This window comes from Pelobates fuscus, chromosome 3, assembly GCF_036172605.1.
Source record: "Pelobates fuscus isolate aPelFus1 chromosome 3, aPelFus1.pri, whole genome shotgun sequence".
Lineage (NCBI taxonomy): Eukaryota > Metazoa > Chordata > Amphibia > Anura > Pelobatidae > Pelobates > Pelobates fuscus.
Window position 1 is genome coordinate 271129044 of NC_086319.1, and position 72089 is coordinate 271201132.

At 43.4% G+C, this 72089-nt stretch overlaps 1 protein-coding gene across 1 annotated transcript; it reads left to right on the forward strand.

The window, feature by feature from the left end:
- The first annotated feature begins 4880 nt into the window (after positions 1–4880).
- Positions 4881–20299, forward strand: YKT6 (YKT6 v-SNARE homolog). The gene is made up of 8 exons (XM_063445543.1): positions 4881–5078; positions 5169–5283; positions 5928–6010; positions 8736–8836; positions 11780–11884; positions 18026–18091; positions 18423–18524; positions 19310–20299. Exons 2-8 carry the CDS (start codon positions 5180–5182, stop codon positions 19343–19345), a joined length of 597 nt encoding a protein of 198 aa, XP_063301613.1. The 5' UTR covers positions 4881–5078; positions 5169–5179; the 3' UTR covers positions 19346–20299.
- Positions 20300–72089: the final 51790 nt, after the last annotated feature.

Genomic DNA, 72089 nt, shown 5'->3' on the forward strand with positions numbered 1-72089 from the left:
CCCCACTACCCCCTGAATTGGCGTCTCAGTCTGGTGTCAAGCACACCAAGCTAACTGACAGCCTGTCTGGATGAACCCTTACTGACAGATCAATGCACTCACACTCTGCTACCTGGAACAGTTGCCTGATGCCCTCATATATGGGGAGATTGTGTATTAGAGATTGTGTGGAATTGGTAAGGGAGATGCAAATTAAAAGGCCAAAATAATCAAGCTGAGAAAATACCTGAACTGGTGTTTCTCTGTCTCCTATTTTCAATTAAAACAGGATCGCGATACAGGACTGCGAAATCAGGAATGTCCTGATTTCAGGAACATGACAACATTCTAAGATTACTCTACTTCAAGCTAGATCTCGTATAAAAGTTAACCATATTCATACCTCCCAAGTGTCCCTCTTTTTTTGAGGGGCAGACCTTTTTGAGTCCCAAATCTTTCTGTGCAGTATATGTAGTGTAAGGCCTATTACATTGCCTGTTAGAGAACCAGTGGCAGTAACAATGAAATTATATGTGATTGTTCTAGAACCAGTGAGTAACAATGTAATATACCTTCACCAATTTCTTGAAGGGTTCAATCAGCAGAGGGATACCTCGAATTGCCAAATTCCCCTTGACATGATTGTTTGATGATGATATAGTGTGTGCAGAATGCCATGGCACACTCAGCAAATATCTACATCTGATCAGGAATTATAATAATTTCTACATATCCTGAGCACTTCACTTATCTCTTCCAGTAAGGCCCTCGGGCCTCTCTGTTTCTGGACATTAGGGAGGTCATGCAGAATCACGTCACTCAGGTAATGAGCCGTCACCTCCGGCAAACACTTCATCACTTAGCTCACAAAGCAACCTTTGCTCCGTTAGCTATTATTTCCAGGTTGTTCCCACCTCTCTAAAAGAGGCTCTGACGTCAGCTCCCTGCAGAGCAAAGGTTGAAAACAATTGTGTATAGAATGAGTATTGTTATTACAGGCAGAAAAAGCCAACAACATATTATGTTGTACTTAATTATGTCACAACGTGTTTACTAACCCAAACGTGAAGCAGTTTGTAAATTTGCAAACGTCATAGTACAGTACAACGTCACAGTGAATTTGACATCTTTATTCTTCTAAATGAAGAATAATTAATTATTCTGCTGTAGTTTAAATCTCCTTTCCTTAAGTAGATCGCTTTGTGTTAATTGAGCAATCCTATTATAAGTCACCAGTTTGCTCCCCGTGTTGATCTTGCATATATGCATTACATTTTCCTAGTATAAACAACTGTACCTTTTCTAGCTTATAAATAAAGGGTCTTCTATTACTAATCTGTAGTTCACCTATGTATTTTGAGCTACCATATAGCTCTTCATTTACGCTGAATATACAAAGTGGCGTTTTACAAATGATTTATAGAAAGTAACATTTTCATTGCATGATAAAATATTTTTTTTTTTGCATGCCAATTTTTTACTGGTCCATGTAGCTATTGCTATGTTCATATGTCTTTTTGTCTATTGCATTTAATGATTGCCAAATCAGTGTAATTTCTCTTAATTTAGCCTTGTTATCATTCTCTATATGCTATATATACACAGTCAGTCGTAAGATGTCTGGAACTTTTAAATATGAGGTAATTTATTTGCCTAGCTGATACATCTGGGCCACAGTTTTTAGATAATTTTCATTTTAATCCATTCTGTAACCCTAAACAATTGCATACATTGAAACAGACCTGATATCCTATACACACCCTTACTCTGGTAGATTCTGGGACTTCCAGTGTCTTCCAAACCATCATAGCAAAGCTTTGATTCAATGCTTTCCTATGGGAAAGGCCTAATGTGCATGGAGAGTGTGTGGGGACACTAGTGTTAGGAATCCATCTTTGTATTCATGTCACAACTACCGGTAGTACAAGCACCAACTAGAATGGACGCTTGTCTAGACCTGGTTTTAACAAACAACGTTGATCATTTGACCAACATTCAAGTAGGTGAGCACTTGGTAAATAGTGATCACAATATAGTGTCCTTTGAAATAAACTCAAAAAAACAAAAGCACATGGGGTATACTAAAACATATAATTTTAAAAAGGCCAATTTCAATAAGTTAAGGGAAGTTTTACAATATATTGACTGGCATAAACTCTTTAGTGAAAAGAACACTGAGGATAAATGGATCATCTTCCAACAAATATTATAAAGGTACATTTTTCAGTATGTACCATTGGGAAATAAATATAAAAGAAACAAATTAAAACCAATGTGGCTTAGAAAAGTAAAACAAGAAATGAAAAATAAGAAAAGGGCATTTAAAGCATTTAAATCGGACAAATCAGATGCATCTTATAAAAGATATAAGGAAGCAAATAATGCGTGCAAAAAGGAAATTAGACTTGCGAAACTTCAAAATTAAAAAATGATAGCTAAAGAGAGCAAAACCAACCCCAAAGCATTTTTTAAGTACATAAATTCTAAAAAACCCAAAAATGAAAGTGTAGGTACACTAAAAACTGAAACGGGGGTGTTAGTCAATGAAGACCAGGAAAAGGCAGGAATTTTAAATAACTATTTCTCCTCTGTATATATTAAGGAAGAACCCATGGCAATAGATGTGCAAATGATTGCTACTAAAAACTTGCAGAATAATTGTAATTGGTTAACTCAAGACAAGGTGCTGCAGCAACTAAAGAAGGCTAATATAAACAAAGCTCCAGGGCCTGATGGTATCCATCCACGTGTACTTAAGGAACTAAGTGCAGAAATAAGTGAACCTCTGTTTTTAATCTTTCAAGATTCTTTTCTTTCAGGAAGTGTTCCGGAGGATTGGAGGAAGGCAGATGTGGTTCCTATATTCAAAAAGGGTTCAAAATCCTTGCCTGGAAATTATAGACCTGTGAGCTTAACTTCTGTGGCTGGTAAAATATTTGAAAGATTATTAAGGGATTATATTCAAGAATTCCTTGAGAAGAACATGGTTATCAGCAAAAATCAGCACGGTTTTATGAAGCACAGGTCGTGTCAAACTAACTTGATTGCATTCTACGAAGAAGTAAGTAGAAGTATAGATCAGGGTGTTGCAGTGGATGTGATCTATTTGGACTTTGCCAAGGCATTTGATACAGTTCCACACAGAAGATTAGTGTTCAAACTCAAGGAAATCGGTCTAGATGAAAATGCTTGTTCTTGAGTAGAACATTGGCTTAAAAACAGAGTACAAAGAGTTGTCGTTAATGGTAAATTTTCAAGCTGGACAGAGGTGGCAAGTGGTGTCCCTCAGGGGTCTGTTCTGGGACCCCTTCTATTTAACATGTTTATAAATGATCTTGAAGACAGCATTGAAAGTCATGTTTCAGTGTTTGCAGATGACACAAAACTTTGTAAAATAATACAATGTGAGCAAGATATTACTTTGCTGCAGAGGGATTTAGATAGACTGGAGGACTGGGCACTCAAATGGCAGATGAAATTTAATGTTGAAAAATGCAAAGTTATGCACTTCGGCGCAAAGAATACACAAGCAACGTATACCCTTAATGGAAGCGAATTAGGGATAACAACACACGGAAAGGACTTAAGAATTGTTATAGACAACAAACTATGCAACAATGTGCAATGTCAATCAGCAGTGGCCAAGGCCAGTAGGGTATTGTCATGCATGAAAAAGGGCATTCATTCTCGGGACAAAAATATAATTTTGCCTCTTTATAAATCACTGGTAAGACCACACATTGAATATGCTGTGCAATTTTGGGCACCTGTTCTAAAGAAGGATATTATGGCACTAGAAAAAGTGCAGAGGCGGGCTACAAAATGAATAAAAGGAATGGAACATATCAGCTATGAAGAAAGGTTTACAAATTTAAACCTATTTAGTTTAGAAAAACGTTGCCTGAGAGGGGATATGATAACATTATACAAATATATTCGGGGCCAATACAAACCATTGTGTGGAAATCTATTCACAAACCGGACTTTACATAGGACACGAGGCCATGCGTTTAGACTAGAAGAAAGAAGATTTCGTCTAAGGCAAAGGAAAGGTTTTTTTTACTGTAAGAACAATCAGGATGTGGAATTCTCTGCCTGAAGAAGTGGTTTTATCAGAGTCCATACAGATGTTCAAACAGCTACTAGATGCATACTTGCAAAAACAGAATATTCAAGGATACAATCTTTCAATGTAGGGTAATAACTGCTTGATCCAAGGATAAATCTGACTGCCATTCTGGGGTCAAGAAGGAATTTTTTTCCAAGCTTGTTGCAAAATTGGAAGTGCTTCACACTGGGGTTTTTTTGCCTTCTTTTGGATCAACAGCAAAAAACATATGTGAGGAAGGCTGAACTTGATGGACGCAAGTCTCTTTTCAGCTATGTAACTATGTATTCCTAACAATAAAATGTTCCTTTTAGAGACAGGAACATGGCACCCAGGGCATATAGTGTCCCTTTAATTATTTTCTATAAACTTTTCCAGATTGTCACAATCTCTTACAGAAGTCACAATTAAAATCTGTGGGGATTTTTGTAGATAAATCATTTGTAAAGTTTTTCTATAATGTGAAAATATTGTATTAATTTGAAAAGCTTATCCCAAAGAACTAAACCAAGGCCTTAGAGTGAGTTTCATTTAGGAAGGACAGTAATGGCCAATGGTGGCCTTCCAATTGCTTCCTAACATTTGTAACTCCCAGCAAGCTTAGCCAGTCTCTTGGTCACGGTTTACAACAGCCGCTGGGACACGGTGAATGCCATTGCAAATATCTTGTCGACTCCCTCGGAACCTAACTCCCAGCCATTTGTTTCTACTCGGTAACTATTCTGCCTGCACTCCCGCCTCCACAGCGCGCTGGAAGATGTAGTTTCTATGGTTTTCGTGGCGGAAGAGAGTGTTTGCAGGACGCGCTTCCGGTTTGTGACGTGTAACGGGAAGGGTCGCTTCCTGCCGGGGACTGAGACCGATAGAGCGGCTACCTGAAAGGATAGGAGGGCGAGCTGGTGTGAGACTGAGTTAGTGACTCGCAGCAGTGAGAGGATTTAGGATTGTTAGTAAATACTCTGACTATATCTCTACACACCCCCTGCCTTAGGTAAGGGGGGGTGTGTTATTTGAGTATATTACACACTCACTGCGCACAGCTGGCCAGGTACACACTAATTTATCTTCCCTTTACTTCCAGGCCAAGTCACCATGAGGTTATACAGTTTGAGTATACTTTATAAAGGGGATTACAAGGTCCATCTGCTGAAAAGTGCCTATGATTTGTCCTCCTTCAGTTTCTTCCAAAGATCCAGGTAAGATGTTCCATGTGAACAGCTTGTGATTGATTGATATATATATATATATATATATATATATGTATGTATGTGTGTGTGTGTGTGTGTTTTGTTTACTGTTCCAGAAGTAATTGCTATTGACACTCCAGCCAATGATGGTAGTTCACTACAGCTGGTATTACAGAGGTTAGCCATCATTGTATTACTGGTACCAGCATAAGAGTGAGACCATATGCAATTCATCACAAGATGATGTGTGCAGTAAAAGTTTAAAGGGACACTAAATGCAAGCAGCAAGCACATTAGGTCTCTTCCCCCACCCCCTCCTTCCTCTCTTCGAAAAATATTGGAGGATGCAGAGTGCTGATCCAGCACCGAGGAATATTGGCACAGGTGTCTGGTAAGTAAATAGAGGGTTTTTAAACCTTTATTGGCCAATAATAGAGGGTGGGGGCAGAGAGCACTATACTGTTAGGAACACGACTTTGTATTCATAACAATCCCATTAAAATCTTTATTTTCTGGTTTGCTTATGCAAAGGTTTTGTTATGTGGTTTTATATATGTTGGCCCACATGAAAACCCATGCAGGTATGACTAGTATTAAATGAAATCACCATTAGTAATCAGTTCTTGCATTTTAATCACTGCATGTCTCCATAGTGTCCAGGAATTTATGACTTTCACCAGTCAGTTAATAGTGGAGCGGTCACAGAAAGGAAGTCGATCATCTGTGAAAGAGCAAGGTAAGTGATGCTAAAAAAATGACTGACTTGGAAAATAAAGGAGAATATGATTCAAAGAGATTAGATCTAGAGCAGCGGTTTCCAAACTGTGTGCCAGGGTGCCGCGGAATATTTCCCCGGTGCTATGATTATAACACCTGGGAAACATTACTGCTCAATAGGGACCCAGTCGAGTGCCGCGGCCCTTTAAGATCGCAACCGGGCCCCTGTAATGTCGGCCGACTAGGATGAAGTGACAGCCTGTCCATTCCTCCCAGCGTCATGCAGGTAGACGGCTCGGGAGGGAGAGGAGGCAGCCGCAGCATGAGGGGAGAGGAGCATGAAGATCTCCAGACCTCTCACTCTTACAGCAGCAGCATGACTCAAAGTGTGTGTATTTATATATATATATATATATATATATGTCAGTGTGCTTCTGTGTATGTGTGTCAGGGTGTGTGTTTTTATGTCAGCGTGTATCTGTGTCATGGTGTGGGCATGTATCAATGTTTGTGTGTGTCAGGGTGCATGTGTGTATTTATATGCATCTGTGTGTGTATGTGCATGAATATCTGTGTAGGTGCGTATGTATGTGCATACATCCAAGCAGTCAAACGCCAGCACAACATACAAGCACACTCCTGCAATCTAACACAAATATTACATACAAACACACCCCTTCACTCAAGCACAAATACTTCACACAAATGTACATCCACATTTTAAAAGTAAATATTAAATTCAGACACACCCCTGCAATCAAACGCAAACATCACATACAAACACACCCCTGTATTAAAACACACTAAATGTATACAAGCACCCCTTCAAACACCAACACTGTACATTACACTATAGCGCCAGTAAATGTGGCAACGCTGTACAGATATACAACCTAGAAATTTTGACTTGGGGTGCCTTGGAAAAATATTGAAATATGAAGGGTGCCTTGAACCTAAAAAGTTTGGGAACCACTGATCTAGAGGTTTAGTCACTAAACTCAAATTGTAGCAATATAAATATGAATGGTAAAATGTAGGCAAGTATAGCTGATTTTGAGAAATGATCCATCTCCCTTGTATAATTCTCCATAGTCTCAACTTGGCTATTTTAGATTAAATATAGATGGGGAGGGGTGGGGTAATTTTAAAAATGTGTCTGAAATGGAAAGAGAAGTCAGTACTTGGTCACATGCATCTATTATGTGCTGTACGTTATTACATATGGGTGATACTGGCAGCGGGAACAAAGAGAGCATTGTTTTGTTACTCTTGCCTGTTAGCACTCTAAAACCTTTCTTTGGATATTACAGACCGTTTTAGCATTATGCAATGAGGAGATAAGTAACTAATATGTTAATAGTATGAAAATTTTAGCTACCATATATACTCGAGTATAAGCCGACCCGAATACAAGCCGAGGCCCCTAATTTTACCCAAAAAAACTGGGAAAACTTATTGACTCGAGTATAAAACTAGGGTGGGAAATGTAGCAGCTACTGGTAAATTTCTAAATAAAATTAGATCCTAAAAAAATATTATTTGAATATTTATTTACAGTGTGTGTGTTTGTGTATGTGTTGCAGAGCCTTGGTGGGGGGGTGGGCATTTTTATTATAATTTTTTAAAATATTTTAATTTTTTAAATTAATTAAATTTTTTAATTATTATTTTAATAATTTTTGTTATATTATTTTTATTTTATTATTATTATTATATATATATATATATATATATATATATATATATATATATATTGTTCCCCCTCCCTGCTTGATACATGGCAGGGAGGGGGGCTCTCACTCCCTGGTGGTCCAGTGGCATTGGCAGTTCAGTGGAGGGGGACTGGCAGGAAGCTGTAACTTACCTCTCCTGCAGCTCCTGTCTGTTCCCTTCTCCTCCGTGCCGGTCCGGTCAGCTCCCTCTGCAAGTCCCAGTGTAAGTCTCGCGAGAGCCGCGCTGTGACCCCGCGGCTCTCGCGAGGCTGACAGGGGAGCTGACCGGACCGGACCAGAGGAGGAGGGAGCTGACAGGAGCTGCAGGACAGGTAAGTAAATGCTTCCTGCCAGCCCCCCCCCCCCCCCCCCCCTCCTACACAGCCCCATTGTCTGTATTATGGCAATGTAAATTGCCATAATACAGACATTGACTCGAGTATAAGTCGAGTTGGGGTTTTTCAGCACAAAAAATGTGCTGAAAAACTCTACTTATACTCGAGTATATACGTTATCCATTTTTCATTTTATCTTTTAATCTGTTAAATTACTAAAAGTAAAAAAAATGCAAAAACTAAAGGATGAGAAAGATCTGATTATCCATTATAAATCTTTTTTTTGTGATCTAAGTGAAAGAGACACAGGTCGTCTCTTGATGCTAATAAGTGTTTGAACTTCGATTCGATATCTTCACACTGTCAGAGTAGTTAGTTTTGGGAACCTTGCATTCCACCTCACTTAAGGCAGTTACGAGTGGAACGCATGTTGGAACATAGCATTCTAACACAATTTGTACCAGCAGGGCTGGGGATTTCTATGCCCAGAATCTATACTAAGCAGAACCCTGAATAACTGGAACACATATAAGAATATTGTTTATCTGTTCGTGTATAAAATCATAGGCCCATTTCATATTGTTTATTCTTGTAATTTCTCATGATGTATAATAAAAAAATCTATAAAGAAGTTGATCTATTTCTTTGCAAAATTATCAGTAACACTCACTGTCCATCATACTTTCCCCTCTTACAGAATATTTGTGCCATGTCTATGTAAGAAACGACTGTCTAGCTGGGGTGGTTATTGCTGATACAGAATACCCTCAAAGAGTCTGCTTCACCCTGTTGGAGAAGGTAAATAAGATTTATGAACAAAACTTTGGGACTGCAGTTATAAAAGTCTGATATTTTTTGTTTCTTCTTGTTCGTTTATAGCGCCATTATGCAGAATACTTTTCATTGTATTTATCCCAGATGGATGAAAATCTCAGTTAGGGTTTTTTATTTTATTTTTTTTGCAATCACAAATCCCAACATGGTGAGGCAAACACACACTTCCATACATTGTAATTCACTACACGACAATTATACAAATGAACTGCGATTGCTGACAGCTTTGATCAACATTTTGTATATTTCAATTAAAAATGAATTTCTTTATTTGTCAATTTAAAAACAATGAAACACAGTCAACACATCTATTCCAAGCACCATTACTACTGGTACACTAGTACAGGTAGTCCCCGGGCGCCTTTAAATAATAACATGTTAAATCTTTTACATATTTCCATACTTATCTTACTTTGTCAAACTCCTGGGGTCCTTTCAGTCTGAGCTGATCTGATAAAGTGTAAGTTCATTCTTCTGAATTATCATACCAATTTACACCTGGTTTAAACAGCTGACATTCTTTCAATGAGCTAGTCTGCTCTAGAGGGTTTAACTCAGGAGAGCTAACAGAATCTCTTTAGCAGGAGCTTCCAGTTCTCCTGAAAGCTGTTATGAGCAACACCCAGGGGATCCCAGGTATAAAGTCAATTCTCTTTCTATTGGTTTGTCTACTTATAATGGGCTGGAGTGTTCCTTTACTTTTGCAATTTTCCTTCTGCCAGACAATCAATGTTTTGTTGTTTTTTTTTTCTTTAATTCAGACATATGCTGTCTTTCTAGCTTTATGAAAAGAATAAAAGAAATTCCTCTTTGTAACTTCTGCTTTACCCCCGATCCTTGGCAAACAACTTTACAGTGGCTCTGTCACGTCAAACTTACTTCTCGTATAGTTTCTTTTTCTCTTCTTTCAGAATCTATTGTTCTTGTCTTCATTTCGGATCTATTTCTCTTTAAAAAAAATAAAATTAAAAAAATAAGACAAAGTAGGGAATACTGTGACTTATGTATTTTTCCTAAGCTTGACAATTGTCACAGAACTGCCTTTGCCAAGCTAGCAAAGGGTGAAACGTGCATTTAGCTCCACTCTTTGTCAAGATTGCCAAGTGTTGGGGGGGCGGGGCCTAGCCACTGAACAGAGAGGATGCAGAACAGCATGACTCCTGCTTATCGAGGCAATAATCGCTGCATACAGGCCACAAATGGCCTGCAAATGACCCAAAAGGGTCACAAATCGAGAGGTGAACAAGCGGGGCTCACAATGATACCAAACATGATGCCATCCCTGCAACAACCATCGGAGAGACAACTGCGGCCTACAAACCTGCATGGCACTGGGGAGACGGCCGCTCCCCGGCTGCCCTCAAAGGCAAACAGCTGGCAATTGGACCCCAGTTCCCCCCCCTATGGACCGGCGGGGGTCATCCCGGTCCCTGACAGACCCCAACAGCCCCAGGGGAAGCACACACAAGCAGCGCTTACCGAACCCGAAATGGCGGCAAATGCCCCAGAGCCACAAGAAAAAGCATATTGGCCTGACATCCTCACGCGGCTGGAGGCCTCATTTGCAGCCTTCTGGACTAAAATGGCAGAACGGCTGGCTGGGGCACAAACTCTGAAAGGGCACCTACCGATGGCACTCTCCTCGCACCCTCCGCCACGAGGCACACCTCGCAGACAGAAGGGAGCGCGAAAATCGCGCAGACGAAAGCGAAACCGACAGCAAGAGCGCAGACCCACGAGGCTCCAGCCACAGACCGCCACCTTCTCAAGCATGAACAAGCTGTCCGAACTCATACACACCACCAAGCTTCGGCCCAACAAGAGACCCACAGACCCGACCAGATGTTCCAGAGGAGGCGGTCCAGAGATACACACCCTCTCGCATGCCGAGTGCTGGAGGTATCCCTCGCGCTGCTGCGCTACAATAGATCCAAGCGCTCAGGAGTCCGTGCGGGACTATGCATTCCCCATGCAAGGGGTAGGATGACTATACTATATGAGCTCTCAGCTGGGCACCAGTCTCTAATGCCTGCACCACTTACCCATAAGAGACTTATGGATCCTCCGTGGCACACATGCTACATCACACTCTTTGCTCTATCCACTGCTCTATCTTACTTATGCTTGTCATTTAATTAATCTATTATCAACTGAGGCAACTGTTTTATGTTATATGTGCTGTGTAGTAAATCCAATGTGCTAACCTAATACTGTTTTAACACATATAGGACGAACGCTGGCAAAACTACATGTCAAAACACTAGACAGTACATACTTATAACCACACTTGTTAGACCTCAATTTAAATATAACATGTAAATCTTATCATCTTGACGCATGTCTTAGCTTGAAATATAACTGTTTAACCCACTCAAGAATACAATGCCACATACTTTTAACCCTAGGAGCACCTAGGAATGTTATATGCATGTCTAGCCTAGTATACTCACTAATCACTACTAATGTAACACAACTTGTTGTTCTCATGTCTAAAAAGAAAAATGTGCTGTATCATTTGCCACTCATTGAAATGCTATGAATATGCCTGCAGTTGCTGTTGTGGCCCTGCAAGCTTGTCTGTTACTTATATGCACATGCAAAAATAAAGAATAAAAAAAAAAAAAAAAAAAAAAAAAAAGATTGCCAAGTGTTGGAAAAATGCATAAGACAAAGAAGTCTCTGCTTTGTCTTATGTTTTAAAGTGAAATTTATCAGAAAAGAAGAAGAGATTCTGAACAAGGATGAGAAGAGGAAACAATAGGATAAAGGTAAGTTTGATGTTACAGAGCCACTTTAACCATTTCATAGTTAACTAGGTAGTATTTTTTTTTTCTTGATGTACTTAGTACATCAAGAAAGATACTTAGTGTCTTATGTATCACAGCCAATGTTTATGTATTTCTCCAGGTGCTTGAAGAGTTCTCCACCCAGGTTGACAGAATAGACTGGCCATCTGGCTCTCCCTCAACCATCCAATATGATGCTTTGGAATCTTACCTCAGCAAGTATCAGGTATTTGGACAGCTTAACAACTTGAATGCCACACACATAAAATAACACAACTTAAAGGGACACTAATGTGTGAAATAAACATATATTGATTTTAACCTCAGTATGTCAGTGGGGTTTTAGATTTCAAGGACTTACCTGTAATCCAGTGTTCAGACAGCCTCTTGTTTGCAACTCAGTATGCCTTTACTCGTCAGGCCTTGTAATATTTGTGTACAATTAAATGCTTCTCATTGAAAAGCATTTTGCACTTTCCACATGTTATCAGGACTTAATATACATGCTTATAGTGAAGCATTAAATGTTCAAAATCTTTATGCAATGTGGATAATAAATTAAATGGATATCTTGGGGATCTGTTAAGCCAAGGTTGGTGATAGGGTAGCTCCCTCTATTATGTAACCTTGAGCTAGGAACCCCTCGTGGAGAATATATTTTCAGCACAGCTGGAGGGCTGATAGGCAACCCTGCATTATATACTTTACAATGTTGGGTCATGTCAATACATGCTTACCTTACTGGACTTTAACTCTGTTAGGGCATGTTGACATCCTAGATTTTTGGTGGGAGCTGGGATTCAAACTCTGCTCACACCAATGAGTTCTACGTAACAATCAATACTATGCTCTCCCTTTGTCAGCTGGGGCCATTTGTCGTGAACACAGACTGACAGATAAGCTGTGTGCAGCGCTCAAAGGGAGCGGTGCAAACAGCTCTTTAAATGGGCATTTAAATCACCATTGATTGCAATGCGGTGTGAGCAGCGTTATACCCCTGTTCACACTAGGAGACTGTTTATACCTGGGGCTATCCTCTGTCAGCTGGAACTGGTTTTATTGGCCCTTTACTGCCAGTTTGGGGGTATAGATCATGCCCCTGCATGTCAGTTCCCTGACATTTGAGAGTTAAATCACTTTATGCTGTGAGTTACACAGCCTTCCTAAATACTGAAGAGATATGTAATGTTTAAACTTCTTTTATTGAACAGTGTGTTTAAATTAGAATTAACATAGAATCAAATAGAAAATAGAATCAACATTTCTGATGTGTTAATGGCCTGCAGGACCCTCATGTGCTTCATTAAATTTTAATTTAAAGAAGAGGAGATAAAAACTTCATGAAACCATTTTTCATGTAAGCTGTCAGTCAAACCCAGGAGAGGTGTGGCTAAGACTGCATAAAAAGGAACTAAGGTGATTTAACTTCCAAATCGCAGAGAATAGAGCAGTGAGAGGGCAGCGGTGTGATCTATACACCAAAACAGTTTCATTAAGCTACAGTTATTTCAGTGCTTATAGTGTCCCTTTAAAGGGTTTAGCAAATGTGCTGTTAGCCAAACTGAAACATGCAGGTGTTTACAACTGATCAAAAGAGTCTGGATCTCAATGATAAAGATTTCAACTTCTCATCCTATCCTATTCATTTAATTAACTACCTCTATGCCGCTCACAGCTATTGTTGCATTTAACCCCTTAACGCCGTTACGGCGTTCTATGCTGTCGCGGCTTTAAAGGGTTTTAAAGCCGTTGCGGCGGCATAGAACGCCGTAACGGCTGAAGCCCCCAGGAGGTAAGCTATACTTACCTCCGCCGCGATCCTCTTCTGGGGGTCTGCCTGAGAGCCCAGGCAGCCCCCCTCCGGCAAATGAGGCCCCCGGGGGCCATGTGATCGCTCTCAAAGAGCGATCACATGGCCCCCTATAGCTGGCTATGGATCTGCCAGCAGGGGGACTGTCTAAAATATTAGAGAGTCCCCCTGCTGGTAGGTAGTGTAAAAAAAAATTAAATACACATGTTAAAATAAAATACAAGTATTTATATATATATATATAATATATGTATTTATATTATATATATAATATATATACATATTATATATATATGTAACGTCATACGTAATGTATTTTAATATTAATATTAGTATATATATTAGTATTAAAATACACTTAGAATGACGTTACATATATAATATGTATATATATATATATTATATATATATAATAGATCTACATATATATATATATATATATATATATATATATATATATATATATACGTATAATTACAATAATAAATAAATAAAATAATAAAATAAATAAAATATTGAAACAAAATTTAAAATAAATTATATATTCATATGTAATTTCATTCTAACTGTATTTTGTTATTAATATATATATATTGGAAACAGAATACACTTAGAATGACATTCTATATATATCTATCTATATATAAAATACAAATAACCGCAAATATATATAGATAGATAAATACATATAATTACATGAAAGATTACATTAGTATACACGTAGAATTTAAATACCTATAAATGCATATATATTAAAATTCTAAGTGTATATTTAAGTAATTTTTTAACATAATTATGTCATTTAATTAATTAAAATTTGATTGACATGCCTGACAACACAGGGAGAAAGTGCAGAGAATTTAATTCGCAAGCACTATATTTGACCCTGTAACTCTCCAAGACACCATAAAACCTGTATATAGGGGGTACTGTTTTACTCGGGAGACTTCGCTGAACTCAAATATTAGTGTTTCAAACTGGTAAATTGTATTACAACGATGATATTTTAAGTAAAAGTGACGTTTTTTGCATTTTTTACAAACAAACGGCACTTTTATGGACTATATTATTGTTGTAATATGTTTTACTGTTTTAAAACACTAATATTTGTGTTTAGTGAAGTCTCCCAAGAATAACAGTACCCCCCATGTACAGGTTTTATGGTGTTTTGGAAAGTTAGAGAGTCACATATAAGGCTCGCATTTCATTTTTTTGACATTGAAATTTGCCAGATTGGTTATGTTGCCTTTGAGACCGTATGGTAGCCCAGGAATAAGAATTACCCCCATGATGGCATACCATTTGCAAAAGTAGACAACCCAAGGTATTGCAAATGGGGTATGTCCAGTCATTTTTAGTAGCCACTTAGTCACAAACACTGGCCAAATATTAGTTTTTTGCTTTTTTCACACAGAAACAAATATGAACGCTAACTTTGGCCAGTGTTTGTGACTAAGTGGCTACTAAAAAAGACTAAACATACCCCACGTTCAATACCTTGGGTTGTCTACTTTTTCAAATGGTATGCCATTATGGGGGTAATTCTCATTCCTGGGCTACCACACCGTCTCAAAGGTAACATTACTAATCTGGGAAATTTCAATTTGAAAATGGAACGTTCTATATTTGACCCTGTAACTTTCCAAAACACCATAAAACCTGTTAATGGGGGGTACTGTTGTACTCGTGAGACATCGCTGATTACAAATATGTGCATTTTGTTGCAGTAAAACCTAACAGTATTATGACATTTACAGCTAAAATGTGAGGCGGAACTACAAATTAAAAAAAAAAAATCGAATTTCTTACAGTTTTTTTTTATTTTATTCATAATAAATTGTTTCATATATAAATATTTTTTTTTTTTTTTTTTTTTACTACATTCTTTATTTTTGTAGTGCTTATAGACGTAACAAGGTGCACATGCGGTACCCCAAAGGCAATCCACATGCTTTTGCAAACATTAAGTACAGTGAGGTATATAACAGCTTTTGCACATTTTTAGTATTAATTTGAGTAAGATCAGGATGTAACAGTGCTTGTAATTATTCTTGGCATAGTAGGTGCAATCTAAACAACTGGTTTTACATTGACGTCTGGCTACATTGGATCTGTCATATTATGTTGAAGTCGTCGACTTCAAAGTGTATGTTTAAAACTATAGTTAGGCTCGGTCTGCGCGTCTGTCGATCTGTTAACATCACAAATTCTGCATACATAAGGGTTCACGTGAGTACTACTGGTTGGCATGAAGAATTGTCTACATCGTTAATCAACATATTATACTAGGTCGCACGTTTGTTGGTTCTAAGCCGTGGCAGGAAACATAAAAATGAAGAAAAAACAACAGGCCATATAATAACATCTGACCACATGAATTGTATTATATACTGCTTATAAAATTAACTTTAAGGTGTATGTTTATAGCTATAATCAATCTTAGTCTGCACAGTAACTGATCTGCTGACCTTTTAGATTATGCGTATGTTGCAATTCAAATGAATACTGCAGACTAGTACTAGGAACTGACTGCGACTCTAATGTACAGGTTATAGTAGGTCGCTCATTTGCTGGATTCGTGCTGTAGCAATAAGGGTAATGAAATGAAGATTAAGATAACGCAGCAGAATAACTCTTAAATAGGCTGGTGGTCTGGGATATCTGCCTGGCTTCTGCATTAAAAATAATATGCGAGAGTACAAGAACACATAACCATAACAGTAGAAGTCATAATAAAGATTAAACACGGAGGCATTGTCCAAAGGTTGTGTGTGTTTGGGCAGTGCAGCAAAACAATAGTGGGTAGTGTAAGTCCCCGTGGTTGATCACCTCTGTTAGCCTATGCCCACCCTAGAGGCCTGATGTGCCAACCTGATTTGGAGATGCAGCTTCAGAGGGTTGCTGTTGTGCGTTGGTTCATTCGGTAGGTAATTACAAGCGTTTGCCAGTCCTTTGCAATAGGTGTTATACCCGAATGATTCTCCGTTCTTACATGTCTGCAGGTGCAGAGGGTCCCATTTACTCCCGTGTGGGAAGCAGTACAATGCTCTCCAACTGCCTTTCGGACACAATTTCCGATGACCGCGTCTAGTGGCTTTCTGCCTGCGGGGTTGTTGTGCTGCTGCTGTAATCCTGGTGGGTCTCTGCCCAGGTGGACGTGCGCGTTTGTTTGCTGCTATGTCTGGGGCCCTCTTGCCCGAACGGGGCCTCTGCAACTCCTCTTCGTGTTGCCTCCGAGTCTCCCGTGCTGTCCGAGCAGCCAGTGCCGCCGTTCTCAAGCGGGCCTCCCATTTCGCCCAGAAGAGCTCAAAGGCGGCATTCAGTGTAGCCGTAGACGCCAGAGGTGAGTGGGTCGGATGCTTTTGGCCCTGCAGGGCCAGACCATGTGCAGTTCCGTCGGCCATCTTGGTTGGGCCTAGTGGTGTCTGTTGGTTGGGATTGCGCCCTGGAGTGTCCCAAAGTGGTGCGCTCTTTGTAGGTAGGTAGACCGGGATGACCCCCACCGGTCCAGAGGGGGGGGAACGAGGGCCCATGTACATAGAGGTAGCCAGTCTTGGCAGCAGGAGAGCGGCCGTCCCTCCTGCGTCCGCCACGTGAGTAGGCCTCTGACACTTGTCGAGTGGGATAGCTTTCGTCCTGTGGCTTGGGTGGTGTCATTGTGTTCCGCTCAGTGTCACCTCTCGTTTGTTGACCTTTTTGTCACGATTAGTCGTCATTTGGGTTGTGAGAATCCGTTTTGTGTGATGCTTGTTGCAGGAGCTCCTGAGGTTAGCGTCCTCTCAGCTCCATGCTCAGGCCCCGCCCCCATATATAAATATTTTATATGAAATGAAAGCCCTGTTTCTCCTGAACAAAATGATATATAATAAGTGTGGGTGCATTTAATATGAAAGAGGTGAATTACGGTTGAACAGACATATAGCGCAAATTCCAGTTTTTGTTTACGTTTTGTTTTGATCAGAACGTGCACTATTGACTCCGTCCTGAAGGGGTTAATATTCTCCGTTACTAAACCACTTCTGAAATGTAATTTATTTAGTTTCCTACAGTTTGTTTACATTGGATCTTTCTTATTAAATTTGCCATCCTCGGTTATTCAGAGAATGGACTCTTTCCACTTTTCTGCAAAAATGCTGGCAGCTTGTAAACACATCCTTTTTCTGACATTCCTCATTTCAACAAATTTCATGAAATCTGTCATAAACTGCTAATGTCCTCCATAACCTTCTTAATTTGCCAGATTGGGGGAAGAATTACTGCAACGCCTGCTTGTTTTCAGTTACCATAAATGATCACCTTTATGTGTATTGATGAGAGAGCCTGAATAATATAAAGAAAGTAGTATTGATAATTTATTAAAAAGTGAAGGTAAAAAATAATTTCATCTCTTTAGACTTGGCAACATCTGGCAGTTCATAAACTGACAATTGCATCTGGAATGGAGAAGTCTGTCCGTCACATTTATACCTTTTATCTTTACTTAGTACAGAAAATCATTTGTATTGACAATGTTTTTTTCCTTTTTGAAATGTTTTTTTTTTTTTTTTAATTTCCTAGAACCCTCGGGACGCAGATCCAATGAGCAAAGTGCAAGCTGAGCTAGATGAGACCAAAATTATACTGGTAAAAACTTTTATTATCACACAAATTAGGTGAAGAACAGCAGAGAGGGAAATGTGTTCTGTATCCAAGTCAGATGATACATTCATATCAGAGATGTATATAAAAAAAATACTATTGTGCATCACCTACATGTTTCAAGTTGGATATTGAGATCTTCTTCTTGAGATATGCAGGTGATGCATAACAGTAATGTTTGCAATTGCACTGGGGTGTTTTATTGCCTCACCACATTCTTTTTGTTAAACACATTCGAAGTGTTCATCAGTTTCTTTTTTTGCAGTAGTGTAATGCTGCATTTTATAAATATTGACATTTGTGTTTTTGTTTTAAGCACAACACCATGGAGTCATTATTACAACGTGGAGAGAAGCTAGATGACTTGGTCAGTAAATCTGAGGTGCTGGGAACACAATCCAAAGCCTTCTACAAAACTGTAAGTGATTCTAGAGAGATGAGCTGTGATGTTAGAGCTATACTGTATGTGGGACGTTTGCAGATTGTTAATGCAGTGAAGTTCAGCAGGCTTCTTGCGAATAAATGTTGAAGTAATATATATATATATATATATATATATATATATATATATATATATATATATATACTGTATCATCAAAACATGAATCTGGCTATTGTATGGACATATATAGATGTGTATGATGCATTTTTAAGGAAGTTCAATTAAAAGGGAAACTAATGACAGGAAAACAAAGTTGTTTTCCTGGCACTTGAGTTCCCTATAGTGCAATAATTACCATTGAGTGGTTAAGGGACCCCGGGAGACTGTACCCAGTCCACGTTAATGAGCTGAAGTGATCTGGGTGCCTATAGTGTGCATTTAAGTGGGGTGGAAATATCTGCTGTCTTATGAAGTGAACACGGGGGAGCAATAGTTAGTGTATTGTGAAATGAATACATGGGGAGGATAACTCGTGTCTTATGTGATAGACATATGGGGTTAGCTGGTGTCTTATGAAATAAGTGCAGAGGGTATAGTCTGGGACTTCCAGAATGGATAAAATTGGGGATAATTGACGCAGTTGGGCTATATTGAGGTTAGAACAATTTACATTATATGGATTTCATGCAATTTACGTTATAGTGGAAAAATATCTTCTACCATATATATCAATGCTTTATTATTTTACCAGTAACATGATATAACATGGATCATCTCTGAAACACCAATAATTTGTTTGTTTCTTCTTCATCCTTTTCCAGGCACGGAAACAAAACTCCTGCTGTGAGATCATGTGATGCAAGTGCAGTGAAAAAGCTGATTGAAGGAAATGAACAAACACTATAATGTCAGGGGTGGAGCAGATGTTCAGATACAACTAGACTTCTTCTTCTCCACCTTTAAATAGACCGGGGTGCAGTTAGAAGCCCTACTGCCCTGGGTCAGTTTATTCACTCCAATGACAATGAGAGGGGTCTTTTAACATTGTGTGATGCGTGTTATATTTTTATTAAAAGACCCATCCTTCACAAGGTTAAACCCCAACCATCCATCGCAGGCCCAGGGAGATAATATGGAATAATCTGATTACTTCTGATTCCATGGGAACATTCCATTTTTTGATGTAAGCTAGCAGAGTATCTTTGTACACTGATAATGAACACGGTTTGCTATTTAGGTCAAGCTGATTATCAATATACTGATAAATAACTGTGTGGCGATGCAGAGCATCCACATGCAATTATGATCTCATTGTGGCACTCATCAATACTAAAGTTTATAGTAATCCCTTCTCTGCCAGAGGGGTAAGATGTTGCAAGCTACCCTGGATGCAATGGAGCTCTAGCCTAACAGTAGTTAGAAAGGCAGGACCGATCGATTCTTTCCTGGAATGTTCTGATGAAGGAACGTTTAAATTCAGTCTGCAAGAAAAAAACTTGGACTCCAAAAATTAACCCTTTTTACTCCTTATGCAGAAGAGTTTAATTATTCTGTTACCACTTCAGCACATCACAGGTCTCTATTCATCTCTGAAACTGGATCTGCCAGCAAAGAAAGGATTAATTCTGCACCCAGATCCTGTATAGATAAGTTATTGTATTTCAGTGTTTTAATTCTATGGTTCCCATTCTCTAGTAAAAAAAAATTTCTTTCTGCATTCTTTACCATGACATTGTATTTTATTAAAGATCATCTGAACTTTTCTGTACAAAAACATGCTAATTAAATATGAAATAGAATCTGCAAATGTTTCCAAGTGTAGTTGCTTTTGCTTTATATATTGAGACATGGGATGCCTCCCTGGAAACAAAGATTTTTTTTTTTTTTTTTTTTTATTATCATTATTTTTTTTTTCCTCCTTAGTCATGTTTACAAAAAGATGATGCACAACATTATTTCTGTTTTAGTTAACCTGGTTATGTGGTTACCTACGGTTACGTATTTATGATCCAAAGGATTATTCACTAGAGGATGAGTTTAGTGACCTAAACCCATGTTTAAACCGAAAGGGCAGACCTGAAAATTGCTCCCAACTTGACTATTTTGACCTGAGGTTTGTCAGCTCACAGCTTAGTGAATAAACCCAACAGATACAGAAAGAGATTTTTAATTTATGTGTGTGTGTGTATGTGTATATATATATATATATATATATATATATATATATATATATATATATATATATATATATATGTGTGTGTGTAATTAGTTCCATTTTAAAAATTGTCATATGGCTTTCTAGTATAGTGAAGCAAATGCTGGTACTGGTAACAGTGAGCTGTCTGACATAACAGCTTGGGGAGTGTGAGATCTTTACCATCTCGATTGAAGAAAGTGCTAAATGTAGAAGTCTGTGTGTGCTATTACAGGTGTTAACTGTAAGTGGTACCTTTGTAAGTTGTCTATGCTGATTTTAATGTGGCCTAATAAAAGAGATGCTTTTATCAAAGACCATTTGACATTAGTCACATGTTCTAGTAATTCTACACTTTTGGTGTGGGTATAGAAGGTTATTGCTGTCACAGTGGGGGGACTAGCATTATTCTGATTGGGAATATACACTCCGCTACATGAGTTTTAGATTAAGATTTTCTAAACAGCTTCTACTTTTAACAGAGGACTGCCAACTAGTGCCCCAGTTTGGAAATGCACATTTCTTCATTTCACCTAAATGGGGCTTTATTCACTAAATAGTGAGTTTGAGTTGAATATGCAACATGTATTGTAAAATTAAAGCAAGAATGATTACGCATTTGGAAGCCAAAAGCATAGCTTGTTTGGTTGTCAATTCGCAATGTACTCTTTAATGAGCAAAACATTAACTAGGAAGGCAGCTAGTAGTACCATATTGAGTAGAATGGTACAGATGTAGTCACATTTCAGTAAGAATAAGAAAGGCAGGTTGTCTCTCCTGTGGTTCACTCCTGACTAGTAGATTCCATATATTCCCTCTCAGTGCTACAGTGTCTAGCACTGTTTTATGTGGTGGGGTTCAGCAACATATCATCAGCTTTGTCAGATACTCATCTGCAGTTTGCATAAGAAATCTCCTTAAATATCCAAAAACCTGCCAAAATGTCCATGAGGGTTAGGTTTTACCCAACTCACTTTTGTATAATCAAATAATACAAATATTAGTGTTTTATTTATGAAACTGGAAATTATGGAAATTTGCAAGTCAGGTGTTTTTCCGCGAAGCTACTTTAGCATTTGCAGGTCTCCCTAGCAGGGTTTTAAATTAAAGCCAAATAGCTGAACTAACAAATATTCTGTCACCTATGCTTCCATTTTGACTAGCAAGGCCTAAAATGTTGATATGCACTCTTAATTTTCACTTTAGTGAATAACCGTGTGTGTGTGTGTATGTGTGTATATATATATATATATATATATATATATATATATATATAGTATTTTCCAATGGACCATGTTACTGATATAATTTAGTGCAAGGATTTCCAAGTGGTAGATCTCTATATTTTGTAGAACATTTAGGCTGGCAAAGCATAATAAAAGTAGTATTTATGATGATATAACATTTTGGACACTTCTGCCTTATGTCAAGGGTGATATTAGCCAAAACATGCATATCCTTAATACTTCTATAATCATTTATTCATAAGTGTTTCTCACATGACTGTCTGTGCATGGAAACACACATATTCCGAACATAAAATGAAAGAAATTAATTACATGCAGAGGTCTCTGCTTTAAATCTTTTTATTTTTTTCTCATGGTAGCATATTAAAAAAGGATAATGCATATGTACTCTACATATACTCTGGTATGAGCAGAAAGTGGCAAGACTAATTTTCTATTACACCTGCTCAGAGGTACATATCTAGATGGCCCTCACAAAATCATGTCACTGAACCTATTGGAGGAGAGAGCAAAGAGACCTCAAATATATTGGAATTTATTCTCTAATCTGTAAAATGTAGTGAATTAACAATTGAATGTTAGACCAAAATAAAAAATAAAAAACAACAATGTTGTGGTATTTTTTTTTTTCTTTTTTTTTAATCTCACTACATTTAATGTGTGGTAATTGCATACCTGTATATTTTGTCAAGTTATAAAAAAAAAAAAAAAAGGACATGTATATTCTAATGCAACATGCTTTTTATCGTTGTTTTAATTTGAATAAGAAGAGTTCCTGCAGTAAGTAACATACCATTTATATACAAGTTGTATTTTGCGTGTGTGTGTTTATTTGAAATGCAACATTACTTCTAAGTTGGTGATTGTGGATTTTGAGTGATTTTTCTATTGCATTGTAATTGTGGTTTTCTTCAATAAACTGGTTGTTTAACCAGCAGAGTGCATCCCTGGTCATTTCTTCAGTCTCCTTGTAGCCTTTTGTTCAACTATGTCCTAGAAACCGTTAAATGCGAAAGCAGCACCAGACACACAAAAAATTAAATTTGTGTTGATTTAAAATGAGAGAGACTGCTTTTGCACACTTCCATATACATATTTAACTCTCATTGCAGATCTCACGTTGGGTACATGCTACTGCATTGTTACATTAGTGAGCTATTTTGTTTGTGATAAAACAAACCACATGCAAATGACAGATATGTAGAAAACTTTATGCATTCCTTGCGTAGAAAATATTTTCAATATCTACTTTTCATACCCAAAGTGAAAGTAATGTTTTCATCAAAACATTTTTTGTTGCTTGAAAGCTTTTTACTATTGAACAGGAAGCATGTGCACCTCCTGCAATGCAATAACAAAGAGAGTAAAATGGGGACATCCGTGGGCAAGGTATACAATTTGCCCGTGACATGTAGAACATGTTCTACCCCCGCCCTGTTTAGTTAACACTATCCTTTGCGGTGCCTAATGTTTAGTAGACCACTGTCATTTTGAAAATAAGTGCCCATTAAGTTTTTTTTTTTAAAAAGACAAAAGGAAATGTTAACTATTTAAAAGTGTCAATTTACCACTTTATTCTAGAATTCTGTTTTTTTCTTTCTCAAGACCTGCAATAATGGCTATGCGTGGCATTGTTTTCACAAACTAAACTTTCCCATTGTTTGATACATTGTGACATATTAAGAAGGCAATAATTATTTTATCTTTGCTTATTCTTGAAGATCATAGCCACAACATAAGCCTCATTTTATTTTTTTATTTATGCATGTTCTGCACATTATTTTGCTTTCCTATAAATGGATTGGAGGGCTCCAGTTTCTGAGCTCATGACGTGCACATCTTATTGCAGCATTATGTAGATACTTTTATACTGCTTTAATATTACCTGCATTATTAGACATCAACGCAAATACCATACCTCTCCCAAATTGTTGTGTATTTTACGGCTAATAAACTCAGCAGTATGTTTGTGCTCTTTTTTTTTCTTCAATGTTTCTATGAAAACAGAAATTGGAGTGTTCTGTGAGGTATTGGTAATGATTACAAAAATCACACATGACTAAAATGTACCTTTTATTGGTAATATTAAAATACAAAGAAACACCAAATACCTAAGTTATAACAATTGCACCAATAATGAATGAAAAAAAATTAAATAATATAAAAGGATCAAACAAGGTCATGGGTAAAGGAAAGAAAAGGGGATTATCGACTAAATGTTTATGGTCCTTAATTCCCCAAATCCTGTTCAGGCTCTACATTCAGTCGATATCTTGATTCTGGACAGATGACATGGAGTCAGTTGCAGTAATATTCTTATGATTGTCTTCCTTTCTAAGTAGCAACTATTCTCACCCTTGTACTAACAACTGCCTACCCTGGAACCTCTTTTTGTGCCTTCGAGGGCACCTATTGCTAAGGCTACAGAATCCCTAAAAATTCTTCCTAAACCAATACAATTTTACAAAGTGGGTCCTTTTCATAAGGTAGAGATATATTAAACTGCCGGTTCGTTCAGTCGGTTATATTAGTATATCTGCAGGTCGCCACAGAGCCCCTGACGAGCGCATTTCGCCACTAGGCTCATCTTATGGTTTACTAACAGGATCCTTCAAATAACATAACAATCTCATGAATTTGTTCTGTTTAGGTAGGATAATAGTTGCCCTATATTGACAATAACAATATGTTGTACCACTTGGACAGACATGAATCACAGGATAAATATAAGGAGTATTTCCTAGATTTTACTATTAACATGACGTAAAGTCATGATTTTATTAAAGACATGGAGGCGAGTATTATGCTTCTCTTTCTTTAATTCTCCCTCAGCAGCGAAGAGAGATATATGCAAACGAGAGAAAAAAATATATAACATTAGCATATTGACAGTGCTATCATTGGTATCAACCCCCTTAGTATTTAAGGTGTAGCACTCCATGCTTCTTCCTCTTTCTGTAGTGATCCCAAGACCAGATCAATAACCAAAACGATAAACTTGGCCCGAACAGGAACGGTGGGCGATAGACAAATGTCCATTCTTTATGGATGGACTGTAGAACCTTCCTTCGAAACTTCAACACCTTGATAGAATTATTCAGGCTAAAATGAGAGGAGAAAGTATGGTAATATTTGGTTGGTAACTGGTTGTATCATATACTTCAACATAGGTTTTTAACTTAGTATGGACAAATTGTTGTCATGCTGTCAGAACATACGATATTTATAATTAAGATATGTCTACTTACATCAAATTATAGTCACTTACCTGTGTGACGTACGGGAAACATTCTAATATGGTAACCTGATCATAAAGACACACCCAATCCGTGGTTAATACCCATGTGAAATTCAATCCCTCCATCCAGGGAGGGCGGGAGGGAATAATACTCGCCTCCGTGTCTTTAATAAAATCATGACTTTACGTCATGTTAATAGTAAAATCTAGGAATTTCATTAAAGACACGGAGGCTCCTATTATGCTCTTTCAAAGCTGAGCTATCACTCTTTCCGAGAAATGTTGGATTGGTTTAAAATAGAAATTCCGGAATGTGGATTCCGTAGACTAGTCTGCGGCTTTCAGGATGTCTTCCAATCAACATCCTATTGTCAATGCTTTAGAAGCCATAGCGCCTCTGACCGAGTGGTCTGAAAAGATTGTGACGTCTACCCCGGCCGAAGCTAATAACCATTTGGCCCAATGAGCGAGAGTAGGGTAGTTACTGGAAGGTGCGGTTTCTTCAGTGAAATAAACAAAGGACCGTCGTTTGATGATCGTAGGGGAGAAGTACGGGATTCATATTCTTTTAAGCACAGTATCAGGCACAGATTTGGTTGATTTGGAAGTCGCGGGTAGAAGACTTGCTTAGTTGCCGATTTCGTTCTCCATGAAATATCAAACGACACTCCTTCCGGAGGGAACATACAGGCTTGCCAGTCCAAAGCCCTTATATCTGACACTCGTTTACAGGATAGTAAACAGAATATCATAAGTAATTTTGCCGACAATTGTTTAAGTGACAGTGCCGTGTTGTCAGGCCATTCCTCTAGGAATTTTAACACTATGTTGACATCCCAAAAGGATCCATATCTGGATTTTGGTGGGCGTGAGAAACGTACACCTTTGAGTAGGCGACAGACCAAGGGGTTCTGTCCAAGAGGAATTCCATCCACAGTATCATGACCTGCTAAGATAGCTGATCTGTAGATGTTGACTGTACGGAAAGCTTTGCCCGATTCGAATAGTTGTGTGAGGAAGTCTAGTACCGTCTTGCTGATACGGGATCCACTGATTTCTCCAGGCACCAATCGGACCAAGCTCTCCATGCCGCAGCATATGTGCGCCGTGTTCCTGGTTCCCAGGCGTTCGCCAAGAGTTGGGTAGTTGTTCTCGAAACTTCTGTGATTTCCCAGGGTCCCCGGAAAGGAGCCATGCCATGAGCCGGAGGATTCCCCGTTCTATCAGGTTGTGGTTCTCCCCATCCGGGTTGGTTAACAGGGAGGTGTGATTCGGCAGTAACTGTGGGAAATCGATCACCATTTCCAGAAGGTGAGGGAACCAAGGTTGAGATCTCCAGCATGGTGTTATCAAGAACAATGTGGTCCTGTAGCGTTGAATGTGCGCCAGAGTCCGGGCAATCAGGTTGAACGGAGGGAAGGCGTATGCTCGTCTCCGGTCCAGTCCTGAAGAAAGGCATCTGTTGCCAAGGCCTCCGGGTCCGGTCGCCAGCTGAAAAATTGAGGAAGTTGTGTGTTCAGTCTGGACGCAAAGAGATCCACACTCAAGGGTCCCCATAGTTGTGCGATCTTGGAGAATACCTTCGGTTGAAGTCTCCAATCCCCTAAATCCCTCAGGTATCGGGTGTTCCAGTCCGCGGTGTAATTGTCTAGGCCTGGTATGTGTTCCGCGGTCACCGATACATTGTTTCGTAAACAAAAATGCCAGAAGTCTCGAGCCAAAACCGCCAAGATGCGTGATTTGGTACCTCCTAGATGGTTTATGTACCTGACCGCCGAGATGTTGTCCAACTTGAGGGGAATCGAGCAAGAAATGCCCCTGGGTGAGAGGCTGCGGATGGCAAACGAGGCCGCCAGTAGTTCCAGTGAGTTTATGTGTAGAAACGATTCGTTTACTGACCATCTGCCTCCTGTGGATATGGAGCCGCAGCGCGCGCAACTGCCATGTAAGCTTGCGTCCGACTCTATTACTATATCTGGAGTGGAACCGAAAATCGCCCGTCCATTCCACGCTTCCATGTGGGTTAACCACCAGTTCAGCTCCTCCTTGGATTCTTCATCCAAAGTGACGTTGGTCTCGTACGACTGACCGTTCCTTAGGCAAGATGCTTTCAGACATTGCAACGCCCGATAGTGAAGTGGTCCCGGGAAGATCGCCTGGATGGAGGCCGCTAGTAAGCCGATTACCCGAGCCAGTTGTATCAGAGAAATGTCTGGGTGGTTCATTAACCTCCTTATCTCCTTTTTGATGTTGGACATCTTGTCCGCCGGGAGGCACAGAATTTGTTGGATGAATCCTAGGAATTCCATCCGTTGAGAGGGTTGTAGCACCGATTTCTCCCAGTTCACCAGGAAACCGAGGTTCTGTAGGAGATGAAGGGTCCACGACAGGTGCGACAACAGAAGGGATCGTGTCCCTGATAGTATGAGGATATTGTCCAGGTAGATAATAAGACGAATTCCGTGTAATCTGAGGAATGCGACCACTGGTTTCAACACTTTCGTGAAGCACCAGAGAGCAGAGGATAGACCGAAAGGAAAGGCAGCAGAAATGCCATTTCCTTGTGCCCCACTGGAATTGTAGTAGATTCCTGTGAGTCTGTGTTATCGGGATCGTGAGATACGCATCTTGTAGATCGAGTATCACCATCCAGTCTCCCGGGAGGAGGAGGTCTCAGAGGCAGTGTATGCCCTCCATTTTGAAATGCCGATATTGGATGAAGGCATTGAGGGGTCTTAGGTTGATAACCGGGCGGACACCCCCGCCTTTCTTCGGCACTAAAAATAGGTTGCTCACAAAACCTGGGGTAACTAGAGGGATTCCTCTATAGCATTTTTGTTTCGCAGGACCTCGATCTCCGTGGAGATGAGGTCGTGGTGAGACTTTGGCATGTGTGGCACACGTGGAAGGGAATCCTGAAAGGGAAGACCCGTCAGTTCTAGGTGGTAACCTCTATAGTCTGTAACACCCAGCTGTCAGATGTGATTGTGGCCCAAGTCTGAGAGAACAAAGCCAATCTGCCCCCCACATTTATATGGGAAAATTGGGTAAAATTTGTACTCACCATAAGGGCATTTTCCTGGTGTTGTTCCTCTGCCGCCGCGGGCATTCCAAGGTCTTCCTCGAGAGGGGAAGAATGGAGTGTAGAAACATTCCTGTTTTGCCTCTGAGTGTTGAAGGAGCCTCTGCCCGGTCTGGAGAAACCTTGGGGATTGCGGCCGGGTAGACGGCTCCTACCTCTACCGGCCCCACCGAAAACCTGTTGGTTGAAGACTCTTTTAATGGACGATTGGGCTTTATCCAGAGCCGTGAAGGTTTTGACATAGGACTCGCCGAATAATAGACCCTTAGCCGAGGCCCCTGGTTCAGAGGAGGCCATGCTAGCCAGTTTGGGTTCAATCTTCAGCAGGATAGCTTTCCTGCGTTCCATTGACATAGCTGTATTGACGTTGCCGATCATGCAGACCAAGCGTTGGAGCCAGCCAAACGCCAAGTCAAAATCCAATGGTGCCTCACCCGACTGAGCTGCTTCCAGCAGTTCATACAGCTTAGTGACGGGACCCAGTGTGTCTAGGAACTTGTCCTGACAGTTGCAGAGGGAATAGTCTAGTCTTAGGTTTCCAGCCGGTTTTGGCTAGAAACTGGGCTATCTGAAGGTCCACTTCTGGGGTTTTTGCCACACAGCATCACAGCATCTGGTATTATGGGTCGGGGGCATTCCGCTCTCAACTTATTACGGCCCTCTTGGGAGAGGGACTTACGTACCCTGAGGGCCAAGTATTGGGCGATGTGTTCAGAGGGTTCCCACTCAGCAGAGCGTGGGTGCCTCATGTTATCAGGGTCAAATAATGGTATATCTTTAGAGTCGCGGGCTGCTTCTGCCCCGAGCGCCCCTGATTGTGTCGAGGCACGTGTCGGTGCCGAAGGGAATTGTTTTCCCTGGAGGCTCTCGCCCTCCGATAGCTCGTCCTCGTACGGATCAGAGTACGAGACGTCTGACCCTCCTCGTCTGAGTCAGACAGTATATCCTGGGCTCTTGCCCGTTTCCAGTCTCTGGTGGCCATAGCTCACTCAGAAGCTCTATTGCGCGGTTGTTGCGCACCATCATGGACAGCCTGAGGCAGGTCCATCAGAGCAGGGTTAACCTGCATGGGGGGGGAGGTCTTGAGAGTGTTTGCGCTTGCCTAGCGCTTTGCGCCCTGGTAGTGTCCCTTCAGGAGGGGTAGGGGTCAAGGCAGGGGTAGCTTGAGGGTGGACTTGCCTGTGTAATGGAGTTCAAAATGGTAGAGGACATAGCACCCATGGCTGATGTGGCTTTAGAAATAGAGTTGGACATGGTGGTGTCAAGAAGGGTTTGGGCTTCAGAGCCCATGAGCCCAGGGTCAGCCTGGGGGTCAGGGCTAGTAGGGGCCATAGAGGGACTAAGTTTGCCAGAGAAATTCTCACCAGACTGCATGGTAGATAACTGAGTGCAAGTAAGAAAACAACAAATTGAAAAAGACAGAGTATGAGGATTGATTAACCCAGGTACAGGATGAGGAAAAGGTACAGGGAGATGGAGGATAGCTTTTGAAGTATTATCTGCTATAATTTAACTATACCTGTCTGGAGAGAGAAAATATAGAGTCTCCGATCGTGTTAGAGGAAATCCCACGATGTACCAGTACTTTAAAATGGCCACCGCCTTAATAGGCGACAAGAAACAAATAAAATGGCCGCCGAGAGTCACCGCGCATGCGCGCCGCTCGCGAGCAGCGAAACTGAAAGTAAACTGAAAACGCAGTGCGGCCGAAAGTAGGTCCGCCGGCGGTATAGAAATAAGTGTCGGGAAACTCCGCGGGGGTGCTGGACGACCCCCGCCGACGATACCCGGCAGAGTGTGACCGGGTAAGAGAGCACCCAACCCGAGGAAGAGGGAGGGGAGGGAAACAGAAATGCCCAAAGGGAAAAATCTGGGGGCATAAAAATCGGTCACACAAAAAAGTAATGCACAGTAAAAACAGATAGGTAATCAAATGCAGTGGGAAGGGAGTAAATAATAAAGAACATCCCAATAATAAGAGTAAATAAACAGAACAAATAATGAAAACACAATACAATCCCACCAGAGCACACTATTGGTAAAAGGAGAGTGTACTTATCTGGTCTGAGGGAGCAGCGAAGAAAGAGGAAGAAGCATGGAGTGAAGGGGGTGGATACCAATGATAGCACTGTCAATATGCTAATGTTATATTGTTTTTTCTCTCTTTTGCATATATCTCTCTTCGCTGCTGAGGGAGAATTAAAGAAAGAGAAGCATAATAGGAGCCTCCGTGTCTTTAATAAAATTAGGCAACATTTAGGTCACATACCCCTATAAATGTAGCTATCCTTCAAAAGGTAGCAAACTAAATCTATCATTGTTAACCTCCAGGGAAAGGAAAATGTTACAGAAGCTCAATATGTCCCTATAATAAAACATATTATGCAATTAGTCAAGTTATTTTAGTGTTACACTGTATATAGCATACTGCAACTATTACATACTTGTCAGTTCAATTTAGACAGGGCATGGGCTGGAATCTCAGAGTAGAGAGAGGCATATCCATCTCACCTAAATCGCAAATTCACAGCAATTAGCTATGTTTATAGTCGGATTATTTCAAGAACAAATCTACACTCTAGGCCCGATAAAGGCGCACAGCTAAGCGCTGAGGATGATGTGTTTGCAGTTGTGCTCTATAGGTGTTCGGAGCTGAAGCCCCTCTTAGGGTGACCATAGCTTGCAGATAGATTGTGAATGGAGAAGAGTATTTTTGATCTCTCTGCCAGCTCAAGCTCTGAACCGGTGCTCCAGGCCTCTGTCTGAGCCTAGGCCCTAGGCGTCCATCTTGGTGGTCTACTAGGTAATCCTGTTCTCACTGGGAGAGATGTATCAAACTGTTTCATTCTATGAAGTGATGTAAAAATGAAGAAACCAGGTGTGGAATGTGCCTGTTGGTTTCTATTGGTAGTCATGGCGATTACCCCACTGTCAGTACTTTATGCCACTTTTCAGAACCGAGCACTTTAATGAATCTTCACCTCTGTTCCAGCACGGCCATATTGTATAAATCTCAGAACTTAAGCGTATGTATAAACATACAAAATATTCTTATATAGTGAAACCATATCTAGAAATATTATGAGAAAGGGCCAACCTCTTTCTTCACTTTAGAAAAAAAAAAAACCCTGTAATTCAATATAATAATATTTCTAAAATATATTTACAACTGTCATGATTTTTCAGAAAAGACAGCTATCTATCATACATTGCATGGGAGAATTATAACAGTGTAATATAATATATATATCAATAATATTTAATATGTTATGAATCTTCCATTATTGTACCACTTTACCTAATACACCCCTGTGTTTATATAGGGGTAAGTGTGTGTTTCTAGCCCTTCACTGCATTGACTGCTGGCGTTTTTTTTTGCCACTTAGTTGATTTGTACACTTTGCATGATGAGAAACGTGTGATATGTTTCAGAGATACTTACACTAGTGTGGTAACAGCTATTATATTTATATTTAAAAAATATATATTCTTTATTTTGATGGAGCAAATATGGAGTCATTTACAGAATAAGAAGCATACGTTAGCTATAATGACATTTGATTAAGTGTCAGTAGTATAACACAGTGTGTAACACATTGTCCGTTTAATATCAGCGTTATTGATTCACTACCCTCTTCTATTTTCTAATATGGATTAGAAATTAAAAAACAAAAATAACAGAATAAGGAAAGGGAAATGGGGGGGGGGGATTAGGAATGGTTATGGAAGGGGTGGTTTCTCCCCTCCCTGCAGTGGGCCTAGCCCTGTTCGTCACCACCATTACACCGCAGCTACTTCCGTTATGAGAAACCCTGTAAACTATTGCAGTAGTCCGCCCAGGGTTGCCACACCTTTTTGAATTTGGCTTCAGGGTTTTAAACTTTCACAGTCAATTTTTCCATTAAGTAGATACCTTTGGTCTTCAGAATATTTTTTTCATTATTTGCAATCGCAGTGCTCATCCAGACATGACGCCAATGGTCACCTAGTCGCTAGCATGAGAGATATATTTTACATATTTTTCTAAGTGCCTTTTTGCACAGAGCACTTTGATATTTTCAGATCATTACATTAATTAACGGTGATTTCTGCTTATCTACACATCATTCATCATGACTCTCACTTGTACAGCTCATTGTAAATCATCACAATATTGTCTGATAGTGTTTTACATCTTGCGCCATAATTGTGGGTTTATTATCCTAAGATGGAATTTGATATTACCATGTGTGAGGACCTCCAGCATCGCTCATTTCCTCATAGGAAAGCATTGGAAATCTTTTTCAATGCTTTCCTATGGGGAGCGCTAATGTGCATGCACGGCATTGCGGCGCATGCGCATTAGGTCTCCTCGGCCGGTGGGCGGGATCAGTAGGAGGAGCGGCGCGGAGGAGGAGGCAGCGACGAGGGACATGAAGTGACTGAAGTTTTTTTTTACTGGGGATTGGGGGTTGGGACGGAGAGAGAACCTCCAGTGCCAGGAAAGCGGATTGTTTTCCTGGCACTGGAGTTTTCCTTTAACTTATTTAGTATTGATTACATGAAAGGCATTGGTTTAATCGCTATAGGGTCACTATAATAGTAAGGCTTCTCAGCCAGCTTTAACCAATAGTGATACGAAATACTAAAATAAAAAAAGATTCCACTGTGACTGTGCATCCTAGCAATAATGCCCTGTATGAAGTGACTAAAAACATTAGACAGTGTGTTGAAAATAATAAGAACAGTGGGCAAATAGCTAACAAGAGTCTCTATCACCCGATTCCCATTGCTGGGCTATAACTAGGACCTGCATGGAGGTAATGTAGCGGTGTCTTGATCTGAGTGTAGTCCATGGGTAAATCGGTGTAATCACTGCTGGTCAGGGCTCTCCGCCAGTCCCAGGCCTGTGTGGAAGTCGGCAGCACTGGAGCATGGGCTAAGATGTTCCTTTGGTCTTAGCATCCCCCCTGTCTGGGACGAGTAGAGGTTTGAAGTGAGGGGTGCCGCTTGCGGCGTGTGATCCTCTGCCTGCGTGGCTGGTACATACAGTTCCCCGGGAGACTCTCAGCTTAGGCATGCAGACAACAGGGTGAGTAAGTCTGTAACGGAGTAGTATTATTATCCATGGTATCTCCGCTGGTAGACAGGATAGGTCAATCCCAAAACAGGCAAAATGCAGGTAGCGTAGTTACAATCCCTTCCTCCCAAGAACTAGACGACACATAGCTTGGAGGTCAACTGAGGTTTTTAATTACAGGCACAGTATTGATGTGGTTACAGATATACAGGGTTTCCCAAGTCCCAATGCAGGGTTTGTCCAGTAGGGGACTACATGGGGGACTGGGTTTTACACATCTTTTACCCAGCATACATTGCTGTACCAAGGAGATACTTATCCCAGCATGCATTGCTAATGGGAGTATCCCTTGGTACAGAGGAATACAGTTTTTACATTAAAATCCATAACCTGATATACAGCTTTTTAACCCCTCATTACATAGCTGGGACCTAGACGCACAGTTAAGTGAACTTGCGCCCAGATCCCAGCACAATTGACCGAACGCCGTTCAGTTTCCCTTATCAGGCTCAATTCGTTTAAACGATTGCCTGAGTTGAGGGAATAAAACTACCGAAAACGGTAAACTCCCGAACGGCTTGGAAGTCCAGCGGGGCTTGTGTTGCTGAGTAGCCGATTTTAGTTCCAGGCACTCGACGACAAAACCCCGCTGGCTTTCCGCGAACAAAGATGGCCGTCGCCTCGTGGTCGGTACACGAATGGCGGCCACCCGTAACAAACCGCAATTAGCTTCGCTACAATGTTGCAAAGTACCTAATTGGAGACACACGACCGTCTATGGGTGGTCTCCCATTTACTAGGTACTTTGCTTAACTCACGAACAGTGCGGGAGTACACTGTTCGTGTAGATGTAGATTTAACATTAGCGGTATTCGTGTGTTTGAAACACACGAATGCCGCATACATGGTAAAATACAGAACATAGCAAGAACATTACATTAGTCTGTTTAAATCACAATTTACAGTTTCTGAGTGGCTGAATTTGCCACAATGCTCCCCCAGAACCAAGCCGGCATACAAAGTCTGATCCCAACGGATCGGCTTGGGGATGTCCAGAGGAGTACCCACAGATCACTTTTCAAGTTCAGTTTGTCTGGATAACCCGTCGGCATTGCCATTTAGCTTTCCCGGGCAGTACTGGATTGTAAAGTCAAATGGCTGCAGCGCCAAACTCCAGCGCAGCAGCCTGGCATTGTCTCCTGACACCCGGTTCAGCCCAGACCAACGGGTTGTGATCTATGAGTAGCGAAAATGTTTGTCCATATAAATATGGCTGCAGTTTCTTGAGGGCCCACACCACGGCAAGGCATTCCTTTTCGATGGCGGCGTAGCTTACTTCTCGGGGTAAAAGTTTTCTGCTTAAGTAAGCTACAGGATGCTCGCCGCCATCTGCTCCGACTTGGCTCAGTACTGCTCCCAATCCAAACATAGAAGCATCTGTATGAACGAGAAAGCGTTTAGTTGGATCAGGAGCAGCAAGGACAGGTGCATTAACAAGAACAGTTTTCAGTAGTTGGAATGCCTGTTCACACTCTGGGGCCCATACTACTAACTTAGGGAGGTTCTTGCGGGTTCTCGCTGAGGGGTTTTGCCAGGGTACTGTAATTGGGTACGAATTTTCGATAATACCCTGCGGTACCTAAGAATGCTAGTACCTGGGTTTTAGTGTTGGGGGTTGGCCATTTGGCTACGGCCTCTATCTTGGCCAGTTCTGGCTTCTGTTAGCCACTGCCTACTCGGTGTCCTAAGTATTGGACTTCGGCCATCCCTATATGGCACTTACTGGGTTTAAGGGTAAACCCTGCCTCCCTGATACGGTCTAAGACGGCTCCTACATGGCTCAGATGGTCGGTCCAGGAATAGCTAAAAATCGCTATGTCGTCCAAATAGGCGCACGCGTATTCATGAAACCCATCTAATAGTCGGTCCACCATCCTCTGGAAGGTGGCAGGGGCATTTTTCATTCTGAATGGCATGGCCTTAAACTGGTACAGGCCAAACGGAGTGACAAACGCCGACTTAGGGATGGCGTCCTCGGCTAAAAGGAATTTGCCAATACTCTTTGCACAGGTCGATCGTGGTTAGATATTGGCCTCTGGCCATCTTGTCTAACAGCTCATCTATCCGCGGCATTGGGTAGGCGTCTGATACAGTTTTATCATTGAGCCTTCTTTAATCTACGCAGAAGCGGGTCGTTCCGTCCCGCTTCGGCACTAGTACTACTGGGGACGCCCATGGGCTATCCGAATGCTCGATAACTCCTAATTGAAACATTTTGTCAATCTCCTTGCGCATATGCTCTTTTACTGCTTCTGGAATGCGGTAAGGAGGTTGACGGAGGGGTGTTTGGCCTGGGGTTTCCACCCGGTGGGTGGCTAATGGTGTATACCCAGGAAGGTTGGAAAAGGTGGCTCCCTTTTCCCTAATTAAACTTGGGGCCTGGGTTTTCTCCTGTGAATTCAAGCGCTCCCCTAAGTGTACTGCGGCTAGATCCTCTTTTTTTTTTAATTCTTTATTTTTATTGTGCTTGAATCAACAATACAGGCTTGTCTAGCCACAACAGCGTCTACAAGCTTAGTTACAACAATTATTAGTGGTATTGTGGCATATCGGGTAGCATCGCACATTTTATAATAACATGAGGCATTTAAACATGAGTTTAGTAGCTTATAAGTAAATAACATAGAATATCGGTCCTGCAAGCATATCAGGTGCATGCGGCTAGTCATACATTGGTAAGGCGAATAAGAGGCAGCGCTTGTTATACGGGAACTATGAAGCTGTAAAGAGAGCTACAACCTATGCGCTTGCCATGGACGGCATGGTAGACCTGGCTGTCAGGAGTTAGATGAGACAAATAGCAATATAACATAGGTAGCAGACTAGGCTAAGCAGGTAGGTTAGATAAGGTGGTACATGGATTGCCAGTAGTTACTCTAGGTAGGGGAAAACATAGGGTATTATAGACAACTCTGTAGGGGGCAACCCTGTGGGGCTAGGGGGCAACCAATACTCTGTGTGTTGGCCACTTGTTAAGAGTCATGAGAGTTGGAGTCATAGTTCGACCCAGCGTGTAGAGCTGGCAGTGTATTGTCTCGGGAGACCGGTAAGTCTGTGGAGTTCCTGCCGTCTGGCTGCCGGGTGCTTTAGCCGATTCCTACAGGAGGAGGCATGGTTACCCTTAGGTATGGCGGTAGTAGGCAGTGGGAAGGGGTGTTGTTGACAGTCCCAGTGGGTCTTAGGTTATTCCATGCCCTCTCACCCTTACCAGCCTGGGTCGTGTAGGGGTCCCGTGCTTGGTGAGGAGGGGTCCGCCGGCTTGGCGCTGTAAGGTGGAAGTACCGTGATCTCGGGTGGCGGCAGTTCCTTCTCTTACGCGGTCTGTAGGCTTGTGTTTGGGGCCGCTTGATCCTCAGTTTGGGAGTAGGTCACCGCGCCAGAGCTCCGCCTGTCGGGTGTGATTCAAGGGCGACTATGGTCGGCTGCTGCTTCCGTGCCTCCACTCTCCTCCAAAACCGCTGGCAGATGTCGTTGAACTTTTCCAGGAATCTGGTTTCCCAGTCTGGGGCGAGTACCCCTGTATCATGCTTCGTGACTGGGTAGTTGGCCGCCATCTTGAGCCGCGTGGGTGCTGCTTCAGCCAGGCTACTCTGTGCAGGGAGTTGAGGTTTGTCTCTGCTTGGACCGGGATAACCCCCACCGGTCTGAGGGGGGGGAACGGGTGCCCTTCTCGGGAGTCTACGTCAATTGCAGCGGCGGGGGAGCGGCCTCCTCTCCCTCGCTGATCAGGCTTGTAGGCCGCAGGGGCCGCGTGGCATGGGTCAGCAAGGAATCAGCCTAGTTTGGTAGGTCGGTAGCTTATGCCATCACCTGGCTCCCGGTAGCCGGTTTTGTGCTCGTGGGAGCGTATTTCAGCCGGTTGATGGGTAAAAATCACCCTCGGGAGCAGGAGCTGTGGAACCATGCGGCTGCTCTGCTCCGAGGTCAGGCCCCGCCCCCGAATGGACATACTTTTATCTTCAATGGACACCCACGATTTAGGCTGTCTTGTAGCGTGGGCTGGCTTCACAGCGCGCACCGCGGTCTAGATCCTCTTTTTGGGTTTCTCTGGCGAGAAGGTCTGGTAGTGGCAGGTTATCCGTGTCCTCTGCGGCAGAGGCACATATTGCGGTCACCTCCTCTGTGCGCTCGTGGTAGGGCTCCAGCATGTTCACATGGAGCATGCGTCTGCCCCCTGCCCCAGCGCATGGGCCAATTATATAGGTGGTATCGCAGATTTGCTCCACCACCTTGCATGGGCCCTGCCAGGAGGCCTGCAGCTTGTCAGTAGGGACGGGTCGTAGGACTAGCACCTTCTGCCTGACCTGAAATCTGCGGTCCCTGGCCCCCCTATCATACCATCTGCGCTGTCTTTGCTGAGCCGCTTGGAGGTTGGTACGTACAGTCTGGGTTAGCGCCACCAAGCGGTCTCGGAATTCCAGCACATAGGGTACAATAGGGGTACCATTAGTGGTCACTCCCCCCTCCCAGTGTTCTCTGATTAAATTTAGTGGCCCCCTAACCCTCCTTCCGAACAATAATTCAAAGGGGGAGAACCCAGTGGATTCTTGGGGAACTTCCCTATAGGCGAAAAGCAAGTGGGGTAAAAATCGTTCCCAGTCTTTCTGCGTGTCTATGAACGTCCGAATCATTTGTTTCAGCGTTCCGTTAAAACGTTCACAGAGACCATTAGACTGGGGGTGGTAGGGGGAGTTAAGGATAGATTTTACCCCACATACTTTCCAGAGCTGTTGAGTGACCTCTGCCGTGAATTGCATGCCTTTATCCGAAATAATTTCCCGGGGCAATCCCATGCGGGAGAATATTCGCATAAGGGCATCCACTACGGTCTCGGCATGGACATTAGTTAAGGCTACTGCTTCGGGATATCTGGTGGCGTAGTCCACTATGGTCAAGATGTACTTCTTGCCAGAGGGACTGAGTTTCTTCAGTGGTCCTATTATAGAAACAACCACAGTGGTCCTATTATGTCCACTGCTACTCTACTAAAGGCCTCGTCTATTATGGGCAGGGAGTGCAGTTTAGCTTTATATCTGTCTCCCCTTTTTCCGACCCTCTGGCAGGTATCACAGGTATTGCAATATTGTTTAATATCCTGTGAGATACCTAGCCAGAAGACATTTTTAGTCAGTCGATGTTTAGTTCGGCTGATTCCTAAATGACCTGACAACGGTATGTCGTGCGCTATGCGCATTAACTCCTGCCTTTATTTCCGAGGCACAATTAACTGTTTTATGGGAATGGGGATAGATCCAGTTACTATCTTCTCGGCATACCGGTATAATAACCCCTTATCCCAAGCATATTTTTTCTCCTTTTAGGCCTGGTTCTTGTCTATTCGGTCTTTATAAACCTGCAGGGAAGGATCTAGAGCTACCTCGCTACCAAATTCTAAAGAGGCATCCCAGGGTAGGACAGTGTGATTGGGCGTGTTATCGCTTACCTGAGCCTCAGAGTCGGTGGGTGGTGCCGTGGTGCGGGCTTGTTGGTGGGTGACGACTGGGTAGGCCTCCTGCGTGGTAGGTCATGGAATAAAAGCGGAGGTGAGCTCCCCCAAGTCATTTCCCAAAATAACATCCGCTGGCAAGTCTTGCATCATCCCCACCTCCACCTGCCCCTGTTCCCCAATTCAAATGTATTTTGGCTCCCCCTGCCACACGGACTGCTATACAATCCCCCGTGAGTTGTTCCTTTGGAACCAGATGATGCCGGACCAAAGTGATGGTGTCCCCGGAATCCCTCAGTCTTTCCATACGCTTTCCTTCGATATGGACCACCTGTCTATGGCTTTGGCGATGTCCGATGCCGCTTGCACCGGGTTAACCTCGTGGAGCGTGCCTAGCGGTTCTTCCATCTGCGTGGTGGTGGATGGCTGTACAAATGCTGTCTGATAGCAGTGTACGGCTGCTCTAGGGACAGGTGGTTGTCCTTGGTTGGGCCATGATGGTTGTGCCCTGTTCCGGGGACAATCTCTTTGCACATGTCCTAGTTGGTTGCAGGTATGGCATCAGATGTGTGCGTTGTTGTTGTATCTGGGTTGGTACTGATTGTAGGAACCCCCCTGATCGTGGAGGATCGACCACGGCAGGCCGGTGGGTGCTTGGCTGGGGAAATACCTTAGGTAGTGGGCGCTGTTCTCGCCTAGTGTCTTGGTGCTCGTCAGCCAGTTTAGCGGCGTCTTGTAAGGTACAGGGTTTACGGTCCCTTATCCAGTTCTGCATCTCTGTGGATAATCTCTGCTAAAATGGTTCTAAGAGCAGTAGTTGCATGAGATCCTGCTTAGTGGTTGCTTGTGCTGCCTCAATCCACCCGGTGGCTGCTCTTTGTAGGCGATGTGGAGACTCAGCGTGGGAGTCCTTCTCCTGTTTTTTCAGGTCCCGGAATTGAAGTCAGTACGCCTCGGGAGTAATGGCATACCGAGCTAGGATGGCTTGTTTTACTTTCTGGTAATCCCTGCTGTCCTCATCAGGCACGGCTCTGTATGCTTCCGCTGCGCGGCCCGATAATTTACCAGCCAGCAGGGGTACTTGATCGTGTGGCCTGATCTCATGCAGCTGGCACAGTCTCTCAAAGTCCTGCAAATATCCATCAATATCGCCCTCTGTGTCCGTGAAGTTTTTAAATGCTCGGTAGGGAATTTTTGGTTTTCCCTGTATAATGCTGGGTGGAGCCGGTGACCCCTCTCTGGATGACTGGTTTGTTTGGTTCTGTTTAGCCATGATATATTCTTGCACATCTGCCATGATCCTGTCGAAAGTCTCCCGGTGTGGTGTGCTTGGGTACAGAGCTATCCTGCTCTGGAATTCTGTTTCAAACTCTGATGGCTCCCTCCTCCTTGGAGGTGCTGCATCCGCTGCTGCTCTGTCTCCTTCCATGAGCTCTGCGATTAGAACAGCCTTTGCCTTGTTGCTGGCTATTATTCCTCTCGCCTCTAGTAACTCCTTTAATGTGCTCCATTTCAAAAGTGAATAATTAATGTCCATTCACCGGCTGTTCTTGTGATTCCACGTGTTCCCGAACTCTGGTTTCATCCGAATGGTTGTACTCACGAATTGCTGTTTCTTTCCTTCTGTTCGTTTTAATTTCTGCTGAACGCTGCTTTGCTGTACGGTTAAAATCCCACCGCTGCCATCAATTGTAGAGGAGTAGTAGTATTATCCACGGTATCTCCGCTGTTAGACAGGATAGGTAAAAATGCAGGTAGCGTAGTTACAATCCCTTCCTCCCAAGAACTAGACGACACATAGCTTGGAGGTCAACTGAGGTTTTTAATTACCGGCACAGTATTTATGTGGTTACAGATATACAGGGTTTCCCAAATACCAATGCAGGGTTTGTCCAGTATGGGACTACATGGGGGACTGGGTTTTACACATCTTTTACCCAGCATACATTGCTGTACCAAGGAGATACTTATCCCAGCATGCATTGCTAAAGGGAGTATCCCTTGGTACAGAGGAATACAGTTTTTACATTAAAATACATAACTCACATAATTTTCCTGATATACAGCTTTTTAACCACTCATTACATAGCTGGGACCTGGACGCACAGTTAATTGAACTTGCGCCCAGATCCCAGCACAATTGACCGAAAGCCGTTCAGTTTCCTTATCAGGCTCAATTCGTTTAAACGATTGCCTGAGTTGAGGGAATAAAACTACCGAAAACGGTAAACTCCCGAATGGCTTGGAAGTCCAGTGGGGCTTGTGTTGCCGAGTAGCCGATTTTAGTTCCAGGCACTCGACGACAAAACCCCACTGGCTTTCCACGAACAAAGATGGCCGCCGCCTCGTGGTCGGTACACGAATGGCGGCCTCCCGTAACAAACCGCAATTAGCTTCGCTACAATGTTGCAAAGTACCTAATTGGAGACACACGACCGTCTATGGGTGGTCTCCCATTCGGTACTTTGCTTAAAGGGACACTCCAGGCACCCAGACCACTTCTGCTCATTGGAGTGGTCTGGGTGCCAACTCCCACTACCCTTAACCCTGCATGTGTAATTATTGCAGTTTTTCATAAACTGCAATATTTACATTGCAGGGTTAACTCCACCTCTAGTGGCTGTCTATTAGACAGCCACTAGAGGTCACTTCCTGGGTTCTAGCACAGGTTTCCTGTGCTAGAGCGTCGCTGGACGTCCTCACGCTGTGTGAGGACCTCCAGCGTCGCTCAAAACCCCATAGGAAAGCATTGAAATTATTTTTCAATGCTTTCCTATGGGGAGACTTAATGCGCCCACCGGCCGACGTAATCATTAGGAGGAGCGTCGCGGAGGCGGAGACAGCGGCGAGGGACATCGCCGCTGTCCCAGGTAAGTGACTGAAGGGGTTTTCACCCATTCAGTAACCGGGGATTGGTGGGTTGGAGGGAGAGGGACCCTCCAGTGCCAGAAAAACTGATCGTTTTTCTGGCACTCGAGTTTCCCTTTAACTCATGAACAGTGCGGGAATACACTGTTCGTGTAGATGTAGATTTAACATTAGCAGTATTCGTGTGTTTGAAACACGAATGCCGCATACATGGTAAAATACAGAACATAGCAAGAACATTACATTAGTCCGTTTAAATCACAATTTACAGTTTCTGAGTGGCTGAATTTGCCACAAAGTCCCTTCTCGGTAGAGGCATCCGTAGAGGCACCACTCACTCCCTTTGTTATGCTTTCCACGGTTCCTTCCAGCCGCTGATACGGAATACCTTGTGCATGATTTTGAAGATTCAGTCAGAAGTTTTGGAACACCTCATCTATTCTCAGCAAGAAGCGATCCAAGGAGTTCCGATGGGGCAAATGCAGGCCCTGGGCGACAAGTGAGGTGGCATGTAACAGGGTTGATATTCCAGGAGGGATAAGCCAAATGGCAAATGATTTAGGTAAACTAGAAAAATGGTTAGAGTTGTGGCAACTGACATTTAATGTGGATAAGTGCAAGACAGTGCATCTTGGATGTAAAAACTGAAGGGCAGAGTACAGAATATTTGATAGCCCTAACCTCAACATTCTCCTAATACACTGACTTTAGGACATACACCCCTCACCTTCTCCTAATACACAGACATTACAATATACACCTCTAACCTTCTCTTAATACACAGAAATCTGGATATACACACCTAACCTTCTAATACACAGACATCCGGACAGGGCTGGACTGGCCCACTGCGGTGGTCGTGCAGGTCGGGTGACTGGCTGCACGAATAGGGACCTGTGCTGTCTCTGCTCTGCTCCCCCGCCCTCGTGCGCTTCTTAATGAGACCGGGGCCGGAATATGACGTCAAATTCTTGCCCTGGTCTCATTAAGCTGTGCGCTGGGGAGCAGAGCAAAGACAGCACAGCTCCCTATTCGTGCAGCCAGTCACCCGACCTGCACGACCACCCAGCATGCGGCCCGTCTGTACAATCCCCTGGCCGGTCACCCACTGGACCCCACAAGAAGCATTAATATGTGAGTCAGTCTGTCAGTGTGAGTGTATGGGTCTGTCATGGTGTGTGTGTCTGTCATGGTGTGTGTGTGTCTATATGTCTTGGTGTGTCTATGTGTGTGTGTCTGAAAGTAAAATAATAGGGGTCCAGGCACTCCTTGGTTCAAAACAGACACTTTATTGAGAACTACAACAGCAAAGTTTCGACCCCAAAAGGTCTTTGTCAAGCTGATACATACATTAATTTTACAATATATATAACAAACTTTAAACAATCACAATTATAAAATACACATGTGAATCAGTATCCTAAGCAAGTAGTTTAACAGCTGGAAGTAGTATATTACTTATCAACAATACTTTGTTAATTATATTAATTAGAAAAAAGTCAAATACTTAATTGCCAATAACGAACAAGTTTTGAAAAAGAAATGTATATATTTCACCCAAAGGGTGGCCACAGAATATCTAGACTATGTTTATCACAAACTAATTAAACTTTTTACTCTGAGAGGACCAATATTTTATATTAGAAAAATAAATATATATTTATATTATATGTGTGTGTGTGTGTGTGTGTGTGTATATATAACTCAATCATCTGGGGTGGCAAGACATAGCCTTACATATTACATGTGACAATATATGGCGCAATGACTTATGGGGCTGGCATAGATTTTTTTCCAGGGCTGCTTTGTTTCCCCAGTCCGGCCCTGCATCAGAACATACGCCCCTCACCTTCTCCTAATACACAGACATCAGGACATACACCCCTAACCTTCTCCTTATACACATACATCAGGACATTCACCCCTCACCTTCTCGGAATACACATATAACAGGACATACATCTCTCACCTTCTTGGAATACACGGACATCAGTAAACATATGTGCAGGGCTGGCCTAGTCTTCACGGCGCCCCACCCCCCATAGTTGCCTGAATATAGTAACACACACAGGCATCTGGGACGTGTGTATAGCGAGGCAAACAAGGCATCTGCCTTGGGCGGCACTTTGCAGGGGGCGGCAAAAAAAGCCTCCCCCAAATGCCCAGGCAGATCCCTTGTTTGCCTCGCGTCCTGGAGGGCTCAAGAGCTGGCCGGCTGGCCACTTTTGAGCCCCCCTGAGGCTGGCAGCAGGCAGCGAAGGAGCATACTCACCTGAGCTCTTCCTGCTCAGCTCCCTCCCGCGCCGCTTAATGAAGCCGGGAGCCGGAATATGACGTCAGTCCGGCTCTCGGCATCACTAAGCGCCGCCTACTCAGCCTGTGCGCCCACTGCCTGCCCGCCCAGCAGCCACACTGGACTGCAGGTAAGAAATCCACTCCAGCTGGGGGGATTTAAAATAAAATTTAAAAAATATTAGTTTGTGAGTGTTAGTTGAAATGTCTGTGAGTGTGTATGTCTAAGTGAATGTGTGTGTGTCTGTGAGTGAATGTGTGTGTGTGTCTGTATGTCTGTAAGTGTGTAAGTGTGTGTGTCTGTAAGTGAATGTGTGTGTGTCTGTAAGTGTTTATGTGTGTGTGTGTCTTTGAGTGAATGTGTGTGTCGGTCAGTGAGTGTGTATGTGTTGGTCAGTGGGGGCGTGCATCTTTCAGTGAGTGCGTGCGTCTGTCAGTGAGAGTGTGCATCTGTCAGTGTGTGTCCAAGTAATGGTGTGTGTGTATGTCATTGTTTGTCAGTGTATATGAGAGTGTGTGTCTGTCAGTGAGTGTGCGTCTGTCAGTGAGTGAGCGTATGTCAGTCAAAGTGCGGCCTTGACAATAGGGCTGGGGGAAATTTAAACTCTGTTACAGGCATGTACACACACACACACTCTCTGTTAAAGGCAGTCACACATACAGGCACAGGTACACACAATGGCACAGCTACAGCGACACACACAATTGGAGTCACACACAGGCAGGCAGTCACACAGACAGACAGTCACAGACAGACAGTTACACACAAACAGACACACACGGGCAGGCAGACAGTCACACACACACACACACACAGGCAGTCACACACACAAGCAGGCAGACATTCACACACAGGCAAACAGTCACACACACACAGGCAAACAGTCACACACAGACAGACAGTCACACAAACAGGCAAACAGTCACACACACACACTTACCTCTTTCCAGTGGATGCAGTTGGCTGATGGAGAAGCAGGGACTCCTTCCCTCTTCCTGTGCAGCAGGGGCTTTGGGAGGTATTAGCCCCACCTCCGCCTCGCAAAAAGCCCCACCCCCACCGCTCAGTAAGCCCCGCTCCCTCTGCCGCGATATATATATTTTTTTTAATAGACCCGGGTGGAGAATAATTAATCCTCCACCCGGGTACCTGTTTTAGCTCCCCTGCACTCTGGCCATGTGCGAGCTGTGTCAGCCGCAGGGCGCCCCATGCTCTATGGCGCCCTGTGCGGCCACACAGCTCGCACACCCCTAAGGCCGGCCCTGCATATGTGGCAGAAATGTATAATTGATACAGGCACATGCATACACACACACAAACACATACTGTCACGATGTGTATTTGGCTGTGTGTATTTCTGAATGTGTCTGGCATTGACTACCTGTGTATGTGCCTGAAAGTGTGCAGCTAACAGAGAGTATCCTTGTGTGTGAATGTATCTGGGACCGTATGTGTGTGGGGTAGCTGCCTGTGGAGTGTTGTGTGTATGGGGCTGCCTTTGTGTGCATTATATTATGGCAAAGCTATGTTTCATGACTGTATGTATGATGGATGTCTTCAGCTGGTGACTGTGACAAGGTGAGTAAAGGGGTAACTATGGCAGGGTGTTTGACCGGGTGAGGGGGGTGAATAAGACAGGCTTGGATTGTGAGTGTGACAGAATGAGGGAGGGTGAGAATGATAGGGGGTAATTGTGACATGGTTGTGGAAGTGAGTATCACAGGCTTGGGGTGAATTTGGGATGGTTGGAAGAGGGAGTGTGACAGGACAAAGGGAGGTAAGTGTGACAGGATTAAAGGAGGTTAATGTAACAGGGCGAGGGTGGCATGGTTGAAAGAGGGTGTTGGGGTGACATATTTGGGGGCTATGACAGAGTGTGTGGGGGACTGTGACAGAGTGTGTGTGGGCTGTGACAGGGTGTGTATGTGGTGTGTGACAGGGTGTTTATGGGGGCTGTGGCGGGGTATGTGGATCAGTCGAACATACGGCGAATTAGGCGGCCACCTAAATCGCCTAATTAGAAAGCCGCCTCTGGCAGTGGGCCCCAACTGCTCAGTCCGCCCTTTAAAGGACAAGTACAAAAATCCAGGAAGGGGCAAGGTCCCCCTTAGCGCCCCTGCGCACCCCCATGGCATGATACATCCCTCCCATCTAATACACAAACGCAAGGAACTATACTGTTCACCTCAGTAATGGCTTATGAAGATTAAAGCGTGGCAGGGAAGAATTTAAAAAGGGAGGAGCGATGCTGTAGAGACCAGTGTTCTGTCTGCTACTCTTCATGTACGATGGCTGGAGAATAGGAGCTGCAAACAGTGAATAAACAGAGGACTTTCTGAGAGCAGCCGGAGTGGGAATAGAAAAAGTGTTCTGCTGGTGCCCTGGTTATGCTCGTTCCCAAGCAGAGCAGTGGTTAGAGACCCCCGAGGAGCACAGGGAAATAAGGCTCTGAAGAGTGGAGTGGAAAGACACGCTGAGGACTGTTGCATCGTAGTGCAAGAAGAACCACAGAGCTGTGAGTAAAGCAAAGGGGAAACTGAGAGGAGAGGCTACTTGGGAATGCAAAAATAAGGAATGATTATGTTGCAGTTTGACGAGTGTTATCCCTGTCTATTGCCAAATGTGGAAAATATATATTCCAACGTGTCAAGGGACTATGAAGCATATTGAATTGTTCAGAGGGAAATTAAGTAAGCGTTGGAATTGACATTTCCTAAATGTGTAAAGTATTACTGAGATGAAAGGTTACTCCGGGGCAACTCTAAAGGGTGGAAAACCATGTACTTTGTGCAATATACTGAATTCATTTGCAATGGTCATAAGCAGATTAGGAGAAGGAAGTGTCTCGAGAAGAGGAATCTGCAAAACTGAAAACGTAGGGCATCCTATAATTGAAGGAAATAAAAGGGGTAGCTATGAAAACAGATTTCTCAAATTTGCAAATATTTAAGGAAAAAATACTGACTTGGCATCAAACAAAATGGCAAGAAATTATTTTTAATTGAAATAGGGAAGGAACAGATAAATTGAAGTTCTGTTGGTTGTTACTACTAATTCAAAACAACATAGAGAACCCCGGGCAAATGCAGAGAAGAAATAAAAAAAGGAAAATAAAAGTACTAATATTTAAGGCTCTATTACTTGTCTGATGAAGGCCTTACATTTCATAGAGGAGGGCATACCATATAGCCTCAGGCAGGTACTCTATCTGTAAAAATGTGAATATAGAGAACATTTATTTTGGAAGTTGGCATCTCCACAATGGAAGATTTAGTTATCCCCCCAAAAAATGTTAATTAAGCCCTTCTCTAATCTTTTTCCAGAGTTTAACTTACCAGAAAAATAACTAATTAATTACTTACATGTGTGGGAAGGGGGAGGAGGTACCTATCAAAATGCCATGAATGTAGAGAGTTCGGAAGCAAAAGAAGGTCTAAAAAATTCTCAACAAGACAGAATAATTACAAGCGATTACAAGACATACCATGTAATATACCAATTTGCCCAAAGGAGAGAACCTATTGCCATACAAGAAAGAGAACTTTCAATTAAGATACAGTGTCAAGATTAGGAAACATAATTGGCCATTACCCACAAAAAAACACATACACTATCTAAACTTGAGAGAAGAACAGCAAAAAAAGTACACAACAAATGGTACCAATCAGATTGGGAAAGATAAAGAAAATTCTTTCAGTAGCTGTTGGAGATGCAGAAATGATATGGGCAACTTTGAACATATATGGCGGGCTATCTTGGATATTTTGCGGAACTTTGTTGGACAGGGTTTGTACAGTGTCCTAAGACAGGTCTACTCTACTTAAAGCTAATCGGAACTTATTGCCCCCCCCCCACCCATTAGCAGTGGGTGGGTGGGTGGGGGCCCTAAGTAATAATGGGGGACACCTATTTTACCCTCCAGCCCCCACCCATTGCCGACAGATGGGGGCCTCCCAAGTTAAAAAAAAAAGGGGGGGTGACCTAATGGTTCCCCCCCAGCTCCTACCCATTAGAGGCGTAGAGGAGGGTGGGTGTGGGCTGGTGAGGAACAATAGGTTCCTCCATTATTACTTAGGGGCCCCATACACTGGCAGTGGGTTAGGGGGAACATCAGATTCCTCCTTCTATATTACTTAGGGCACCCATACACAGCTAATGGTTGGGGCTGGAGGAACAATAGGTTTCCATCCGATAATTACTTAGGGTCCCCAACCACAGCTAATGGATGAGGGATTGGGGGGGAATAATAGGTTTCCATCCATTATCACTTAGGGCCCTAATCCACCAACGATAGGTGGAGGCTGGGGGGGACACTAGGTCCCCTGTTTAGTATAATAGTCCCCGCTCGCTGGATACGGTTGGACACTATGTCCCCCCTTGTTCATTTGTTAATTATAAAAGATGCCCCACCATGGATGCATGGAGGACCTGTGTCATGTCCCTTTGGATTTGAGGGAGGGTTAGAACAGTGAGCTGCTACTGGCTGCTCACTGTTTATTAGATATGTCCCTTCTTGAGGCACTGCCAGCAGGGGCAAGATGAAGAGTTTGAACCTCCCTTATTTACTAATACTAAGTATTTTTTTACTTAGAATTAGCAAAGTTGGCTGATAACTCCCTAATACATGTAGGATTGCCACTATGGCAATCCCACAGGTACTAATTTAGGGGGCTATCTACTAAACGTCTGCAACCGCAGCCCAAAAATAATGCCCAAATTTTGTCAAACACGAATGGACAAACTGTTGGCATTCGGTTTGACGAAATTTGGTCAATTCACTGGAGCCCTAGTCCACATGGCAGGACTTTCGGGAATAGGGAATGAAGTTTGCACAAAAAAAGGAGAAGTTAGGAATTGTGGGAAAACTTTCTGTGACACAGGATATGGACTTAAGAACCTCCTTGTGTCAGAGAATGTCAGGCCTAAAATATATAGCTCCCAGGTCAGATTTCGACAAACTTCTAGTTTAGTGTGGAATAACTGCAGGGTTATTCACTAAAGTAATAGTTGCAAGAAATTCTAAGTGAATTTCAAATTTAAAGGAACTGTATAGCTAAAAAAGTAATGCATATTTCCCCCCTCCAATTTTCTTAAATAGTGTAGAAATGAACTTTAGAAGTACCTGTTATAATCTTTAATCAAATTCTGTTAATCCCTTCCCTTCAGAGACTGGGAATCGAACATGTTGAAATGTGAGAGGGCGGTGGCTAATGAGGCTGGGTTACACTGCTGAAAACAGCAAAACATTTTACAGCACTGCAGGAAAACTGCACAATTGAAAGAAGAGAAACTAACCAGAGATAGTTCAGCTTATTAGCTTTACTTTAAGCTTAAAATGTTTAGCTGCCTGGAGTGTCCCTTTAAGGACAAGATAGACAATCTATAAAAAAAATCCTAAAGTCAGATACGTTGGTCTCAAATTTTAATTTCACTTTATATTCATTTTGAATTACTGACAATTCTCACTTTCGTGAGTACGCTGCATAAGATTCTAGCACCTGAGTAAAAAAACAAAACAAAAAAGCCTATGAGTGTTATGTGTTATGTCTGAGAGCAAGTGCCTTATGTACAGTTAAATAATATGTTCTTAGGAACATCTTCTAATACACAAAAGAAATTAGCGAAAAGGCAGTTTCTTGTGACCTATAACTGTGAATGTCTCCTGGTAAACCTGTCTATCACGCAATGATCTAGTTAAACATGTTTGACACAGTTGTTATTTAATCGGCATACTTTCAGCTACACAGCTTTAGGGCAGTTTCTCGATTCCATGCTCTGGAGAGCAAGAACCCTCAGAATGGCGTAACTACATTGTCGAGCATAGACAAACAAGAGTTACACAGGGATCACAGGCTATACTTCTTACAAACCCCTAATAAAGTGGCATCTGGACATTCACTTCCTATTAATAAACCGAAATCAGGATACAGATGTAGCATGTGTCTTTACAGTAGCAGTAACACATGTTTTGACTTTGACTGATAATTCCAATTTCTACAAGAAAGGTGGCTTAATAATTTGCAACAAAACTCATTATTTGATTTTTTTATTCACTCACCATTAAATCAGACCTTTGGTTACAGTTACTGGTCACTTTAGGGGAGGTAGATATACTTATCAGAATGTCCTCCTTCTTAAAGCGGACATCTTTTTCATCCAGGTCATTAGTTCTGGACCCCTTAATCTGCCAAGAGCCAAGTCATTATAGTACATTATGTATATGTGAGATTACAAAATGAAAGTAAATAGAATACTCTGTGAGACATAGGCACCTTTTGCACATCATTTGAGAAGATATTTATTCCCATCAGCTGACATGAGCATTGGCTGCAAAGTGCAAGGATGTGGCTGTGGAAGTTCTGCTTGTTGTTAGATTTTGACCCCAAAAAATAGTTCTTGCATGCATAGGCATATGCAGCACATTTGATTAGAGTGTGCACCTGGAAAGTCTTTCCTTATGTTATTTTTTAATTATATGTAAGGTGACTATTTTTTAGCTGGGCACCTGCTAAGTACCCTTGCTACAGCTGCATTTGGGTATGCATGGGCAAACATGGCCCACCATATGTGGACATCTATGACTACATGAGGCAAAACAGTCCCTATATTGTCTCATGTATCATTTTCTGATACAGTGTTTATTAGTTTTTCATAAAGATTATATCAACCTTTATGAAAAAAACTTACAGTGCTGTTAAAATACACATACACTGATCAGCCACAATATTAAAACCACCAGATGCTTTTCTATCATGACTAGCATTAAGGCTTTTCAGTAAGTTGAGCTACAGTACCTCTTCTGTGTGATCGTACTAGATAAGCTAGCCCAATGATTCCCAAATCAGACCTCATGATCCACCAACAATCCAGGCTTCACCTATATCCCTGATTTATTCCAATGGACATACTGACAAAACCTGGATTGTTGGTGGGTCTTGAGGACTGGTTTGGGAAACACTGGGGTAGCCTATGCTCCCTACGTGCATCAATGAACCTTGGGTGCCCATGACCCTGATGCTGGTTTACCGGTTATCCTTACCTGCACCACTTTTCGTAGGTACTCACCACTACATACTGGGAACACCCAATAAGACTTGCTTGTTGTTTTGGAGATATCAGTTGTCTAGCCATCACTTCTTGGCCCTTGTCAAAGTCACTCAGATATTTTTGTTCACCAATTTTTCCTGCTTCCCACACATGAAAATCAAGAACTGAGTGTTCACTAGCTGCCTAATATATCCCACACCCATTGACAGCTGCCATAGTAATGATATAATCAATGTTTTCACTTCACCTGTCACACTGCATCCACCACACACAGCATCCAGTATACAAACACACACTGCATCCACTATACACACAAACACACTTCCTCCCTGACACACACACAGCATCAAGTAATCACACAAACAGAAGAGTGAACAGTGCTGATTCGATAATTATATAGATTAGTTGTAAAATCCCTTCTGGAGTGTCGGAACAGAGAGAGACAAAAACAGAAAAGGAGACAAATAATCATGCAACATATTAACAATAAGTGTATAGTGATAAAAAGTTAGGCCAATGGAACAATCACACTTTAGAGAGCTGAACCAGCTCTATTATAGTAGGCTTAGATGGCAAAATCCCTATCTATGGATATGATGTTGAAGATTTGTGTGCTTGACTCCAGGTAGAAAAGGTTAATACATGTAGAGAGGAAACAAAAACAGAAACTTCCAATGGTATAGTATGTAAGTAATAGACAGTACATATGCAAGTGGTATCCTACTTACACATATTATTACTATTATTTTTATTATGTTATTATTTATATAGTGCCAACAAATTCCCCAGCGCTTTACAGTGGGTGGATGAACAAACATGTAGTTGTAACCAGACAAGTTGGACACCTAGGAACAGAGGGTTTGAGGGCCATGCTCAATGAGCTTACATGCTAGAGGGAGTGGGGTAAAGTGACACAAAAGGTAAGTATAGTATTAGACTAGTGACAGTTGCAAGAGAGGAATCAGTCAGTAGCTATTAACAGTTTAATTGATATGCTTTTATGAATAAGTGGGTTTTTAATGATTTTTTGAAGGAGTGGAGACTGGGTGAGAAGTACGGACAGAAGATAGACGTAAGTCTTCAGCAGAGCGTAACTGCCTAGATGGGACATACTTGTGTATTAGGGAGGATAGATAGGTGGAAGCAGTATTATGTAGAGATTTGAAAGCAAGAACCAGAATTATAAAATGAGCCCTATATCTTACAGGAAGCCAATGTAGGGACTGCCAGAAGGGTGAGGCGTGGGAGGTGCAGGCGGACAGAAAGATGAGCCTCACGCCGCATTCATTGTGAACTGTAACGGCGCGAGTTGGGAGCACATAAGACCACTGAGAAGTGGATTACAGTAGTCAAGGTGATAAAGGACAGTGCAATGAACCAGCATCTTAGTAGCATCTGACGTTAAGTAAGGTCGGATGCGCGCAATGTTTTTGAGATGGAAGCGGCAGGATTTGGCGATAGACTGAACATGAGGCATGAAGAAGGTCGGAGTCAAAGAGAACACCTAGGCAGTAAGCCTGTGTGGTGGAGCTGATGGAAACACCGTTGACTTGGAGGGACACAGACACAGGAGTAGCAATACTTGAGGGAGGAAAGACCAGAATTTCAGTTTTGGTCAAGTTGAGTTTAAGGAAGTGGGCAGTCATCCAGTTAGAAATAGCAGAGAGGCAGTCAGAGACACTAAAGACCTGCTCTAGTGTAAAAGAGCAAAAAGTGGCACAATCCCCACCTGAGAATATTAAGATCTGGACCAACATCAACAAAAGGACTGAATAATAGATTACTATAAAAAAGTACTTTGCTATAATTATAAATACAAACAAATAAAGAAAACTATATAAGAGTAAATAAAACAGTGAAAAACTATACCAGTCCTCAATGGAATAACAAAAGTCTTCACTTGGCGTGTTTCGCCAAAGCTTTTTCAAAAGTGAATGAAGATGAAGCCAGTATCAGCTATTTAAACCCTCCAGGATCTTCATCAGTGGATTCCCGTGTGTCCTACAGTCATTTCTGGTTTTCAGGTAGAAGGCGTCACATAGGAAGTGAGGTGGCATATAATGTCCATTTCCTGTAAGTCTTTGCTGCATAGATCTCATAGTTGTGGGAACTCATTGTAAGTGAATTGCAGCTACCTTTCTATAATAGTGAGCGCGTATTACTTTCGATATTCTTTAAGATACTCAAGTAATCACACACATACACACACCTTTCTCTAAAAACACACACAGACATTATAAGTGCCTGAAAGATGGTGGTGGAATGGATAGTGGGCCCTGGATGGTTGGTGGACGGCCACCCTGTTCCAACAAGGCTGTGACATCAGCAAGGCAGTGGTGGAATCATGTTTTCCGAAATCATGGGAAGAGAGCTGGCCCCTTTAGGCAGGGCCAGCCTTAGGGGTGTGCGAGCTGTGCGTCCGCACAGGGCGCCATGGAGCAGGGGACGCCCTGCGGCCGCACAGCTCACACATGGCCGGCCAGAATAAAAAAAAAATCGCGGCGGGGGCAGAGCTTACCGTGCGGCAGGGATGGAGCTTACCTGCGGCAGGGGGCGGAGCTAAAAGCGCCGAAGGAGTCCCTGCTTCCCCACCAAACAGTCTCCAGGAGCTGCACTGCCTCCACAATGAACTCCACAGGTAACTGTGTGATTGTCAGTGTGAGTGTGACTGTCTGCTTCTGTGTGTGTGTGTGTCTGTGTGTGTGACTGTCTGTGTGTGTGTATGACTGTCTGACTGTGTGTGTCTGTGTGTGTGTGTGTGTGTGACTGTCTGCCTGTGTGTGTGTGTCTGTCTGTGTGTGACTGTCTGCCTCTGTCTGTGTGTCTGTGTGTGACTGTCTGCCTCTGTCTGTGTGAGTGTGTGGCTGTCTGCCTGTGTGTGTGTGTGTATGTGTGTGACTGTCTGCCTCTGTCTGTGTGTCTGTGTGTGTGACTGTCTGCCTCTGTCTGTGTGTATGACTGTCTGCCTGTGTGTGTGTGTGTGTGTGTGTGTGAGACTGTCTGCCTGTGTGTGTGTGTCTGTGTGTGTGTGATTGTCTGCCTGTGTGTGTGTCTGTGTGTATGACTGTCTGCCTGTGTGTGTGTGTATGACTCTCTGCCTGTGTGTGTCTGTGTGTGTGTGTCTGTATGCCTGTGTGTGTGTGTGACTGTCTGCCTGTGTGTGTGTGTGTGTGTCTGTGTGCATGACTGCCTGTGTGTGTGTGTCTGTGTGTGACTGTCTGCCTGTGTGTGTCTGTGTGTATGACTGTCTGCCTGTGTGTGTGTGTGACTGTCTGCCTGTGTGTGTGTGTCTGTGTGTGCATGACTGCCTGTGTGTGTATGTGTGTATGACTGTCTGCTTGTGTGTGTGTGCGTGCGTGACTGTCTGCCTGTGTGCGTGACTGTCTGCCTGTGTGCGTGACTGTCTGCTTCTGTGTGTGTGACTGTCTGCCTCTGTGTGTGTGGATGTCTTCCTGTGTGTGTGTGTATGGCCGTCTGACTCTGTGTGTGTGTATATCACATACAACCATTACACGCATATCACACACTGTTAATACACCCATTACAAATATCACACACAGCCAACACATAGCATACATATCACACAAAGTCATCACACCTACTATCACATACACAGACAACATAAACATTACATCATACATGGATGACGGGTGGGGGCGCTGTGAAGATTTTTCGCACAGGGCGTCTGCCTTTAGGGTCCCTGAAGGTGTAAAGATGACCTCTGCAAGGTATGTGGAGTTTCTGACTGACCACTTTCTTCCCTGGTACAGAAGGAAGAACTATGCTTTCCGTAATAAAATCATCTTCATGCATTACAATGCACCATCTAATGCTGCAAAGAATACCTTTGCATCAATGGCTGCTATGGAGATAAAAGGAGAGAAAGTCATGGTGTGGCCTCCATCCTCCCCTGACCTCAATCCTATTGAGAACCTTTGGAGCATCCTCAAGCATAGGATCTATAAGCAGGGCCGGATTAACATAGGGGCTGATGGAGCTGCAGCTCCAGGCCCAGGCCCATGGAATAGGCCCATTGAAAAAAAAAAAACAAAAAAAAAATTTTAATTTTTTTTTTTTTTTTTTTTACACACACACTACTCTTAGGTTTGCCACCTGACTGGTATTTTACTGGCACAGCCAGTATTTGAGACTGCCTGGCCGTGCCGGTATTGCAGTAATACTGGCAATACAAATGCAGGTATTTTTCTCAGAATAAGTGGAGATTACTCTGCAATACCAGCACCGGCCAGTAGGGGTCACTGTGTGTGGAGAGAGGCAGGGATAGGAAGTTACAGCATATCCCCATAGACATATAATACCTAGACGCCGCATTCACCTCAGGGGGCCATGAAATGCGGGCGCCATTTTGGGCCGGTCACCCGGTGTAGTATTATATGTCTATATATTAGGACTTCTGTCCCTAATTTTTTTTTATTTACTTTGCCTTAGTGACAAATCTCACTTTACTAAATAGTGATGTGATTGTTTGTTCTCCTATTCTCTTTCTGCTATCTCCATGCGGACTTCAAAGTGCAAAAGACAGAGCTCACAATAATAAAGAGTTGTAAATATCTACATTTTATTTTGCACAGTTCCAAAATCCATATTAGTTAGAAATAGGTGAAAAGTAAATACATTACAAATCAGGCAAAGATCCAGTCCCACTTTAAAACATGTATATTAAGATGATAGATTGTGGGGTTAGTTCACATACTTATAATTTTAGCAAACCTAAATCCAAATGCAACGCATAGTTTCAATCTGGAAATTCAAATAATTTCAATGTATTGAGTAAACTTAGTCGATAACGTAAATAACCACAGGAGGTCTTAAAGCAGCAAATGTCAGTTAATTTTATTTAATATCCCAGGATTAAACATCCTGCTACTGGATCTATACACCCTCCAGGTGGATTTTAAGACTAACCATGTTTACTTTGAGGACCTTGCTCTGCAGATCATAGACATATATATTTTATATATGTCTATGCTGCAGATCACACTGTGACCGATCCAAGATGGCGGCCCGCGGCACATCAGCGCCAATAGGAAGTAGCGGTCAATGCGGCGTCTAGGTATTATATGTCTATGCATATCCCTGCCTCTCTGTACTACTCACTGATCCGTGGGGACCAGCAACACAGCACAGAGTCCAGACAGCAGCTCTACAGCTCAGATAAGTGAGGGATGGGGGGGAAAGGCAGCAGGGACACATGGGGACACTGAGACACTAGGGGACACATGGTGACACTGAGACACTAGGGGACACTGAGACACTAGGGAACATATGGGGACACTGAGACACATGGGGACACAGACACTAGGACACATGGGGACACAGACACTGGGAGACCTAGGAACACTGAGACACTTGGGGACACTGAGACACATGGGGATGCACATGGGGATGCTGAGACACATGGGGACGCTGTTTCTCCCAGTGTCCCCCATCCAGTGTCGCTAGTGTCTCAGTGTCCCCAAGTCTCCCAGTGTCTGTGTCCCATGTCTCTGTGTGCCTAGTGTCACCATGTCTATGTCCATAACTGTCCCCATGTCTCCCAGTGTCCCCAAGTGTCTGTCTCCCAGGCAGTGTCCCCTAGTCTCCCAGTGTCTGTGTTCCCATGTCTCTGTGTCCCTAGTGTCTTAGTGTCCCCAAATGGTTCAATGTCCCCATGTCTCCCAGTGTCTGTGTCCCTAGTGTCTGTGTCCCCATTTCTCCCAGTTTCCCTAAATGTCTGTGTCCCCATGTCTCCCAGTGTCCCCGGGCCTCTCAGTGTCCCCAGGTCTCAGTGTCCCCATGTCTCTCAGTGTCCTAGTGACATGGGGACACACTGAGACACTGGGGGAAATGGAGACACTGGGAGACTAGGGGACTGGGTGACATGGGGACACTGACACTGTGATACATAGGGACACTGAGACACTGGGTGACTTGCGAGACTGAGACACTGGGAGCAATCCATCTATACAGCAGAATCAAACTGTGAGTAGTTTGTTGGTTATTTTACAGAATTGTCTCTGATGTCACTCCTTGTGATTATACAAATGATTAAGGCTGGTATTTTTTCCAAGAAAGGTGGCAACCCTAACTACTCTTCACATACTCTTGCTTAAAGTAGCACTACAGGGTCAGGAACACAATCATGTATTTCTGACCCTATTATGTTAAAACCACCACCCTGCCCCCTTCTTGCCTCCCTAAGTATAATAAAATATAACTTGTATTCAAGTCTGCAGCTGCTGGCTCTGCCTCTGAACTGACTGTCTGCTGACATCATCAGAAGTGGTGGTCTGAGCAAATTACAATACTTCCCCATAGGGTTGTCTGAGACTGTCAGCTAGGCAGATCAGGGGCAGAGCCAGCACAAGTCATAGCCCTGGCCAATCAGCATCTCCACATAAAGATACATTGAATCAATGCATATCTATGAGGAAAGTTCAGTGTCTGCATGCCCAGGGTGGAGACACTGAATGGCAGTGCTGCACACTAGGCAGTACTGCCCCAGGAAGCACCTCTAGCAGCCATCTAAGGAGTGGCCAGTAGAGTTATTTTCTCTGAAAAGACAGTGTTTACTGCAAAAGGCCTGAATGGAATGATTCTACTAACCAGAACAAATACAATACGCTGTAGTTATTCTGGTGACTATAGTGTCCCTTTAAGTTTGGAAGCTTAAGAGGGATGTATGGGAACAAAACTTGTGTGGACTGGCTGACAATAAAATTAGTTTAGGTAATGCAGACGTTGGTCTCTCTAACACTGTGGCATGTCCCCATTCATCTACACTCACTACATACACCTTTTATCTGTCTCAGACTATATACCAGGAACTTCTGCCTGCTAGGAAGAAGGTAAGGAGACAAGTGGACCAGCGAGTGCTAGAGGACAGTCCATAGAAAGCATTGAGTGAGCGCATCATTACAAGCATTTATGTCAAGCTCAGGGTGCTGCTTGCATAGTATGCCCTTAGTTGGACAGCCTGCATGATTGGCGGGCAGCCTGACATGCATTCATGCCAGGCTGTCCTTCAAATTCTTTGGACAGACATGCCCCCTTTTTGGGCATGTTCTCCCCTTTTGGCAGGTCTGGTCACGTGATTCGCACCAGTGGCCAACCTTTTACCCCGCCCATTGACTGCCTGCTTCACTGGACACTGCTGTTAAGGGTTATGGATTTAATTGAAAGATGAAAGATATAAATTAGAGAGAGATTAGCATAGAGTACCGTATTTATTCGAGTATAACGCGCACACGTGTATAACGCGCACCCCTAATTTTCGATTCAAAATCGGTATAAAATTTTATACCGATTTTTAATCTAAAATTAGGGTGCTTGTTATACTCGAATAAATATTCGAGTGGGTGCTCGATAATACCGACCGCCGGGCTCATTACAAGCCCAGCGGTCCTGGGGGGGCGGGCAGCAAGCGTTTACTCACCTCCGTGCAGCTCCTCCAGCTTCCCAGTGTAAATCTTGCGAGACCCGCGGCCAGCTCTGACGACGTCAGAGCGTCAGAGCTGGCCGCGGGTCTCGCGAGATTTACACTGGGAAGCTGGAGGAGCTGCACGGAGGTGAGTAAACGCTTGCTGCCCGCCCCCCCAGGACCGCCGGGCTTGTAATGAGCCCGGCGGTCCTGGGAGGTATATTTATTCGAGTATAACGCGCACCCCTAATTTTAAATTAAAAATCGGTAAAAAAAAATTGCGCGTTATACTCGAATAAATACGGTATGTGTTTTCTTATAGCTGCATCCTATGAGTTTCCCTCCAGCACCATCTCCATCAGATACATGACGCTTGGGAGGTATGATTGTTTTAATGTTTTTGGTCGATAAGATTCCGTAATTAGGCCCATCATAATTGTCAGCACCAGGCCCAGTGTGCTCTTAATCCGGCCTTGTCTATAAGGGTGGGAGGCAGTTGACATCCAAACAGCAGCTCTGGGAGGTTGTTCTGACACCTTGCAAACAAATTCAAGCAGAAACTGTCCAAAAACTCACAAGTTCAATGGATGCAAGACTTGTGACGCTGCTATCACATAAGGGGTCCTATGTTAAAATGTAATGTGACCTGTGAAAATGTTTAAAAAGTTAAAATGTTGTTATAAGTTTGATTGAAATAGCTTTTGATTTCATGACTGCTGACTCCTTCGATTACCAAATCCCGTTACCCTTCCATTCCCAATTAGTAACGCAACACCATGTTAAGTGGGTAAGGGCAACGGCCACAGCTTTATTTAAACCAGCATAACCAAATACTATCAGCTGCTGGTTTTACCCAGCAGACAGGTACACTTTAAACTTCTTCCAGAGCCTCTTCAGCCTGTCCTTCGTCATCAACCAAATTCAGGCTGCGACTCCCCAAGCCCGTCCGTGCATTATTCATTTACCAAACTTGCTGGCGCAGGAAACCCGCAGCTGTGACAAAATGAGAACAAAGAAAACACAACACAAAACAACAATTCCAGAACAGAACAGTTGGGGAGGGTGGGTCGGGAAAGACACTGCCAGGCTCCCTCAGCATTGTTCACCAGTAGTCTGGTAATTTTTCCCAGAATTCCATGCTTTCAACTGTAAAACCAACTGTATCCTTTTGGTTGCTATGCCAACTCCTCAGGGCAGCAGTCATGCTCCCCCCTCCCTATTCGCTCCGGGGGTTGGCCTTGACTGCTGACTCCTTCAATCACCAAATCCCGTTACCCTTCCATTCCCAATAAGTAACGCAACACCATGTTAAGTGGGTAAGGGCAACGGCCACAGCTTTATTTAAACCAGCACAACCAAATACTGTCAGCTGCTGGTTTTACCCAGCAGGCAGGTACACTTTAAACTTTTTCCAGAGCCTCTTCAGCCTCTTCAGCCTGTCCTTCGTCATCAACCAAATTCAGGCTGCGACTCCCCAAGCCCGCCCGGGCATTATTCATTTACCAGACTTGCTGGCGCAGGAAACCCGCCACCGCCACCATGCATCCCCCAAAGCCAGCTCCTTTGTCATTATTGCTTGTAACCACATTTTAAATGTATCCAAACCAACATGATTAAGATGTACCAAATCAGTATGCATAGCATTATGGTTATCTCCTTCTAGTTCAACATGAGGAATCACCAATCCACCCAAGCATTGTATGAATCGTGATATTGTCATGTTGAAGCGACATCCACCTCATTATATCCCTTTTTGCATTGCGCGCTCTTGACCCCGGTAATAACCACCAGCGTGGATCAGCAGAATCAGCAGTATAATTGGTTCCGTCACATATCGCTGAAGCGAATGCTCCAGATAAAATTGCTGCCAGCACAACCCCCTGATCCCACACCACCTAACATTGACCTGGTGATGAGTAATCCCAAGATCCAGGTAATACGACCTCTGGTCTACCGGACAAGCTGCCCAATAAATAAAAGAATGCCCAAGGATCTAAACATATAGAGAATATCTAGCAATAAAGAAATCAACCGAACATTAACCATACCCAGGCACCTATTAAAGGCCGAACATAGAATCGAAAACCTGCTCATTCCCACCGACCCAGCAGCCAAATGGAAGAGTCTGACAGACCTAACCTGCTTGCCTGCAGAGTCAGACCGATGCAGAATGAATGAGTTGAATAACCACTATCATTTTTAATTTTTTTTATTTTTGTTTGGGAGTCCACTTCTAACAAGCGCAATACAGTATAATCCACTCCTAACGAGCACAACACCAACATAAACATTCTAGTGAATTGATAATAACCCATATACATGAACTGGAACGTATCTCCAATTATGGACGCTCCAATCCTAATCACTCTACCACTACCCACTTGATCAGTATTAGATCGCCAAATTAAAAATTTCACTTATTTTTTAAACTAAAGAACCTCCTTCCTAAAAGGGGGTAACTGAGCTCTAGAACTGCACCAATCTGGCGACGCATAGAGTTGCATAAAAACACACAGAAAAGGCTACCCGAAACAGAATTGCCTCCAATGGGAAAACATAAATAGCAGGCAGGATCCCACCTATGTCTACCAGAAAGTGCACAAATACAGGATGCCTAACGACCGCCACCAGTTTACGTCTCCAACAGTGCAATACCCGCTGAACCACAAATGCTTTGGTCACATCTTCCCCTCACATGAAGTGCATTAAGATTAAAAGAGCTGACCTACCCTGTTCCACTGACACGGATGTCCCTCGATGCCGCAAGTCAGAAGTGGACATCGGGCCCACCGTTCCAGACTGTCCCCTAGTACAGTGTGGAGGTCCAGGGTCAGAGTACCACAAAAGGGTCCGGGGCCGAGTGAGGCTGGCTCCAGGCAGCAGGATGCGTGCAGCGCGAGGCGGAGGAATGGCAGCAGGTACTGCAGAAGTCAAGATGCCCGGGCTGGGCCTGGGCAGCAAGATGGCGGTCCCCAAGATGGCGCTGGAGGCGAGGTGAGGTCCCACAGTCCTCACCCTTCTCTTCCGGTGGCTGTGGAAGTGATGTTGGCGTCACTTAAATGGGGAACTTAAAGAAACCCCCCCTTACATTAGGGTGCAAATTTGAGGTTTTGTTTTGGTTCAGGACTAGGACAGTTGCCTCTTCCCACAGGGTTTAACAAAACAAACATTAGCTCACAGACCCCAATGCCTTGTAAACAGCAGGATTTGTGAGTTTCACTTACATAGAATACACAGCACACAGCATACCTCCCAAGTTAGGAGGGACAGTCCCTTTTTGGGGCCTATATCAATCTACAACACTTTTCTACCCTAATGTCCATGTTTTCTAGGAGCTCCACGTTGTTGGTGTGTCTGTCACAGCAATGAGTTGGACTGTGTAAATAAGTATCATTGTTCTTGTTCTAAATCACATTTTAGTTGTGTCAGTTGACATTAGGAAGCCAACTATCATGTCTCAGAACAGCCACAACCCCAGTCCCTCTATGTCCATTTGAAAGGTTGGGAAGTATGCACAGGAATATTCACTAAAGTCCAAATGGGCCTACATTAATAATATTCAATCAAAATAATTCAACAGGATTTGCAATTCTCATACATCTTTATACATACTTAAAGAAAAATTCAGATGAATTTGGTTAATTAAACTAAATGAGAACATGTCATCTGGTGCAATCTGGCGTCTACTTTAAAATCAGTATACAATGATTAAATCATTGATACAGGACCTGGATCACTGATACGAACAGCTTATCTCGTGGATAGGTCACATACACACTATCAAATAAACATTCTACTGGAATTCTCTTTTAAGTTCAGGCACTTCCGATAGCAGATGCAAAAAAAATAAATAAATTGACCAATATTCAGATTGCCATAGCTCATTTTATAAGCCAATGAACGCATCACAGAGTGGTCCGAAATGTACTTTATAGGCCTAAAATGAGAATAAGGTTGGACCTCCCACAACTTTACCTTTACTACCCGGCTGCGCAGTTGGCTCAAATTGTTACTTGGCACTATCCGCCTGATGCTAGGAGATGGGTGGACTTTGAGTCCCTTCTCAGGGGGATTAATTTACAGCAATTTTTCATATGGGTGCCCCTAGGGAAGGTAGGGCCATGTTGCGGACTCAATGCCAAGCCATACTTCATTCACTCTGTGTCCAGGATGCCATGTCTACCAAAACTGTTCTTGACCACCTGCTCTTCTCCGATGACACTATACCTGAGAAACAGGGATTTTCCCTCAGGCAAAAAGAGCAAGGGATTTTGCAAAGATAGAGAACACTGGGGTTCAAAGATTGACTAAATTTTCAGACCTGCAGACCAGCACTCCATTGATCCCGGAGATTTTTATTGATGCCTCCAGCAGACCTCCTTTTGAAGTACGGGAGAAGGTCTGGGCCAAGGCTAGGTCTGCCTTTACCCCTTTCGAACAACTGTGTATAAGTGAGTCTACCCAACGAGAGCTGATATCTCTCTTTACAACCATATTAGTCAGTCTTCTGCTACATGGTTTTAATTAAGATACACTAAATAATAATAAGAGGAACTATAGTAGGTACTGGTGACTGAGGACTGTGAGGGGATTTGGGAGACTGCTTCTGAGGTATCCATATGCATTACTCTACTGGAGCAAGTCTACAAAACTACCCTCCTTCTTTCCCATCCCCCCTTTTCTTTTTTATATTATTTCTCACCTTTTTGCATCTATCTTTTTATTGAGTTTAGGCCAACAACAGAAATATGCCCAATTCACACCCTTCGCTGCTTTGTAGCCTTGTCCATTGCAAATGGGGGGTATACTGAAGGAGACCAGTAGCTATCTTTGTCAAAATAATAATAACTAGTATTTATACAGCGCCTTTGGGACTCAAAACACTCTCCAGAACACACTCTCGGAATTAACCAAATCAGCAGCTGAAAAGTTATAGATGTTTTTATTACCCAGTTGATGGTACTCATTTTATCAACCGAGCCATGATTTGAACCTGTGACCTTACATTTTTGTAGTCAGGGAATTTACCAACTGAGCTACCTCTTTAACTTGTCATATCACCTTCTGACTACTCGGAGCATATTATGACACTCTATCCTGGGATATTAAAGTATGCATGTCAGGGTAATTAGTTATTCATGCATTAACCACTTCCACAGTGATTCATAAGGTGCACAGATGTTCCCAGGAGACTGTCAGAATGAGCCTGTGCAGGACAGGATGTGACAAGCCAGTACAAACAGCAGAATATTAACAGACTACATCCGAACAGGGCCTGCAGGTGACTATTTGTGACAAATGTCTTTGTCCTAATTCTGTAGTTAGGTATGTTTTTGTAAAGGTATGTATAATATCTATATATAGGCAGAGAAAAGGAATGAATGTAACCAGTGTCTATAAACTGTGTCAAGGCCAGTTTGCTGGGTCTGTTCTTGTATTCAGAGAAACCTTGAGCATCTGCTCACTGCTGAAAGGGATACACATAAAAATGTTGATGCTGTGAATCCCTGTCATGCACCAAACCACCCATACTCTTTTGAAAGAGCATGACATTTCATCTATACATTGTGCTAGCAGGTTTGCCAGCAAATATTTAGATTGGGAGAAAACCAATGTATGTATTAGGCAATGTGTTTATGTATGTATTAGGCACTGTGTGTATGTATGTATGTATGAATGTATGTATTAGGCACTGTGTGTATGTATGTATGTATTAGGCGTTGTGTAAGTATGTGTGCACTAGGCAGTGTGTATATGCATTATGTAGTGTGTGTATGTATGTATGTATTAGGCAGTGTGTGTATGTATTAGCTAGTGTGCATGTATACATTGGGCAGAGTGTGTGTGTATTAAGCTGTGTGTATGTATGTATGTATGTACCAGGCAGTGTGGATGTATGTATGTATTAGGTACTTTGTGTGTGTTAAGTATTAAGCAGTTTGTGTGTGCATTAAGCAGTGTGTGTCTGCATACATATGCAGTTTGCAGATGTATGTATTATGCATTTTGTATTAGGCACTGTGTGTATGTATGTATGTATGTATTAGGCGTTGTGTAAGTATGTGTGTATTAGGCAGTGTGTATGTATTATGCAGTGTGTATGTATGTATTAGGCAGTGTGTATATACATTATGTAGTGTGTGTAAATATTAGGCAGTGTGGAAGTATGTATGTATTAGGCAGTGTGTATGTATGTATGTATTAGGCAATGTATGCATGAGCTAGTGTGCATGTATGTATTAGGCAGTGTGTGTATGTATTAGCTAGTGTGCATGTATACATTGGGCAGAGTGTATGTGTATTAAGCTCTGTGTGTGTATGTATGTATGTACCAGGCAGTGTGGATGTATGTATGTATTAGGTACTTTGTGTGTGTTAAGTATTAAGCAGTTTGTGTGTGCATTAAGCAGTGTGTGTCTGCATACATATGCAGTTTGCAGATGTATGTATTATGCATTTTGTATTAGGCACTGTGTGTATGTATGTATGTATGTATTAGGCGTTGTGTAAGTATGTGTGTATTAGGCAGTGTGTATGTATTATGCAGTGTGTATGTATGTATTAGGCAGTGTGTGCATACATTAGGCAGTGTGTATATACATTATGTATTAGGCACTGTGTGTATGTATGTATGTATTAGGCGTTGTGTAAGTATGTATGTACCAGGCAGTGTGGATGTATATATGTATGTATTAGGTACTTTGTGTGTGTTAAGTATTACGCAGCACGTGTATGTATATGCAGTTTGTGTGTGCATTAAGCAGTGTATGTCTTTATGTTTTAAGCAGTTTGCATATGTATGTATTATGCAGTTTGTGTAAATGTATGCATGTATTAGGCAGTCTATATGTACAGGTGATACTCGGTTTTCATGAGCTGTAACCATAATCCTTATGACAAATCACGGCTTGAATTATCTTGCTTTGCATGTAATGCATCTATCTCATATTAGTTTCGCCTTTTACGTTGCATTACTGAAATAAATTAACTTTTGCACAATATTCTAATTTTTCTAGTATCACCTGTATGTGTGTGTATTCATGTGTGTATTCATGAATCAGTTGCCTGTGTGTTTCTGTGTTAGGCAGTGTGTGTGTGCATGTGTATGTATTAGGCAGTGTGTGTGTGCATGTGTATGTATTAGGCTGTTTGTGTGTATATACAGACTTGTAGCAGAGGGAAGACAGAGGGGAACAAATATGTATCAGCAGCACGTTGTGCCCAATGAAATCCCAGTTGTTAATTTCAAGAAACAGAAATCCACACAGTGGCAGAAGAAGCTTCCCTGATGAATAAGCCTTTGTGCTTCTCTTTCCCCCTTTCCTCAGCTTCTCTCCCCTCCTGTCCCATATGCTCTCCCCTGCCCCACTGTCCTTTAGTGATCTCTCCTGTCCCTTAGTGATCTCCCCACCCCCTGTCCTGTAGTGCTCTCCCCTCCTGTTCCTTAGTGCTCTTCTCTCCCATCCCTTAGAGCTCTCCCCTCCTGTCTCCTAGTGCTCTCTCTTACTCCCCCCCACCCATTGGTGCTCCCCACCATCCCTTAGTGCTCTCTCCGACCCCCCCCTTAGATCTCTCCTCTGCCCCCTGTCCTTTAGAGCTCTCCCTTGCGTCCCGTAGAGCACTCCCCTGCCCCTTAGTGGTCTCTCCTCTGCCCCCTCCCCCTTAGTGGTCTCTGCTCTTCTCTGCCCCCCCCCTTGTGGTCTCTCCCCCCCCCTTTCCATTAGTGGTCTCTCCCCTCTACCCTTTCTATAAGTGGTCTCTCCTCCCCCCTCCCCTAGTGGTCTCTCCTCTCCCCCCTTGTTGTCCGTCCCCCCCCCCCCCCCGCCTTAGTGGTCTCTGCTCTCCCGTCACACTTAGTGGTCTCTTCTCACCCCCCCCCTAGCGGTCTCTCCTCCACCCCCCGCCATCTCCTTGTGGTCTCTCCTCCACCCCTCCCTCCCTTAGTGGTCTCTCCTCACCCTCCTCGCTTAGTGGTCTCTCCTCACCCCCCTTCCCTCCCTTAGTGATCTCTCCTTACCCCCCACCCTTTTTGGTCTCTCTTTACCCTCCTTACCTCCCTTAGTGGTCTCTCCTCACCCCCCCCTTAGTGGTCTATCCTCACCCCCCTCCCATAGTAATCTCTCCTCCACCCCCCCTCCCTCCCTTAGTGTTCTCTCCTCACCCCCCACCCCTAGTGGTCTCTTCTCACTCCCCCCGCCCCCTCCCCTAGTGGTCTCTCCTCCACCCTCTCCCTCCCTTAGTGGTCTTTCCTCACTCCCCTCCCCCTCCCCTAGTCGTCTCTCCACCACCCCCTCCCTTAGTGGTCTCTCCTCACCCCTAACCCTTAGTGGTCTCTCCTCACCCCCTTCCCTCCCTTAGTGGTCTCTCCTCACCCCCCCTCCCTAGTGGTCTCTCCTCACCCCCACCCTTAGTGGTCTCCCGTCACCCCCCCTTCCCTCCCTCCCCTAGTGGTCTCTCCTCCCCCAACCCCCCGCGCATGGTGGTCTCTCCTCCACCCCCCCCCTCTTCAGTGGTCTCTCCCCCACCTTTCTCCACACCCTTAGTGGTCTCTCCTTACCCCCCTTTTTGGTCTCTCTTCACCCTCCTTACCTCCCTTAGTGGTCTCTCCTCACCCCCCCTTAGTGGTCTATCCTCACCCCCCTCCCATAGTAATCTCTCCTCCACTCCCCCTCCCTCCCTTAGTGGTCTCTCCTCAGCCCCCAACCCTAGTGGTCTCTTCTCACTCCCCCCTCCCCTAGTGGTCTCTCCTCCACCCCCCTCCCTTAGTGGTCTCTCCTCCACCCCCCCTGCCCCTCCCCTAGTGGTCTCTCCTCACCCCTAACCCTTAGTGGTCTCTCCTCACCCCCTTTCCTCCCTTAGTGGTCTTTCCTCACCCCCCCTCCCATAGTGGTCTATCCTCCACCCCCTCTCTCCCTTAGAGGTCTCTCCTCACCCTCCACTCCTAGTGGTCTCTTCTCCACCCCCTCCCTAGTGGTCTCTCCTCACCCCCCACCCTTAGTGGTCTCCCGTCACCCCCCCTCCCCTCCCTCCCTTAGTGGTCTCTCCTCACCCCATCCCATAGAGGTCTCTCCTCCCTCAACCCCCCTCGCATGGTGGTCTCTCCTCCACCCCCCCCTCTTCAGTGGTCTCTCCTCCACCCCCCCCCAGTGGTCCCTCCCCCACCTTTCTCCACACACCCCCATCTCTGTTGTAGCGTGGCCGAGCCTCGGTCTGGTCCGCGGTACAGGAGCTGTTTCCTGTTTCCTCACTGAGCACTTTCTGTCAGTCAGGCCTGGTACAGGAAACGGATGTTTCTGTGCCGCGGACCGTAGCTCAGCCACGCTACATTGAGGGTCTGGCAGGAGGGAGCGCTTCCCTCCCACGACCCCTCTTTTCTTACGCGCCCAGGCCAGTGCGCCCTCATGGACGCGCCGGCCTGGGCAGTACTGTAGCCGCCTGAGGCTCTCTATAGAGCGCACAGGCGGCTGAAGCATTTGAAGGGCTGGTGCTCCTGGCAGCTCCCCTTCCTAAGGTGCGCCCTGGGAGCAGGGATTTGTAGGGGGTGGCAGGGGTTTTGTGGGGGCTGCACTGGGGTTTTGTGGGGTGCAGGGGTTTGTAGAGAGGGGGGCTGGGTTGTTTTTAGAGAGGGGGCAGGGGTTTTTGTTGAAGGGGCAGGGGGATTGTAGAAGGGAGGGGATTTTCATTCTTAATGTATTTTGATATATATATATATATCACAAAAACACACAAAAACTAACACACACTAACACACATACACACTCACATTTTTTTTTATTTAATCCCCTAGCCTCCCTACCTTTGGGAGTGCTGAGGGGATTCCAGCTTTCCCTGGGGTTCAGTGGGACTGCTGGGCGGCCGGTCCTGCAGGCGGCAAGGGAGCACTGATCCTCCTGTTCAGCTCCCTCGCGCGCCGCTTTCTGATGCTGGAGCCAGAGTGACGTCATATTCCGGCTCTGGCATCACTGTGGTGCGCGCGAGGGAGCTGGGCAGAGAGCGCTCAAGGGGAGAATGCTCCCTCGCGTGCCCGCCCGGTGACACCACTGCCAGCCTCGGGGGGCCCTGAGGTGGCCAGCTCCTGGACCCCCCCCCCCACAAACCACTACAAACACACACACTGCATCCAGTACACAGACACACACACTGCTTCCACTACACACACTGCATCCATTACACACACACACACACACACACTGCATTCACTACACAAACACAGACACTGCTAGCACTACACAAACTGCATCCAGTATACAATCATAAACACTGCATCAATTACACACTCTGCATACAATACACAAGCTCAGACATTTCATTAATTACACACTGCATAAATTAATGGATGTAAGCGTGTTTTGGAGAGCGTGTTTTTTTTGGAGGGGCGGGGCAGCATTTCACCTATGGACCCAGGCAGCACAATGCCTTGGGACGGTCCTGACTGTGTGTGTGTGGGGTGTGTCCTGTGTGTGAAGGGTGTGTAATGTTATATAAAGCTAATGGGACAGTCCACAGATCAAAAGTGCAATAATTAATTTGAATATCAGATCACAATAGAAATAATCTTGCTGACTTTTTTGCATGATAACAAAGGCATGTTATAACCATTGTGCCACCCCTTGTCTGTCACTTTCATGTTTGAGGTAGTGAGAATAAATGGACAACATTGGCCAGTTGTATTATTTCCCACACACCCATGTTTTTTTTTTTTTTTTATGTATTGAGTGAAGGACAATGATCATGGCCCTGACCCTTTGTAGCCAAGGGGAGGCTGTAATTGTGGGCCAGCTCCCTCATAATTCAGTGAGCTGTGATCATGGCCCTCCTCCCTGATGGTTAATTGAGGCTGTGATGCAGCTCCTGGTGGCCAATGTGAGGAGCTTGTGGTTTGCACTTCCTGTGACTGTAGCTTACTGAAAAATCTCCTTCAGGTCCAGGACCACAAAGGAGCACACACAATGATCTGCACCTGCCCGAGATGTAGACCACAAGCTCCCTCATAACAGTGAGAGTCACAGTGCCAATCAACTAGTTATTTTGATCTCCCTGTCATCCTGTGTAGCCGGCACATTAGGGGGCATATGGGCAAACCCGGCACACCCCATTCACACCTCTATGACTGGGACTAATGATGAGAGGTGAGAAAAAAAAAATGACATTACAATTTTCACTCCCTAGGGTTAAAATGTCACTCGCCTACCACAAGTGGAAATGTTGAACTATGCATATAAACAGGCAAACGCTAATCCCTTGGTTAAATGAATCCATTGCGAGGACTATTCCATGAGAAGACTGATGTTTCCATCTCTAATAATAAACTGAATACACTGTGTTATGTAACAGTTTAAACATCAAGAAAATGATTAAGAAACAATTTAATTTAGACTTTTTCCCATATTAAGGCAAATAATGTGTCTGGCCTTTAGAGTGGGAAGTAGTACCCAGGCAGACGTTAAAGGCATAATTATTGACAGGATTCTCCAGCCTCCCCGGGGAGCCATACCACATTTGAAAAACAAGACTCAAGTATCTGAACACGCTTACTCCACGCAGTTTTAAGGAGAAGAAATGGTTTTAGTTGATGACGTCTCGACCTCATCCTTAACATCTGAACTACTGAGAAACTAATTGAAAGAATAAGCTTCCTGGAATTAATGATCTCTGTATGTCTCTTTAATACACCTAAGCTTTGCAATTACTGCATACTAGTCATGTGGCAGGATATAGCATTGTTATTCCTATTCTTTAATACAGTGCTAGCATGTACCATATCAAACCGTAAATGCAAAACAAAGCATGCAAGTACATTTCATGATTTTACACCAAGCTCTATGAGACATATTCTTGCATAATTGGCAACTAAACAGTCCCTCAAGTAAGAAATATATTAAAATGTCAAAAACAGTAAATAATTTGAATCAACCCAATGAAAAAGTTTTTGATGTAGATTTTGTGTTACTTTAAAAACCTTAAATGACATTTATACTGAGAACACTTTTTTTTTTTTACCATGAAAGTATTTCAGAGGTGTGTGTTTCAAGAACATTAGTTAACACAGACCCTTAATTCGCTCAAAATCTGTCATGACAGGTGTTCCTCCAAGGGACACTCCAGGCACCAACACAACTTAAGTGCAACCGGTTTTGGAGTCATAGTAATACTATGTTTATCTCAACATTCACATTTCTTTTAAAATATGGTCCCATGGGCATAGGAACCCCCAAAAATCTGGGGGGATAGCATTTTTACTCACCGGGTATATTCTTATTCCATAAACTAGGAGTTGTTTATCCCATTGTACAGCGATACGGAATTTGCTAGCGCTATATATATAGTAAAATAATAACATTAAAGGGTCACTACAGGGAAGGGGTTTTACTTACCCGGATACAGCGCCGGGAACTTCCTGATGCCGCGCCCCCTATTTTGTCAAAATGACGAAATAGGAGGGTGCGAGTAGGGAGCAATAAAACGCTTCTATTCAGAAGCGTCATTGCTCCCTGGTGCGCATGCGCAGCTTTGCCGCACATACGCAGATACTTCATAGGGCGGCATTCATGTCTTGACTAGGAAGCACCTCTAGTGGCCATCCACTATAGGTATTCCTCAGCAGTAATGTTAATACTGCTTTTTTAACGAAATGGCAGTGCTTACATTATCCCCTTAACCCCTTAAGGACACACGACATGTGTGACATGTCATGATTCCCTTTTATTCCAGAAGTTTGGTCCTTAAGGGGTTAAGGACCAAATTTCTGGAATAAAAGGGAATCATGACATGTCACACATGTCATGTGTCTTAAGGGGTTAAAAAGCCTGCAAAGGGGGGGGAGGGAGGTGCTGGTTGACTGTCTCTGCTGCGGGTAAGGAACCAGGTGAGCGGCCATCTCACTCGGTTCGTTCAGGCTTAGGCCGCAAGCCTGCGACTAGGCTAGTCAGATTCCGGGTAGCTTATGTGGGGTATCACCGCATGTTGCAGGGTGCCCCGGTCACGATTATTGCAGTTTGCCGTTTGGAAAATGCGTATAGTTGGGGTTTTTGCCCCAAAATCTGTTGCCAGTTTTGGGAGCTCCAGCCAGGCAAGTCTAGTCTGCTCAGCATTCAGGCTCCGCCCCCCCTTTTTATATTTTAGGGGGACCATATTTCCTAACTGCCATTCAGTGACACTTTCAGAAGTGCATTCCATACATTTTACTACCCGTCTCGACTCCTTCCATTTATATTAGAACCCCACCTACCCCTTCCATGAATATTAGAACCACCCCTACCCCTTCCATGCATATTAACCCCCCCTACACCTTCCATGCATATTAGTACCCCCTAACCCCTACCATGCATATTAGAACCCACCCTACCCCTTCCATTCATATTAGTACTCCCCTAACCCCTTCCAATTATTTTTCTACCTTCCCCCTCCTCCCATCCATATTAGTAGCCCCCCTAACCCCTTCCAATTATTTTTCTACCTACCCCTCTCCCCCTATCCTTATTAGTAGCCCCCCTAACCCTTTCCAATTATTTTTCTACATACCCCTCTCCCCATCCATATTAGTAGCCCCCCTAACCCCTTCCAATTATTTTTCTTCCTCCCATCCATATTAGAAGCCCCCTAACCACTTACATTCATTTTTCTACCTTCCCCCCCTCCCCCCTTCTT

What these genes read in the sequence shown, in the direction of transcription:
- YKT6 (XM_063445543.1), top strand. Translation starts at nt 5,180, where the DNA reads ATGAGGTTATACAGTTTGAGTATACTTTATAAAGGGGATTACAAGGTC. An exon ending in ATCATCTGTGAAAGAGCAAG is followed by an intron (nt 6,011 to 8,735) that starts GTAAGTGATGCT and finishes CCCCTCTTACAG; the next exon opens with AATATTTGTGCCATGTCTAT. An exon ending in GCTTCACCCTGTTGGAGAAG is followed by an intron (nt 8,837 to 11,779) that starts GTAAATAAGATT and finishes GTATTTCTCCAG; the next exon opens with GTGCTTGAAGAGTTCTCCAC.